The sequence below is a fragment of the Rhinopithecus bieti genome, unplaced genomic scaffold (assembly GCF_001698545.2).
Source record: "Rhinopithecus bieti isolate Rb0 unplaced genomic scaffold, ASM169854v2 scaffold_27016, whole genome shotgun sequence".
In the NCBI taxonomy this organism is placed as follows: domain Eukaryota; kingdom Metazoa; phylum Chordata; class Mammalia; order Primates; family Cercopithecidae; genus Rhinopithecus; species Rhinopithecus bieti.
Window position 1 is genome coordinate 244069 of NW_016812222.1, and position 72089 is coordinate 316157.

Here is a 72089-nt window from a genome sequence, read left to right on the forward strand (position 1 = left end):
CATCTCTCATCCGAGGTTGTCCCTGCCCATCACCCCTTCTCAGTATCCAGCCACTATGGGACCACTAGGTCAATGCTTGGTTACTCAGAAGCTTGAACCAACGGGCATTTTTCAGACTACCACATGTAGCAAAATAAATCTTCATAATTAAAAAAAAAAGTACACCATATTCCCAAGCCAAATAATGGTCCTATGTGCATTCCTATGCCCACTCCGTCTCTATTAATGCAGACCATGGGGAGTAGCATTTGTTTTCTTCTGCATGGCTCCACAGTACAGAGCAAACAGCAGAGCTATTGGGGCCAGACAGACTTGGGCACGTTTCTGGGCTTATGTGTTTTAGTTTCCTGAGGCTGTTGTACAAAATTACTACAGATACAGTGGCTTAAAATGAAAGAAATTGATTCTTTCACAATTTACTCTTTCACAATTCTGAAGGCCATAAGTCTGAAATCAGTATCACTGGGGCAAAACCAAGGTGTCGTCAGGGCTATGCTCCCTCTGGGGATCCCGGGGGAGAATCCGTTCTTGGCTCTTCCAGCTTCTGGTGGCTGTTATCATTCCTTGGCTTATGGCCACATCACTTCAATCTTCAAGGCCAGCATCTTCAAATCTCTCATCTCCATAGTCATAGTACCTTCTTTTCCGTGTGTATGGGGTCAAATCTTCCTCTACTTTCCTCTTATATACATGCAACTGCATTTAAGGCCCACCCTGATAATCCATGATAGCCTTTCCATCTCAAGATCCTTAACTTAATCACATCTGCAAAGACCCTGTTTTCATGTAAGGTAAGAGATTAGAACCTGGTACCTTTGAGAGACCATTTTTCAAGCTACTGCATGTAGCCATAGGCAAGTTATTCTGTGTCACTAAGCCTCAGCTTTCCCTTCTGTAAAAGAAGGGAAAGAAAAGCTTTCCCTTTTGTAATAATAGTGATGTTGGGATCAGGATTACATAAGCCACTCTATGCAAAACACCTATCACTGCATTTCTTATGGTTGAGTTAGCTTCCTGTTGCCTTGCTACATGGTGAAGAGCCCCTTTCCTGATCTCCCGGAGCAGTTAAGACCCCTGTCTTGGCCCTTGGTACACACTGCTTGGTGACTCCTCCTAGAGTCATGGGTCATTATTTGTAGCCACTATGATCTACTGATTGCAATTCCCAATCCAAATATCTGAGTACATACTTGGGAGTCTAAGAACTATTTTTGGGCGCCAAAGCATCTGAGAGATATAGTTTAGTTCAGACCAACACAGAATAAGAATTTCCTAGACATTTAGAGAGCTGAGGAGAAAAGTTGGTGTGTTTTTTGTTATTATGAAGATTAATTTTGCTACATCTCATAGCCTGAAAAATGCTCCTTGCTGCCAGAGTGGCCCAGGAAATTCCAGTGTGTATGAGCCCTGTAGCTACTGACATAGAACATGAGAGGAGAGTCAAGGGAATGAAGGATTCTGATCCCTTCCACTTACCCCAGCGAAGCCAGATCATGTAATGCCTTGTAAGGCACCTGAATTTTTTCTGAGTGCAATAGAAAAGCCTTGTAGGGAGGCACAACAGACATCTTTAAACGATCTCTAAGAAAATCTCTTCTGGAACTATAATACCTCCCCTTTGGGAGCTAAGAGTAAGGATTAAACTCCCCGAGGACTCCCAGGACATACCAAAATGGTTCTTTCCCACTAAAGAAAAGTTTCATCCTACCCCTTGTCTCAATCTTGGGCCACAAAGATTCCAGGTATCCTCATTTCAGGAATCAAGGGCTTCCATTTCACCGTTTTTCAAAGTGGGATTCCCAGACTAACAGTATCAGCATCATTTCACAACTTGTAGAAACAGAAATTCTCAAGTTGTACCTTAGACCTACAGAATGAGGAACTGGGGTTGAAGCACAGCAATCTGGACTCTACCAAGTTCTCCAACTGATTCTGATGAAGGCTTAAGTGTAAGAACCTCCTACAGTCATTACACACACACAAAGCAACCGATTAACCAGCCAGTGCAGCCTTTGGAGATCAAGTGATCTACAAGTTTGGGGATCAAATTACTCAAGAATCTTTTAGTTGCAAGTGGCAGAAAATTCAATTTAGACTGGCCAAAAGGAGACTTTTTGGCCCATAAAGTGGAAAGCTTAAGGGTCATCTAGATTCTGACACTGCTGGCTCTACTATAATCAGGGTTCTCTTTTATTTAGTAACTACACCCACAAGAATTTGGGATTAACTCTGTGCTATGAGCTGAACTATGTCGCCCCTAAATTCATATGCTAAAGCCCTAACCTCCAATGTGCTGGTATTTGGAGATAGGGCCTTTCGGAATGTATGGTAAATGCGCATACTAGCAATAATTTAAGTATACCCTGAGAATGACTCTGTATGGCAGACGCAACTAGGAAATCTGGGAGTGGCCAACTTGGAGATTCCTTCCTTGTGTATGAGGAACATCTGGGTCTATGAGGAACATATGGCCCATCCTGTGGAATGTAGGCCATATAGGAGATCTAGACCTTTTGTTTTAGGTTAGATGAAGTTGCTAGGTGGAAACTGTTAGGGGGAGGGTGCTAAGTGAAAATGCTATATAAACTGCATGTCTTCTACAAGCAGTTGTGGTTCTTCTGCCCAGGCCACTACCACTGACCCATGTGGTTATCCCATCTAGACTGCCACCACTGGACTGTATGTACCGCGGTTCTCCTGTCCAGCTCACCACCACTGGACTCTCTCTCCTGTATGTAAGCCCCAAATAAAACCTCATGTCTCATTTGCTGGCTCTAGGTCTCTTCTTTGGCCTCTTGAACCTGGTGCCATCCCCGTTGGAGTCAGTGGAGGTTTGGCACAACAGGAAGGTAATGAAGTTTAGAAATCATGGATGGGCGTGGTGGCTCACGCCTGTGATCCCAGCACTTTGGGAGGTGGAGGTGGGAGGATCACCTGAGGTCAGGAGTTCGAGACCAGCCTGACCAACATGGAGAGACCCCATCTCTACTGAGAATACAAAATTAGCTGGGCATGGTGGCATATGCCTGTAGTCCCGGCTACTCGGAGGCTGAGGTGAGAGGATCGCTTGAACCCGGGAGGCAGATGTTGCGGAGAGCCAAGATCGCACTATTGCACTCCAGCCTAGGCAGCAAGAGTGAAACTCCATCTCAAAAAAAAAAAAAGAAATCATGAGGATAGGGCCCTCATGATGGGATTAGAGAGAAGAGACAGCAAAGAGAGTGCACTCTAGCTCTTCTTCATTCTTTATCTCTCACGTATGAGGATACAGCAACAAGACAGTTGTCTGTTTTGCAGGAAGAGAACCCTCAGCAGATCCCAGCCATGGTGGCACTCTGATCTCAGACTCAACCCTCCAAAACTGTGAAAAAATAAATTTCTGTTGTTTAAGCCACACAGTTGATGGTATTTTGTTATGGCAGCCTGAGGTAACTAGGACACTCTGTTTGGATCATATGCAGTTATAGTTGGAATGTTTGTGTCCCACTCCCCAAATTCATATGTTGAAATTTTTAACCCACAAGGTGATGGTATTAAGAGATAGAGACTTTGGGAGGTAATTGGGTCATGAGAGTAGAGTCCTGATGAATAGGATTAGTTCTTTTATAAAAGAAGCCCGAGAGACCTCTCACTCCTTCCACCATGTGAGGATGTAGCAAGAAGGCAGTATCTATGAGCCAGAAAGCTTGCTCTCACCAGACATGAAATCTGCCTTGATCTTGGACTTCCCAGCCTCCAGAACTCTGAGAAGTAAATTTCTGTTGTTTATGAATCACCCAAGGTATGGTATTTTGTTACAGCAGCCAGCATGGACTAAGACATGCCCATTCCTAAATCAATCACCGTATTTAAGGGCTTGAGTCACATGACCACTCCTGGAGCTGAGAGTTACGTTAGTTCCACTTGAACTTTATGGCAAAGAGTGGAGAATGAGTACTTCCCCAAATGAAAACCAAAGTGTTGTTACTGGAAAAGACAAATGCCACCAAATGTCCACCATAGAATTTATAAGAGTTTTGACTAGGTATAGTTTCACCCAAGACTTATGTTTTGTGCAGTACTAGACAGTCCCAGTCACGTCCTGATGATACAGCAATGCATCTCACCTCCCCCTCCTGCTGCCCATCAAATTTAGGACCTTCAGAGTTGGCCTCATGTCCTCACTTCCACCCACAAGCAGAAGAGCTGGTCTAATCCCCATTCCCACAGGCCTTTTTACTCAATACACAGACTATCCAAAGGTGAAAACTTCTACTCCTGGAGGGAATAGCTTCCCTGTCAGTGGGGATATTCAAGCAGAACCTGGGTAGCCCATTGGAAGCTTGTTTAAGGAGGAGATTTGGGCATTTAAGTGGAGACCATGTCTCTGATTCCTGGAGCTTCGTAAGACTGAGGTAAGGCTCAAATGTATCAACTCCATCTACTGATGAATGTCTGAAATGTCACCATTAGAGACTGTCCCTTAACCAGAATTCTTAAACCCTTTAAGGTATAAACCTTTAAAATATACAGTCAAGACACTGTCAGACATTTATACATTTGATACTTCAAATCCAGAAGGTTTTCTCCATTGAGTAAAAGAAGAGAGCCATAGCAGCTCAAAGGGAGAAGGGGGTTAGGACTTTTGGCAGTTCCACCTTGGGGGTCTCAGACCCCATCCATCTCAGGTATGTTTCCATACTTCGGATTTGCAGAGGCCCCTTTCAGAATGCACATTGTGCTTTTGAGGCTGTAGGTGTTTTAGCTTAGAAGCACACCTTTGCTATTGCTTATGCCAAATTGAGTATTACCAAGCTGCATGGTAGTAGCAACGGGAGGCTCAGTTGCCACAGTGGAAAGAAGGCCCAGATGTGGAGCTCTTGGCTCAGCACTGGGCCAAGAGTTTGGAGGTGATCAGCCTTCCCTGTTACTTATGCATTTCTATATTGGCAAAGCTTCACCCAGCAGGTGTTTTGCCCAAACCTTGTATGCAGTGGGCAGTGTAGCTGAGTCAGCACAATAGCTCCGTAGAGACCACAGAAACATAATTTCTCCAATTGGGTTGTGAAAGTGACACTGTATTTTCTGAGATGGTCAATTTCGTATCTGAATTCCCCTTCCTTCTTTTTTCACTGTGGTAAAATACACATAAAGTTTGCTACGTTAGCCATTTTAAAATATACAGTTCAGTGACATTAAATACAGCCATATTGTGACACAACCATCACCATCATCTACCTCCACAACTTTTTTCATCTTACAAAACTGAAATTATGTACCCATCAAATGACTCCCTATTCCCTTTCCCTCTTGCCCCTGGCAACCAGCATTCTGCTTTCTGTCTCTATGATTTTGGCTACTGTAGATACTTAACATGAGGGTACTTCAAAAAGTTCATGGAAAATGGAATGAAAAGCTAAAAATACGAAGTGTAGACTTAATTTCTCACCAAAAGCTCCAGTGAAATCAAGACACTTTTATAAGTGAAGATACCAGCCATTTAGTCCATCCCTAAAGAACTCTGAGGGTCCTGGGAATTTAACCATGTCAACGCAGTCTTTTTTATATTATTAACTGAAGAAAAATTGGTGCCCTTTACAGATTTTTTTAAGATTAGTAAATAAAAAGAAGTCAGAAGGAGCCAAATCAGGACTGTAACGTGTATGTCTTATGATTTCCCATCAAAATTCTCATAAAATTGCCCTTGTTTGATGACAGAAATGAGCAGGAGCATCATCATGGTGGAGAAGGACACTCTGGTGAAGCTTTCCCTAGTTTTTTCTCGTAAAGCTTTGAGTAATTTTCTCAAAACACTCTCATAATAAGCAGATGTTATCATTCATTGGCCGTCCAGAAAGCAAACAAACCTTTGCTGTGACTGGATCACTTCCACCTCTTGGTAGCTATTGGTTTAATTATGCTTTGCCTTCTGGATCATACTGGTAAAGCCATGTTTTATCTCCTAGTACAATTATTTGAAAAAAAAAAAAAAAAAAATCCTTCAGGATCTTGTTTAAAATTCCCTCTGAAAGCTCTGCTCTTGTCTGCAGCTGATCTGGGTGTAAGGATTTGGGCACCCATTAAGTGGAAACTTTGCTCAACTTTTGTATTTTGTCCAAGTACTTCAACTTTAGTATTTTGGCAGAATTGTGTAAGCTGAACCAATTGAGATGTCCACCGGTGTTGGGTATTGTTTCTGCCGTTAATCGTTGGTCCTCATCAATCAAGGCACAAACAAGACTAATTTTTTCCCCACAAATGGATGTGAATGGTCTGCTGTTGTGAGCCTCGTCTTCAACATAGTCTTGTCCCTTCCTAAAACAAGTTACCTATTTGTAAACTTCTGACTTTGGTGGGCATTGTCCTTAGAAACTTTTTGTAAAACATCAATGATTTCCCCATTTTCCACCCAAGCTTCCCCACAAATTTCATGTTTGTTCTTTCTTCAGTTTTAGCAGAATTCATGTTGCTTTGTTAGAGGCTCTTTTGAAATTGACATCTCATCCTTCTAATGCCTCAAACTAGATCCTGGCCAGAATTGTTATAACAAGTTAGTATGAGTTTATGCTGGTGCAAAGAAAATTATGCACATACAAAGTAATTATTGTGGAGATCTTCCTCACACCAGACCCAGAAATTAACTCAAAATAGATCATAGACCCCAAACTTAAGAGTTAAAACTGTGAAACTCATAGAAGAAAATATAAGAGTAAATCTTTGTGATCTTGGGTTCTGCAATGGCTTTTTAGATATGACAGCAAATGCACAAGTCATAAAAGAAAAAAGAAATAAATTATATTACATCAAAATGTAAAACTTTGGTGCATCAGAGAACACCATCAAGAAAATGAAAACACAGGGCCAGGCGCAGTGGCTCACGCCTGTAATCCCAGCACTTTGGGAGGCCGAGGTGGGTGGATCACGAGGTCAAGAGATGGAGACCATCCTGGCCAACATAGTGAAATCGCATCTCTACTAAAAATGCAAAAATTAGCTGGGCGTGGTGGCGCATGCCTGTAGTCCCAGCTACTCAGGAGGCTGAGGCAGGAAAAGCGCTTGAACCTGGGAAGTGGAGATTGCTGTCAGCCGAGATCGCGCTACTGCACTCATACCTGGTGACAGAGCAAGATTCCATTGCAAAAAAAGAAAGAAAGATGAAAACACAACCCACAAAATGGGAGAAAATAGTTACAAATCATATATCTGGTAAGGGTCTTGTATCCAAAATATACAAAGAATGCATAATTCAATAGTAAAAAAACAAAAAAAAAGACAACCTTTGCCTTTGAAAATAGGCAAAGGATTTAAATAGGCATTTCTCCAAAAAAGATAGGCAAATGGCCAATAAAGAAAAGATGTGCTTAACATTACTGGTCATTACTAGTCATTAGAGAAATGCGAGTCATAACTACAATCAATAAAACTAAGACCCAAAATAAGTGAAAAATAGCTTAAGTATTTCCCGGGTATCTCATGGTAATACTCCCATGGGATATACTTTCAGAAGACATGGCAAATCATTATACAAATCTTCTTTCCATGTTGCTTTCTTTCTAGTACCTCCTGTCCTGTGGCTGCCCCCACTCCATGCTCTCCCTCTTTCCCTTGCTTCTCTAATCAGCATGTTCTCATGTCAGTCACCTGAGCCTTGCTGGTTTCTTTCAATTCACCTCTTCCCACCTTGCCCATATAACAGGAATAATATTTTTGAAATTCTCCCGCAGGGAGCTGCCAGTCTCTCTTCCTGCTGTTATCATGGTCATAAAGAAACGGGCATGAGAATGCTACTTAATGGAAAAGATCCTGCCATGGGAGAAGGGTGAAGTCACAAAGGGACAGGGCAAAGTAGGTAGAAGTCTGTGTGGCCTGGCTTCCCACTGATGGTACAAATCCTGGAGAGGGTAAGGTTATATAGGATAAAGGGAAGGTCAAAAGCACCAGGGAAGGGAAGTCACAATAGAAGGTAAAGTCCCACATCTTAGGTGAAGCAAGCAAGGCTCCCCCAGACTCCTAGGTCAGGCTGGGGACACTGCCAATGAGGATGCCTCATTGCCAGAGATGATACTCAAAAGATTTAACAGCTAGCAAGGCAATTCCTATCACAAGACTTTGGCCCTAGCCTGGAGCAAGTTCCCAGAGGTCCTGACTATGCCAGGTTATCAACTCTTCAGACAATAGATCCTGGGGAGGCCTGAGAAGGGGGTGTCCCAGGGGAGAGTAGGGAGAAGGGCAATGAGATTGAGGGGCTCGGGGCTCTGCTATGTAGTAACTGATTGGGAGGTATTTTAGTGTTTTAATAATCACTATGCTCTTTCTGGCAAATTGCATGTTCCAGAAATGGCCATGACAAGATCTCACATTTCACATGCTCCTCTTAATGATGCAACTGACACTTCTGCCATTAAAAAATGGGATCTAAATTCCCTTTCCTTTAATCCAGGAGGAGGAGAAGAGTGATTGACTGTGAAGGAAGTGATGCTATATGACTTCCAAGATGAGGTCATTGAAATGTGATATAGCTTCCATTTGTTTCTCTTGGGACACTCCCTACTGGAACCCAGCCACCATGCTCTAAGGAAGCCAAACAGCTACATAGAGAAGCCACATATAGGTATTCTGGTTGTTATAGACCTAATGTCCATGTACTCTCCCACCCCACCTCCCAAATTTGTATGTTGAAGCTCTAACTCTCAATGTGATGGTATTAGGGGATGGGGCCTTGGAAGTAATTAGGTTTGGATGAGGTCATGAGGGTGAAGTCCCCATGATGGGTTTAATGCCCACATAAGAAGATGAAGAGACACCAGAGTTTTCTCTCTCTACCATGTGAGGATACCCTGAGAAGGCAACTGTCCACAAGCCAGGAAGAGAGCCCTCTCCAAGAACTGAAATCTGCCAGCACCTGAATCTTGGACTTCCCAGCCTCCAGAACTGTGAGAAATAAATGTGTGTTGTTTAAGCCACCCAGTCTAAGGTGTTTTGTTATAGCAGCAGGAACTTACTAAGCCATTAACTGATAGACCCAGCTGAGATCCCAGCAACAAGTCCTCACATGTGAGTGAGTGAACATTCAGATGATTTCAGCCTCCAGCTGTCAAGTCACCCTCAGCCTTTCAGCCATCCAGGCAACATACAGACTAGACTTACCCACCAAGCCTGCTCAAATTGAAAACCTATGAGCAAAATGATTGCTGTTGTTTTTCGAAACAATAGATAACCAGAATCATCTTTTGCCACAGATGTCCTTAGGAATATCGGAATGATCACCTCTTCCTGATCCACACATGAGCAGCCCAGGCAGCACCCTCACCCCCAACTCCAAGAGGATCTGAAGCCTTCACCTATCCCCATATGCCATCTTGGGAAGCAGGGTTGGGAGGCAAGCAACAGCTTGAGTTGCTTTAATGCTCACCCCAACAGAGAGATTGTTTTAAATGAAAAGCTATTGGGGCCAGGCGCGGTGGCTCATGCCTGTAATCCCAGCACTTTGGGAGGCTGAGGCAGGCAGATCATGAGGTCACAAGATCGAGACCAGCCTGACCAACATGGTGAAACCCCATCTCTACAAAAAATACAAAAATTTTGTATTTTTGTACAGGCACGTGGTGGCACGTGCCTGTAGTCCCAGCTACTCGGGAGGCTGAGGCAGGAGAGTTGCTTGAACCCGGGAAGTAGCGGTTTCAGTGAGCCGAGATCCGGCCACTGCACTCCAGCCTGGTGGCAGAGCAAGACTCCGTCTCAAAAAAAAAAAAAAAAAGTAAAAGAAAAAAAAGCTATTTTGTTGTTTTATTTTTTATTATTCTTATGAGGGGTTTCTATACATCCATATTTGTTCTCCCATAGTTAAAATTTTTTTTTTCAAATAACTTCAGTCTTACAAAAAATGCTCTAAAACATAGTATGAAGACTTCCCATTTTAGCCACCACTTAGACTCCCCAACTATTAACATTTTAACTTGTTTTATCATTGTCTCTCTCTGTCTCTGGAAAGAGTTCTTTTTTAAAAATTAAAGAGAACAGAGCTTGGTTCAGGTGAGATGGAGTAAGTGCACTGTGCCCCACTTCTCCCAGTGAATGCAGCTATAAAACCTGGACAAAATGCAAGGAGTTACTATTTAAGAACTTTGAAAAATTAATAGTAACAGATGGATTTAGGGATAAAACAAGAAGGTGAAGCGCCATGAGGCCAGCAGTTAGTTTACTATTTTTTTCCTCCAATATTTCCCAGGCTGGACTCAGTGCAGCTTGAAACCTGGAAACGTATACCAGCGCAGACAGAGAAATCTCCAGGAAAAGTCCTCTAACTCTGGTTTAAGGAGCAGAAAAAGGCCTCCAAATGCCCAGAATGAAGGACATTTCCCTTTATTTTTCTTTTTTCAATTCATTTGTACCCTATCCCCCAAGAAGCCCTTGTGATGGTGGCAGCAACAGCAATGATGGCCTACGAAGCCTAAAACTGACAGATAAGAACCTTCCTCTACAATCAGAGGAGCTATTGTCCTAAGAGGGTAGGACAGACTTCTCTTGCTTTTTCTCTCTGTGTTCACTCACTGCTTGGTCCCAAACACAGGTATAGACATAGGAAGTGGCTGGCCTAACAGGATAAATAGGCCTCATACTTCTGATTAGAGAACCAAAAAGAGGAGCCTCCCAGATTTAAAAAAAAAAAAAAAAAAAAAAAAGTATTAGGAAGAGAAGGAAGAGCTTGGGAAAGTAACCGAATAAAGTTGCTATGAACTTCTGGGCTCATCCCTCTGTTTTGCATGTGTGAATTAAATACTAAACAACTCACACAGACTTTCAGAACTTAACTAAAGGATATATCACTGCCCACGTCCTAGATAGACCACTGAGTGGTACACATATAAGAACGGTCCAAATGACAGTGGAAAACCTTTGAAAACAGAACTGACACTGAAATCACTACCCACAGAAGGCTGGTTGGAGCTCACAGCCTAAGTCCAATATGGTCAATTGTCTGTTAAAACAAAAACACCAACATTCTCGATAGGATTTTTTTAAAAGGTTCAGAATATTATGAAATTCAAAATGTCTATGATATAATCCAACATTACTTGACTTGTGAAAAAAACATTAAAGTCTCAGCTCACACAGGAAAAGACAATCAACAGATGTTAATGCTGAAATGACACAGCTCTTGGAGTTGTCTGGCAAAGTCTTTAATGTGGCTATTACACAAATTTTTAAACAAGTAAACATTTTAAAATGTTCAAACAATATCTGAAAAAATAATGGCTGAAAACTTTCCCTGGATTCAGGGAAAATTGAATCCAGGAACTCTCTTGTGAAACAGGTTTCACCATGTTGGCCGGGCTGGTCTTGAACTCCTGGCTTCAAGTGATCCATCCACCTCAGCCTCCCAAAGTGCTGGGATTACAGGCATGAGCCATCGTGCCCAGCCTCAGGTATTCTTTAGAGCAGTGTGAGAATGGACTAATATAGGAGCACACACACACAGACCAGAGAAAGATTTGTCACATCTGCCTCCCTGTGTCCTAGACCATGTAACAGTGTTCTCTCGGGTCACAGTGCCTCTGCACTGTGTAGAAATAATCTGGAAATAAATAAAATGATAGAAAATTCATTTTTCATTTTTATGTATTTATTTTTTGAGACAGAGTCTTGCTCTGTCGCCCAGTGCAGTGGCAAGATCTTGGCTCACTGTGACCTCCACCTCCCAGGTTCAAGCAATTCTCCTGCCTCAGCCTCCTGAGTAGCTGGGATTACAGGAAAGTGCCACCACACCCAGATAATTTTTGTATTTTTTAGTAGAGATGGGGTTTCACCATGTTGGCCAGGCTGGTCTCAAACTCTTGGCCTCAAGGAATCTGCCTGCCTCATCCTCCCAAAGTGCAGGGATTACAGGTGTGAGCCACCGCACTCAGCCAAGATGGAAAGTTTAAGCAAGTAAAATAGAACATATAAGGAAGAACACAGTGGAAATGTTAGAACTAAAAAATAAAATGAGAACAACAACAACAAATTCCTGGATGGGCGTGTAACCTGCATGGACCTTGGGGACTGAACGAAGGGGGCAAACATGGGAATAAAAGACAAAGAGTATATTTGAAAGAACGGGTCAGGGGGCTCCTTGCTTCTAGTGAACAAGGGCCCTGAGCTTTAGAGCCTTTTGCATTTATTGGGCAAAAGAGATAGTGAGAAGGGGGGATGGTGATTGTTGGTTGGCAGTTTGATTTACAGCAGGCTTGAAAGACTGCATTCTTCAAATGATAGGCTCTAGAGGTCCCAGTAGATAACCTCAACGAGCATGGCACCAGGGAGTGATTGCCCTTAGCAAACCTCCTGGCAGCAGGTGCAGTTGTGAGTTTGCCCACATCCTGCATTCAAGATAAACAGTTTGCTGTTTGATCATATAGCCTCCAGTGGATTGCTGAGTTGGTCATGATCCCTTTGGCCTTTTCAGCTCCCAGCATTTCCCCTGTCTGTTTATGAATTAATTGAAAGAATGTGAGGCCAGGCTGGGCAGCTCTCATTTTCCAATTGGCAGTCCATCTGATTTTACAGACTATGAACAGAAAACAGAGACAAAACAACGTTATTCCAAGAACTACATATAAGATGTAAATGTGGTGCTTTAGATAGGCCCAAGGGCTGAGGCTCTCCAGGCCTTGCTTGAATTCTGTCCAGGTTTCTAAAGAAGGCTGAAACTCTTCAGTTTACTTATTTAAATCAATAATTTTGTTTTGTAATTCACCAATATCAAAGGTGATGTTGGATGTGAAATCTCCCTGCAAATGGGCTTTCACAAGGTACCAGGGATACTCACTTTGCTTATATTCTAAGTTGGTTACACAAATATGAGTGTGATTAAAATGACAGCACAACTGCTGCTGCAATTGTAAACTTTGTGCTTGTTCCCCTAACCATGGGGATTTCAACATTGTCACTTCAGTTTGTAACTCAGTGTTAATTTTATTCTGAAGTAGCCACGCTTGGTTGGCTGTACTTGGTTGGCTGTGTCCAGTTCTCCATGTACTGAGTCATTTGAACAGAATTACGCAAAGCTACAGAGGACATCACAACAGAAGTTATTAGTGTGACTAAGGAAACAACAGCAAAAATTATCATGCCTAAGGCTCTACAGACACGATGAGTAAGTTGAGTTAGATGTTTCATGAAGTGTAAAGCAGGGGTGGCAGCCCAAGGCTCAGACAGATTAACAGGAATCCATCGTCCAGGGATGCAACCCGAAATTATCAAAGTAGGGGTATTATGTGTTTGTAATGTGCTATAATTAATGCAGTGATATAACTGACAAGATTTACAGGTCAATTGGGTATTGTTTACCTGGAGCTGGTCCTTCTTAGGTGCCAGAAACACATAAGGATTAAAAACACAAACCATAAATTGAGTGATGATATTCTCTACAAATGTAACATTAAGACTGTGTTGTGACTCCAGTCGGCCTTCTCTCCATCTTCGCAGTCAGGCTCAGCTGGCTCATGGCCTGTACCGGAGAGACCGGGCGCATGGTTGGCCACCCTGGGTTCCTCCAGTCTCCTGTTCCATGGCCACACACACCTTGAGGGCACCCACGCGGTTTGTCCACCTCCTGTAAAAACACAAGCATACCCTCTTCCCCATGTCAGTAAATCCACCAGACCTTTCCATCGTCCTTCTTCTGGGGATTTCTATAACACTTTTGGATAAACTTTCCTCTTTTCCTCTAACACTTGTCAATGTCTTTCTGCTGGAGTCTTATCATCCATACCAGGAGTCAAAAAACTTAAAGTAAATAAAGCTAAATGTAATTTTGTTTGAGGTGGTAACTGGTCTCCTACTCCCCCTTTTTGTTTATTCAACATACATTGTAATGTTTGATGTGCCTGCTCTATAATGCCTTGTCCTGGAGGGTTGTAAGGAATTCCTTATGGGTTATAGCCCAAAGGTATAACAAATTTTGAAAAGCATGACTAGTATAAGCAGGTCCATTGTCAGTTTTTAATTGTTTAGGAATCCCCATATGAGCAAATGATGACAGACAATGTGGCTGTACATGACCAGCTGTCTCACCGGTTTGGCATGTAGCTTGCAGCATATGAGAATAAGTGAAACAAATTAAGCAGTTCTGGGTCCAGTGTACTTTTAATCGTAGCAGTTTCTATGCGACTGGCTACATTTACAACATAAGCTGAATCAAAGACAATGTTGATAGGATCTGCAACTGTGAGCTGTAAAACCTAAATGACTGCAATCAACTCTGAGTGTTGAGCTGAAACCCCAGAGGTCATTATTGTTTGAGTATGTTTAGGTCCATAAATAGCTGCACGACCTTTGGAAGAGCCATCAGTAAACTAAGTCTGGCCACCTGGAAGAAGCTTGTGATGAGTAATCACAGGAAGAAAGAAAGAATGGACTTTATAAAACTGCAAAATGTTGTCTGAGGGATGATGAAAGCAAAGGTTTCTGCAGCTGTAGCCAGGAGGCACGCCGTTGCTGAGCTCAACTTCTGCCTCTTTGGTTAATTGCCGTGGGGAATTTAATGAAGAATCTCCCTGCAGGGTTTAACCTGTCTTTCTAGTTACTGGTATCAGGTTAGGGTTCCCTTGTAGGAATTTCCCTAAACCTTTCCCACTCTGATATCCCATATCCTTCAACATTTTAAATTGTGGGTTATCAAAGTTTTCATTTGTAAGTTTCATATCCCATGCTGTAAGTAAGTCTCCATCCCATAAATTGATAGCTATATTTTCAATGTAAGGCTGAAAAGTACACGATTGTCCATCCAGACCAAGACAAGATAAAAATCTCAGCACTCTGTTGAACACTTTTAGCTGCTCCTATTCCCACTAGGGATGTGGAGGTTAGTCGGAGAGGCCATGCTGGGGGCCAGTCCTTACTGGATATTACTGACACATCTGCTCCAGTGTCCATAAGCCCATAAAATTTCTTTCCTTTAATTTGTACTACACAGGTGGGTCTATTAGAGGCTATAGGTTGTGATAAATAGATTTCTCATGTAGTTGTGCTCCCAAACCCTTTATTTCCTTGTTTCTCCTTTCGTGGAGAAGGGTATAATTTCCTGTGAATAAGCAATAATTGCACTATATATTCTCCCAGTGCAAAAACCCGAAGATCTTGTGACATTGAAACTACTTGAATTTCTCCTTCATAATCGGAGTCAACAACTCCTGGGACTACAGTGATGCTTTGCAAGTTAAGGTGGCTTGTGCCTAAAATTAGTCCCATGTATCTGTCTGGTAAAGGTCCCCACATGCCAGTGGGAATTTTGATAGATTTGTCTCCACCAGCTAACATTACCTGTTCTCTAACTGGGAGATCTAATCCTGCACTTCCTGGTGTTCCTGGAGTGAGGGAATCAATGTTTCTCCTGGGACCCACCCCTGAAATGGGGTTGTGGTCCAAACTGGGAATGCCCTCATTGTTTGAGGGACCCAGGTCCAGGCCCCCTTCTCATTTCCCGACAGTGGGGGTTGCCATTCTGATGAAATCTTGAGCGGCACTGATTAGCCCAGCGATTTCCTTTGTTACAGCGAGGACAGAGTCCTGGCATTTTTTCCACTATGGGGGGGACTGCATTATAAGATCCTTTCTGTTCTGAGATCTGGCGGCACTCCTTTTTAAAATGTCCAGTTTTTCCACAATTATAACATTTTCCTACTTTAGGGCTTAATCCTTGGCTCCTTTTAGATTTGCCAACTACTAGATTAGCCATTGCTTGTGCTAACATTGAAGAGCGATGAAGTTCGGTTCCTACATCCTGACAAGCTCTGAGAAAATTTCCCAAGTTTTCTGTACACTTCACAGGTGCCAGTGCACGTTTACAATGTGCATTTGTGTTCTCAAAAGCTAAAGTTAAGGTTAGCATTTGTGTGGCAATGGCATGAGGAATTTGACGCTTCACTGCCTCTTGTAATCTTGCAAGAAATTGCACATAGGGTTCCTGTGACCCTTGCATGATATGTAGAAAGGATTGTACTGGGACTCCCTCTTCAGGAATCGTGGCCCAGGTGCGTTTAGCAGCCTGTGCACTCTGCTGATAAGCAGCATCTGGGAGTGCCATTTGACGTTCCAGGTCTGTATAAGGGCCATTACCCAATAGCATATCCTCTGTAACGTCTCCGTGTCCAGCAACATGGTTCTATCTAGCCTGGTCTGCACACAGTTCTTGCCAATTTAAATTCCACATCAGATATGCACTAGTAGACAAGCAAGTTTGAGCCAAGTGTTTTACATCAAAGGGTAGAAGACACATACCACCAAATGCAGATTCTGGCAATCCTAAAGTGAATGGGCTCTAGACCCCATTATTAACCACACTCATTTTTAATTCCTTCAACAACTTAAACTCTAGTGGGGTGTGTTCATGAATAAACTGCTGTGGATTATTTGGATCAGGCCTTACAGAAATAGAAAAGTGCAAGGTCCTTGGGGCTCTCCAGCTATGGCAGCAGAGCATAAAATTCTTTGTATTGGGGTCTCTATTTCTGCTACCAAAGGAGGCGGTACAGACATTTCTGCAACTGGAGGGGGCGGTATAGGCCAATTTTTATCCTCCCTCTCCTGTTTTTTATTTTCAACTGGAGCTGTGGGTGGGACAACAGATTCTTTCAGATTTTTAGACTCAGCCTGCTGTCCAGCAGAATAATAATGAGATAATGGTGGAAGAACAGTACGAATTAGACTCCAAGTGGAGAAAACAGAAGAATCAACTTTAAGACCTTTTTGATGAGCCTGTTTTAATCCTTCTCCTGGTCTATCCCAATTGTCCATGTCAAGAGTGCCTGCCTGTGGAAACCATGGGTTATGTGTAATAACATTTTGTGGCTTCTGTAGGAGGTTAGTTAGTGACTACGAATTAACCTGAGCTCCAGACTGTCTCAACAGAACTTGAAGCAACTGCACATAAAGTTTTTCTTCAATAGATAAATTCTGCTTCATATTACCCTGATTCAGAAAACTTCCCATTCCCAGCACTTCTTTAGAGCACCGACCTTATATCATTCCCAGTACTTCTTTAGGGCACTGACCTTATATCCGTTGCTGGCAGACTCATCCTGGGGTCCCCATTCATCTTGTCAATTTCAGTTCCTCTGCTCCAGCAGACCTTCTTTGTTCACATCCCCAAAGTATCTGTGTTCGGATGCCACTTATCTGACATCCTTGGAGTCCCTGTTCTGGGTCGCAATTTGTCACCTGCATAGACCTTGCGGGACTGAACAAAGGGGGCAAACGTGGGAATAAAAGACAAAGACAAGAGAGTATATTTGAAAGAAGGGGTCAGGGGGCTCCTTGCTTCTAGTAAACAAGGGGCCTGAGCTTTAGAGCCCTTTGCATTTATTAGGCAAAAGAGACAGCGAGAAGTGGGGGGTGATTGTCGGTTAGCAGTTTGATTTACAGCAGGCTTGCAAGACTGCAGTCTTCAAACAATAGGCTCTAGATGTCCCAGTAGATAACCCCAATGAGCACAGTGCCAGGAGGTGATTGCCCTCAGCAAACCTCCTGGTGGCAGGCGCAGTTGTTAGTTTGTCCACATCCTGCATTCATGATAAACAGTTGGCTATTTGATCATATAGCCTCCAGTGGAATGCTGAGTTGGTCAAGATCCCTTTGGCCTTTTCAGCTCCCAACAGATGGGTACAATAGCAGAATGGAGATTGCAGGGAAACACGCCAGTGATCTCAAAGATAGAAAAATAGAAATTATCCAATCTGACTAACAGAGAAAAGGACTGGGGAAACTGAACAGAACTTCAGGCACCTGTGGAGACAATTCCAAAATATCTAATGTTTGTGTTATCAGGATCTGAGAAAAACAGGAGAAACAGAATGGAGCAGAAGAAAATATCTCAAGAAATAATGGCTGAAAACTTCCCAAATGTGGTGAAAGGCATACACCTATATACTCGGGAAGCCGAGTAAACCACAAACAGGATAAATGCAAGGAAATCCAACCCCCATTTTTCAGGTTTTAGAGCTTCAGGGAAGGAGTCACTTCCCCTTGTCTTCAGGGATGCTTATGACTTCAGACTGAAATGATTCCTTGTCTCCTGTTACACAAAGAGAGTAAAAATAAATTTAATCAGTTCAGAATGATATTAAATGAAAGTCAGAATCTCCTGCTGTTTCTCCCAGTTCCACCTCTTAGAGTCATTCACTTTCTGTTTTTAGTTCTGGTTTGCTAAAGGGTGATCCCAAAGAACTTAAATACTTAACAGAGTTGTTAATTAATAACTAGGCTATATATAAACAGAATCTAAACTAATTTAGAAAGGAACTCTCCCAGTTATTTAAAAAAATCAGGTAAATGATTAATAAGTGCCCCTTGTCCTCAGGTCCAATTCATCTCAGGTCTGGTGGCTGAACTGATAGCTACATGCTTTCCTGTGTTTTCTGAAAGCACTGAGGAAGAAGTGGTGCAAATGTGAGGTTCTTGGGGAGCCCCATGTATATAAACAAAGCTTATATACATGGATTGGGATGGCCACTGTCTCAAAAGGCAGGTCTATGTTTTGAACCGATACCCAATTCAGAGCCATGAGAGAGACCACAGGATGAATGTGAGGCAAGCCTTATCCTGCTAGGCTTCAGGGAAAACTGAATCTAGGAACTCTCTTGCCCCTGGTTTCTCTCATTCTCCATCATTTATTCTCTCTGCAGTCTGATTTTCTCTAGGTGGTGTGAAGCAGTGTCCTGGCAACTGCTGGGGCCCTTTTTTAAATTTCATCTTTCAATATCCAGTCTTCCATTCTATGAGCACAGAACATCTTATTTTAGTTGGGTGTGTTTACATCCAGAATGAAGACTATATTTCCTAGCCTCCCATGCAGCTAAATTTGACCATATAACTGTTATAGTCAATGTGAAGTATGAGGGGAAGAGATGTGTGCCATTCTAAGTCATGCCCTTAAAGGAAATGGGAATGTACCCTCACATTCCTCCTTTCCCCCTTGCCACTAGTTGAGATGAAAATATATTGGAGAGCCAATTTGGACCATGCATATGAGGGTAGGATTCTAAGGATGGGGAGCCACAAGTAGAAGAAGGATGAGTCCCTGGGCAGCCTGTGAAGTCCTACCTGCACTGAACCATCTGCCTCTGAACTGTTACATGAAAGAGACAGCAACTTCAGTCTCTTCTCAGCCACAGTTAATTTGGTTCTGTTACAGCCTGTATTCTTACACTATTAAAATTTCCAGAGCAGTCACAAGCTCACTGAGATTTTAGGAAAGGGGACATAGATGAGGGTAAGCATGTCGAAAAACTGTGAGGTCATGTTTAAAACACTACAGGGTGGTTTCCCCCATGCTGTTCTCATGATAGTGAGTGCGTTCTCATGAGAACTGATGGTTTTATCGGTGTTTGACAGTTCCTCTTCACATACTCTCTCTCTTGCCTGCTACTATGTAAGATACGCCTGCTTCCCCTTCTGCCATGATTGTAAGTTTCCTGAGGTTTCCCAGACATGCAGAACTGTGAGTTAATTAAACCTCTTTCCTCCATAAATTACCCAGTCTCAGGGTTTTTTTTTTGACAGGTTCTCACTCTGTCACCTAGGTTGGGGTGCAGGGGTGCAATATTGGCTCACTACAACCTCCGCCTCCTGGGTTTAAGCAATTCTTATGCCTCAGTCTCCCAAGTGGCTGGGATTACAAGCATGTGCCACCATGCCTGGCTAATTTTTTTGTATTTTTAGTAGAAACTGAGTTTCACCATGTTGGCCAGGCTGGTCTTGGATGCCTGGCCTCAACTGATCTGCCTGCCTCAGCTTCCCAAGGTGCTGGGATTACAGGCATGAGCCACCGTGCCCAGCCTCAGGTATTCTTTATAGCAGTGTGAGACTGGACTAATACAGAAGTATACACACAGAGATTGGAGAAAGATTAGTCACATGTGCCTCCTTATGTCCTAGACCATATCACAGTGTACTCTTGGGTTACAGTGCCTCTGCAGGTACTGCTCCTTCTGCCTCCTCTTACCCCAACACATACACACAATTGGCCTTCTAACGTTGGCTAAACCTGGCTAACTCAGGGAAATATCTGACCACATTACAGACTAAATCAGGCATCTCTGTTACATTAACATGCCCCTCACAGCATGTATTACTATCTCATAATATTATAGATTTGAAACTTTACATTTATTCCATATCTTTTTTTTACTTAAACAGGTTATTTGATTATCTCTCTCACCTCATACGTAGATTCTGTGAGATCAGGGACTAGGTCTGACTCCTTCACTGCTGTATCCTCAGCACCAAGGACAGTACATGACATATAGAAGGTGCTTGTCAAAGTCAAAATAAAATATGGAAATGAATCTCTAAATGTAATGTTTTATTTGGGGAAGCAGGAATTGCAACTTGGAGCATACACACAGATCTGGTGGTCTTTGGTATGTCCAAAGAACAAAGAGAAGGCTGGGAGTTTGATAAGAAAGGGAAATGTATTGTTTTGAAAGAAAGCACATTGGCACTAGTAAAGTTTCAGGGAGCTGGCAAGCTCTGATTGGTGACCGACTGTGGTAAGTAAAACTAGTATTAGGTTATGGCAGGTTGTTTCAGCAGTTACTAGCTCAATCTGGTCTTAGTGAGACAGCAGGTCATTTCAGCAGCAGAGTTAGTGGAAATATTAATTCTTGGAGCAGGTGCTGTGTGTCTCCACTGCTTTTCCCCTGGCCACTGGATTCTGATTCCGTTGGGCATAACAAGAGTGACCCAATTCGTATTATCAATTTTCACATGCTCAATAAGAATGTATGCATGTAAGCTATGGGTGAGTGAATGAATGAATTTGGACAACTCCTCCTCCAGTGAAGAAAAGCAGAACTCAGAACCTTGAGCCACTTATAAAATGCTAACATGGTACCAACTGTGCGCTGTCTTCTCAGAACCATGCTCTTCCCAGGATGAGTAACTGTGTGCTTAGAAGTGGAAACCTGATGACAGTCACCCAGTCAGTGACTGGCGGACCCCCTATTATTACTCCCATTCTTCGGGCAGGGAGATGCTTAACCCGCTGCAAGCACAGAGGAAGGGCGGGAGAACGAAGAAGTCACCTGGCAAACACAGCTGCATCCGGAGGCCTCGGGGCTTCCGGAGGCCCGGGGCTTCCGGGCTTCCGGTCCGTCTTCCGGAGGCCTGGGTTTCCGGGACGTGCGCGCCGTGTGGGGCGCGCACGCAGGGCTGGGCGTGAGGGGGCGTGCGCGTGCGCAGGCGACGAGCCGAGGGACTAGGCAGAGCCGTGGAGCCGCCGCCAGGTCGCTGTCGGTCCACGCCGCCCGTCGCGCTGCCCGCCCGCTGAGCGTCCGCCGCCGCCATGGGAGTGCAGGTGGAAACCATCTCCCCAGGAGACGGTGAGTAGTGGCGCGCGGCGGCCCGGAGTACCGCCGCCGCGCGCATCCGCTCACCGTGCCCGTCTCTGTCTCCTCAGGGCGCACCTTCCCGAAGCGCGGCCAGACCTGCGTGGTGCACTACACCGGTGAGTCGGGGGCCAGGCGGGGTGGGGGCCTGGGCCACAGTCCCCAGCCCGGGTGCGGCTGGCCGCCAAGGCCTGGGGGCCCGGGGCGTGGCGGCTGCGAGGCCCGCATGGCCTGAGGCTGAGGCCTGGGCGGTGGCTCGGGCAGCCTCGGGCTTGCGGAACCCAGGCGGGTCTGAATCGGCTGTTGTGAGCGTTGGCTGCGGGCTAGGCGTTATCTAGCCCATCAGAAGCATTTCTGCACCTTAGATACTGCCCTTATGCCCACTGCACAGATGAGGAAACTGAGGCTTGGCGAGACGAAGTCACTTTTCCAAGGTCACACTTTAAGGAATGGTCAGAGCTGTGGCCTGGGACCATTAGGAAGGATTTGTACCATTTCTGTGCCCCTGTCCCCACTTCCATCCCTCCCTTCACTGGAGATAAGGACGAGGTAATTCCTAGTCTGCAGAGCTGCTGCTTCCTCCGGGGAACTCGGAATTCGGCCCTTTGCCGCGGGGTGGGGAAACATCCCACTTCCTAAGTCATTGCTTTGGCTCTTCCTGGCCTTCGGAGAAGTAGAGCTGCATGGCCTTTTCCGTCTTTTACTTTTGAGCCACTTACAAACCCAAGGCTTAGTGGTAGCGATGGCTCAGGCTGACCGAAAGCTGCACGTGTAATTTAGTCCCCCAGCTCTTCTAAAAGTAGAGACTTTTCTCATCTCCATTTTAAAGATAAAGAATCTGAAGGCTAATAAACAGTGATAATATAAGCCAAAGGAAATTTTAGACACCTCCCCCTCCCCAGCCAGAATTCAAACATCAGAGTCGTGTGCCTTGGGACCGTCTTTTACTCCTTGCCCTTACAAGGGCGTCCTGGTTTGTATGGACCGGGGGAAGGCGAGAGCTGAGTTGGCGGAGACTCGGTGTCTGTGGGCTGTTGGTCCTGCAAGGGTGGGAGTGATTGGTGTAGCCACAGTTGTTGATACGAATAACCTTCCCTCCCCCTCCTCCTTCCCCTTTCTCAACCTTCCCACCCTTTCCTCTGTTCCTCCTCCTCCTCCTGTTTTCCTACTCCCTCTCCTCCTCTTCCTCCTCCTGAGTAGTAGGCTGTGGGCAGTTTTGGCCAAGTTGCTCGCGAATAAACTCCACCTTTCCCTTCCAAATCATGGAAACATGGAGGGATCCCTCTATTCAGGGAAATGACTTTCAAGGGAAAGAGGAAAAGGCAGCCAACATCCCTCCTCCCATGCCCTTTTATTTCTGTGGTCCTTCTCCATGGGTAGAAGTGGGGGCAGGAGGTAGAAGTTAAGGACTAGCACTTTAAAAATGCTGCCAAAGGAGGAGTTACTGAAACCCATCTTTGTCGGGAGCAGTCTCATGTCTGTGAAAGAATCTGAAAAGTGCTTTTGATGTTTTAGATAGCTGTCCTTGTAGGCCACAGTCAGCACCTGAGCCTGGGAGGTCTGGTAGATGAAAGTGCATCCGTTTGGTGATTTTTGATCCGAAGGATGAGAAGAATAACCATTTACAGTGCCGGGGTGAGTGGGCAGTTCATTCAGTTCTGCAGCCAACTGGGGCAAAGACTGGGACTCCAGCCGTGAGGAGCTGCCTTCTGCCGCACCCCTCCCCACCCTACCTTGTACATAGCCACACTAGGGTGCTTGGCAGCATGTGTCCCACTCCCACGTCTGCCCCTCATGCTCACCCATGTTCTGGTGCTGCCAACGGGTCTGGACCCCAGCGTGTAGGCAGTGCCGCACTTCATGCCTCTTGGTGAAATATCCCCACACAGCATGTCTGGAGCCTTTTCCTATGAGAACAGATGGTCATGAGACCCAGAACACCATCAGGGTTTCCAGTGCCTCTTGAAGTCTGTGTTTTCCTCGCGGGTGGCACCCACCCACATGTTCCCAGAACAGCAGCAGGACCCTGGCGTGCATTAGGACAAAAGCTTTCTTTTTTGTGTCGTTTTGATAAGCCCTATAAAGACGCCTTAGTGAGAAGCCAGCTCTGCCTCATGCTCACAGAATAGACTGTTTTCGAGCAGGCTGGCGGCTTTGTTCCCGTGGGTCTTTGTCACCAGGCTCCCAGGAATAACCTGTTTGAGACCTGTGGGGGCGTGAGAGGAGTAGGTAGGCACTGTGAGATCTCATCTGTAGCAGTTAAGGCTTTTAAGTCACTGGGAACAGAATCCATCCTGGGGGAACATGATCAGAAGGTGGAGATTATCATAAACGTTTTAGGGGTTTTCAAAGGCAGAAGCCCACTGGGCCCCAAGAAGATAAAAGAAAGAATCATGATGCACCTAGTTCTCATCTCTGTTTTTTGGCGTTGTTTGCTTGTTGTTTTGTTTGCTGCCTGACTGCCTCAGTAGTCTCCTGTTAAGAGATTTGTGTTTTTCTGCTTCTCCCAACCTGTGGGTGGTGGAAGTCCCCTGCATGCTCACCCCTCCCCATGCCCAGCTTCCCTGTCTTCTTTTGAGTATCTGGCTCAGATTTCTTGGCTGTCATTCTGATTGTTACTTTTCCTGAGAAGGAGAGTTTGAGTAAGGTGAACACTCTTGATCCGGTCAGCTCTTGCCAGGTGTCCACTACTGCTGATTTGGGCATGGGTCCAGAGAAAGAGGGATGGAAGTAAGGTGGCCAGAATCCCCCCTTAGCCATCACAGGTGTAAAGCACGACTGACCTTTACCACATGGATGCTTTAAATGCCACTAATGGCTGTCAATCACCTTGATGCCACTCTCAAGGGTCCCTCTGGTGACTTCCGTGACCTAGCAGAGCACAGCATGAGCAAGGCCTCAGGAAGGCGTGCACAACCTCTGTGATACCAGAGGGAAAATACAAAGTTCACTATCACCAGCTAAGCATCTCCTAGGAGCATGACAGGCATTGAGGTGGGAGGGAGGGGGTGGAAAGGTAACCTGCCAAGTAAGTGCCTTTAGGAGCCAGTGAATTCTCACGGCGCTTCCCTGCTGCCTCCAGTAGCTTTGTCATCTTTACTGTTGAGCTTGTCCTGGCACACAGCTAGGTTTAGACCTCTTTTACTTACTTCAGCAGGCCGTGTGCCTGCCATTGTGAGAGCAAACTCAAGGGGATTGAAGGAATGTTTTCTTTTTTCTTCTTAAAAAGTAACTGTAACTGGGATTTTTGTCCTTCGGATCAGGTTTAAGTCAGGTGTAGCCTCCCGGCTTCTAACTGGGACAAACCGAGAGCCCCTCAACCTCATGTCCTCGGGAGGTTGACTGGAGGGCTGCTGAGGCTCGCAGGGCAGGTGTGGCCACTTTGCTGCAGTCTCCCTCAAACCCCTTGCTTTTCCTTAGCTTCGTCCCCCCTCTCCTCTGCTTTATTCCATCCACTCCCTTGCTAGGTATCTCTTGGTTGGTGATCTGTCTGGAGGGAGGCTCACGCTCAGCAGAGATGCCTCAGATGGCTTCCCCTGATGCGTGCTGTCTTGAGGCACACAGGCTGTAACTGTTGGGGCAGGGCTGCAGCAAGACCATTTGCCTTCCCACAGCACATATTTTTTGAGCAACAGCAGCAAGCCAGGCTCTAGGGACGTGGCTAGTGAACTAAATAGACAAAGACCTGATCTGGTGGGGCTTTGCTTATGATGAGGAGACTGACAGTATGGCCATGGGGCACATCAGGTGGTAAGAAGCACTGTGGAGAGATTAAAGCAGAGTGAGGGATGGGAGGGGAAGTTGGCTGCTTTTCGTGAGGGTGATTGAAAAAGGCCTCTGAAAAAGTGACATTTTAACATTCACTCAAAGGTAGTTGGAGAGGGAGCTGTGGGGCTGTCTAGAAGAGTATCCCAGGAAGAGGGAAGAGCTAGTGCAAGACCCTGAGGCTGGAGCCTGCTCTGTGCATTAGAGGAACAGCAAGAAGACCGGTGTGTTAGAGGAACAGGAAGTGGATTGTATGAGAGGGTATGTGGCAGGAGATGAGAGGATGGTGGAGCCTTGTTGGTTGTTATAAAAATGTTGCCTTTTTCTTTTTTTTTGAGACTGAGTCTAGCTTTGTTGCCCAGGCTGGAGTGCAGTGGTGCGATCTCAGCTCACTGCAAGCTCTGCCTCCCAGGTTCATGCCATTCTCCTGCCTCAGCCTCCTGAGTAGCTGGGGTTACAGGCGCCTGCCACCACGCCCAGCTAATTTTTTTTTTTTTTTGTATTTTTAGTAGAGATGGGGTTTCACCGTGTTAGCTAGGATGTTCTCGATCTCCTGACCTCGTGGTCTGCCTGCCTTAGCCTCCCAAAGTGCTGGGATTATAGGCGTGAGCCACCGCACCCGGCCAACGTTGCCTTTTTCTAACTCACGTGGGAGCCATTGGCTGGCTTGGATTTTAACAGCCCCCTCTCCTTCTGGCTACTATGTGGACAATGGGCTTTTGGGGACAAAGGCAGAAACAGGACACTGATTGTATCCCAGGTGTGTAGAGTGCCAGCTCAGGCAGTGGGCAGAAGTGGTGCCAGGTGGACAGTGATCCCCAAAGAGGATGTGGGTTCTTTGCTGTGTTCTGATCTTGGCCCTGCCATATAACAGGCTATGAGAGCTTGAACAAATTGTCCCATAGCTCCCAGCTTCCACATGCTGTCTATAAAATGGGAGGAATGATGCCTGCTGTGAAGCAGATGCCTATTGAGACTACCCAGTTGTCTCCAAAGTGTTGCTCTTTTTTAAAACCACAGTTCCATTGAGCCTCACTCATCGCAGTTGTTATGTCTAATCTCAGGCCAGAAGGGTCCTTACACTGTTTTTTTCTTAATAACCCTGATTTCTTCAAAGAGAGCGGGCTAGTTATAGAATACTCCACATCTGTCTTACTGTTTTCTCATGGTATTGTTTAACTTGTTCCCTGCCTTGATTTTCTGAACGGGATGTTTAATATTTTAAATGTCTGAATAGATTCGGTTTAAACTTTTAGTGTGAGTACTTCATCCTCAGCACACATGGGAAACATCACTAGTTGTGACGCTAAATTCTATCTTTTTTGTAAAGGAACATTTTTCCCTTTGCAATTAGCAGTGATTTGTGGAGTGCCTAGGTAACCATAGATGGTCTCTTGCTCATCAGCCTTTCATCTAGTGGTGTTTACACCGTCTGATAATTCTCCCCTGAAGAAGTAATTGGCATTCACAAAGTGTTGATTTATAAAATTCCTTCACTCTTTCTAAATTTGTTAGCTGTTATTCTTCTATAAGATAAGGTAAAGCTAATTCTTTCCCTTTAAATACCAATTTTTATTTTTTGAGACAGTGTCTCTGTCACTCAGGCTGGAATGCAGTGGCTTGATTTTGGCTCACTGTAGCCTTGACCTCCCAGACGCCCATCCCGGCCTCCCATCCGGCCTTCCGAATAGTTGGGCCTACAGGCGCATGCCACCTGTCCTAATTTTTGTAGTTTTTGTAGAGACGGGGTTTCACCAGGTTTCCCAGGCTAGTCTCAAACTCCTGGCCTCAAGTGATCCACGCTCCTTAGCCTCCCAAAGTGCTGGGAGTGCAGACATGAGCCACCGTTCCCACCCTTTAATTACCAGTTTTAAAATGAAAATGAATGTCAACTGATGGGGTGTTGCCATTCCCAGTGGGGCAAGTGACTTTTCCCCTCTATTTGCTTTTACTGTACTATGGGCTCAAAATTTTTGTCAGGGCCTTCAGATCAGTGATACCCATTACTCTTTTTGATGCTAATATCATCCTAAATTTGGCCAGTAGGAGCCCTTCAAGCTGGCTCCAGTACCTTTTTGAGCTCCCACCATTCCTTCATCCATTTCTCGGTTTCACTACTCTAGTCCAATTGTCAGCCATCTTTCAAAGATCTCTAGTTCCTTTCAGTGGGGTCCATGACCTTTTTTTTTTTTTTTTGCTAACAGCTTTATTGAATATAATTTACATACCATAAATTCACCTATTTACTCACAGATGTTTTAACTAGAACATTTTAGTGCTTAAACTGATTTTTATGAAGTACTGAGGGGTTTATTGTATCCATAAACTGGAAATCATTTGTCTGCCTTGGAATTTTCTCTAAAAATATTGTCACCTGCTATTTCCCATGGAAGAAGCCAAGGTTATTATGAATAACTTAATCACATAGCATCCAGTTCTCCCTTTGGTGCTCATGGCGACATTTGTTTATTTTTACTTAAATTTTTTCTTCTGTTTTTTTGTTTTGTTCTCCTGCTAAGAAGCTTAACCAAGTCTCTGCATTCCCTCTCCTGGACCCCTTTGATTTTGACCAGGTGTATTCTAGCAGTGCAGAAAGTCAGGGAGGTAGAAATAACCAGTTCCTAGATGCTACTGTCTCTTCCTGTTATATTTACTCTTCCTCTCCCAGGAGCTCAAGCTACTTTGGCCTGCGTTCCTCAAATGCTCCAAGCCTTTTTCCACATGGAGGTCTCTGCCCCTTTGCTTAGGTGCCACCACACTGCTGCCACTCCCCACTGCATGACAGGCTCTTTTCTGTTCTTTATAGCACAGTTTAAGTAACACTTCGCATGCGTACATGCATGCTTCTAATTCTGCAACAATGCACCCATCTATTTTCTTAGCCCCCATCATAGTCAGGATCCATGTAGTTAAACATCTACTTACTGTTTCCCCAACAGACTGCAGGCTCCAGGAGGCCAGACCCACACTAGTGTTGTTCTCCAGGGTCTCCCCATCAGTCTTGGCATAGAGTAGCTATTCAGTGACTGAATGAATGGCCAGTTAGGACCAGGCATTCCCTCAGTCACTCAGTGAATATATAGGGAGCTGGGCAAAGCCTCAGTGTTGCTCTTAAGGTGCTTACCCTGTAGGGAATGGTCAGTTACAATGAAAGTACCTCAAGCAATCTATACCTATAGGCTAGAACTTCTTGGAGGAAGTGCCATCTGGTTTTGGTGTGTATGGTGCAGTCAGGCAGGAGGAAAGCATCTTCCAAGTATATACACAGGTCAGGAGGAGAAAAGGGTACCTTTGATTTTTCTGTAAGTACTTGATGAATGTCTGCTATGTGCAAGACACTGTCCTGGCTACCAATAATTTAGGAGTGAAGAAGACACAGTTCCTGCCTTCATCTTACAGTGTAGTGGAAAAGACATAATAAATGTGATTAATAAGCAAGACTTGTGTATAAGCTAGTAAGTGTTGAGGGAATAGGAAAAGGTTGAGATTTTAGATAGATTGGCAAAGGCCTCAATGAGAAAGTGATATTTGAGCAAAGACTTGAAGGAGGTAAGGATGTAACCTATGTGACTATTTGAGCAATATGATTTTAGGCAGAGAGAACAGCAAATGCAAAGGCCCACGGGTGGGGGTATCCCTGGTGTGTATGTAGAACATAAGGAAGCAATGTTCTGGGACTGGAGAAGTATGAGAGTAATCAGAGGTGAAGTCAGAGGGATGGTGGTAGGAGCGGAGGCTTGACAGCTCTTAGAGTGTCTTGTAGGCCATTTTAGGAGCTTTATCTCTTGAGATGGGGAGTCACAGGAGTTTTTTTAGCCGAGGGATAGTAGGGTCTGGCTGCTGTGTCAGGTTTAAACTAGGAGAGCAAGGGCAGAAGAAGAGAGACCAGGGAGGGAGTTGTAATAATAGTCTGTAACAGAGGTCCGGAACTCATGCTTTTAACCGTTATACCCTATAGAAACTGCATATTTCTACCACCTCCAGCTAGCTACTGTTAAGTGGTATTTCTTTCTTTTTTTTTTTTGGAGATGGAGTCTCACCCCGTCGCCCAGGCTGGAGTGCAGTGGTGCAATCTTGGCTTGCTGCAACCTCTGCCTCCCAGGTTCAAGCAATTCTCCTGCCTCAGCCTCCCAAGTAGCTGGGACTACAGGCACACACTACCATGCCCGGCCAATTTTTTGTATTTTAGTAGAGACAGGGTTTCACCGTGTTGCCCAGGCTGGTCTCAAACTCCTGAGCTCAGGCAATCCACCTGCTTCAGCCTCCCAAAGTGCTAGGATTACAGGTGTGAGCCACCGCGGCCAGCCTAGTGGTATTTCTTTCTCCCCCTCCCCATGCAATATAATGTGGTAGTAGCCCCTCTTACTTATATTGTGATTAAAATGGAAAATGGAGAGACACACCCACAGGGCATGCATTCTGGTCTGTTCTTTTTATTGCCATTGGATCCTGCATATTCTTCCCATCACGGGTCCTGCCTTTGAAAATACACTTTTGGTTATAGGATCTAAAGGGATTTAGCCAAAGGTTAGAAGCATTTCCATACCATATATGGGAAATGTGCTTGCACTGTTTGTGATCTCAGGAAAATGATGGTGAGAGTGAGCTGGTTCCCTCTTTGGGTAGACACTTGGACCTTTGGTCATACCCTTCACTCGTAAGGAGTTCTCAGAATGCCACTTCAGGGAGGTTGTGCTGGAATGCAGCCACAGAGACCCAGAAATGGAATAAGAATGTAAGATTTGAATTTGTATCTTTTGCCTATCTAAATGGAGAATCCCTTTTTACCCATCATGATTGAGACAAGTAGGTAGTTGGTACGCTAACATAAAAGTGACATGCCTTCTATAAACATTTTATTTGAAACCCTAACATAAATCATTTGCTAAAGGACTATGTCTTTATCTTTGAGTATGGCTCTGCTAGTGGAGTTTTCCATCACAGTTCTAGCAAAAACCAATTTGACCTTTTTTAAAGTAGAGCAAAGACTATTGTGAGAACATTTAAAAACCAAACCTCTCCAGATTTTTAAGATTTCTTTCTCTAAATGTAGTCTCCCATATGATTCACTAGCAATAGTTTTTTAGTGACTTGCCTTTATTGAGTCTTTCCCAGCAGTCAGCTAGAACCATTGTTTGTATTCACACTCATTTTATTGATTTACATACTATTTAATCATATTATGTTTAACACAGTAAATATAGCTACCATAAATGTGTTTGGGGACAAACACAGCTAACCACTCCTCCCTTTGTGAAGCTAGAACTCATGTGGGAATGAAGGAGTGATCATGAGCTAGAGACTAAAGCATGAGGGGAGTGCTCTTCACCATGCTGGGTTACGAAGGCTTTGAGTTTTATGAGTCTCCAAGTAAGGCAGCTAAGTAAAAGGTGGTTAAGAGAGCTTCTGTATCTAATAAGAAGAAGAGGGAAAGCAAACAGCTAAACCCATTAGACCTGGAGCTGTACACTCATCTGGGAATGGCTTCAAATGCAAAGCTGCAGAAAAATACTGGCTCCCCCATACCTCCATCCATTCAACCATTACATTTTTTTTTTTTTTAAGAGACAGAGTCTTGTTCCGTTGCCCAGGCCGGAGTGCACTTGCGCACTCATAGCTCACTGTAACCTCAAACGTCTGGGCTCTAGCGATCTTTCCACTTCATCCACTCAAGTAGCTAGGACCATGTCCGGCTAATTTTTTTTTTTTTTAAATTTTTTGCAGAAACAGGATTGGGGACATGAGTCTTGCTGTGTTGCCCAGGCTGGTCGCAAACTCATGCCAGTCTCAAACTCCTGGCCTCAAGTGATTCTCCTGCCTTGACCTTCCAAAGCACTGGGATTACAGGCATGAGCCTCCTCCGCAGCTAGCCTCATTGTACTTTTTGTCATTAAGAAACTCACCTGCGTGTTGAAAGTAGAAGTCCTTTGTCCCTCTCCAAACTATAAATGGCAAGGACTTTATTTTATTTTGAAGGTTTGGGGCTTAGGATATTCTGGTTTTTTGTTATGTTTGATATTTGGTTTAGTTTAGTCGTTGTTGTTTTTTAATCTTGAAACTTCTCATATTTTGGTCCCTGTAAAATGCGGCCTATAGGAAACACTCCTGCAAAGATTCATGAGCAACTACAAGTAGTGAAGCCGTAAGTCTGTAGAGGTGCCTTCTTTAGTCCTGTTTCCTTACCCAGTAGAAGGTATATGGGACTCTGCCCTTCCCCAAAGCAGAGGACCCTGGAAGTGACTCCATTTCTGTTGGGTTACTAGTGAAATAATATCCCAGTGGTCCTTGTGAATCTCCAGGTCTCGAGTCTTAACCACTGCTTCAGTGGCTTGAGCCAGCCACCAGGAACACAGTCCGGGGATACTTTGCTGCTCAGGAGCTGCTGGCCAGGTCTCCCTCTGCTGATTCCTTGATAAGCAACAGGAAAGAGCAGGCTGCTGTGTGGTAGACAGACCTGAGACTCTCTGCAGAGTCTTGTTTTTTAAACCCTTTGCTCCCTTTTCAAGGGTTTCAGTTCGGGCGGAGACCCGGGCGAAGATGACATCAACAGCCTTTGTATGCAGCCATAGCTTTGGCTCCTCTCATGGTCTTGTACTTTTAACTGGAGCACATTTTCACATTTTTTCTCACTGATTAGTAATTAAAGGCGCTTAAAGACAAGACTACCATTCTGTGATTACCCCTCGTATTCTTGTTACCATATAGGGATGAAGATCTAAATATGAAGGCCTCATGCTTGTCCTTCTGATTCTTTAAAATCATGCAAGTAAAGCAAATCCAAGAGTACTCTTGAGTACCAGCACCACAGTGCCACCAGGACACAGAACGCAGGCCAGGTCTGTGAGCTTGGGCTGCATTCAGTCAGGAGAGCCAAGACTATATACTTGAAATCAAGAATATGGAGCTATTCCAGGCAGTTTCTTAGGCATGAGTTATAGGCTTGTATGACCAGGAATGAAATCGGCCAATTCTGCAGTTAGAAGGCAATGCTTATGATGTTTTATCCTGAGTGGCCTTTAGAGTTTAAAGACTGTCAGCTGTCGCATCTGCACTGTAACCTCAGTTGCCTTCTCTCAGCAGGGCACGCTTTCTCTAGGAAATTATGGCACTAACTTGGCAGGTGGTTTCACTGTTTAAGGGCTCCAACTCCTGGCACAAGTGATCTCCAGAGCTAAAATTGGAGCAACTGCTGAGACTTGACTTGCTTCCTGCTTTACCTGTTCCCTCCCCAAAGAGAGGAAGCACTTTTCATTCATTGCCAGTGTGGATGTAGGAGCTAAACATATACAGGATTTTAGTAAATGCCACTGCCTACTTTTTTTTCTTTTCCTTTTTTAAAAAAGTTATTGAGGCATGATTGAAATCCAATATACTGCACATTTTTAAAATGTACAGCTTCGTAAATTTTGATGTGTCATTGTTCCCCTTTGAATTCACCCCCCTTACCTTCCTGTCACAACTACTGATGTGCTTTTTTGTCAGTGTAGATTCGTTGCGGTTTCTCAAATTTTATATAAATGGAATCATACAGTATGTTCTCTTTTGTCTGCCTTCTTTCACTTGGTATAATTATTTTGAGATTCATCTGTATTGTCCAATGTATCAATTGTTTGTTCCTTTTTGTTGCTAAATAATTTTCTATATATAGATATTTGTATTTACCACCGTTGGTAGATGTTTGGGTTATAGTTTTTGGCTATTGCTAATAAATCTGCGTTGAACATTTGTGTACAAGTCTTTCTGTGGACATAGCCTGTTATTTCACTTGGATAAATACTCAAGATTAGAATGGTTGGGTCATATGGGGAGGTGTATGTTTAACTTAACTATCAAGCTGTTTTCTGAAGCTTTATGTTATATTCCCACTAGCAGTGTATGAGAATTCCAGTTCCTTCACATCCTCACTAATACCTGTCGTGGTCAGTCTTTTTAGCTTTACTCATTCTAATCAGTGGTGGTAGACGCATTTCCTAGTGGTTTTAATTTGCATTGAAGAATGTCTAGCATCTTTTCATATGCTTACCTGCCCTCTGTCTTTTTCAATGAAGTATCTGTTCAAATCTTTAGCCCTTTTTTATTAGTTTTCTTAATTGTTGAATTTTGGTGGTTTGTTATATTCTGGATATAAGTCCTGTATCAAATATGTACTTTGCAAAAGTTTTCTCCCAGTGTATGGCTTGTTTTTCATTTTCTTAACAGTGCTTTTAAAGTACAAAATTGTTTTATTTTGATGAAGTTCAACTTACTCTTTTATAGATAGTGCTTTTTGACATCATACTAAGAAATCTTCGCCTAACTCAGGGTCACAAAGATGTCTTTCCTATGTTTTCTTTTATAAATTTGATAGGTTTAGTACTTAACATTTAGGTCTAGGATCCATTTTGAGTTAATGCTTGATAATGGTGTAAAGTTTTTACTGTGTTATGTGTGGATATTTTGTCATTTTAGCCCAATGTAATTTTCATCTCAGATATTGTAGTTTTCATCTCTGAAAGTTGGAGTCTTATGGTCCTCCTCTACTAATTCTAACATTGTGTTAGTTCTGGGTTGCTTTCAATTGATTGATATGTCTCCTCATTGTGGGTCCTGTTTTCTGCCTCTCTGCGTGCCTGGTAATCTTTGGATGCCAGACAGTGTGAATTTTACCTTTTGGGGTGCTGGATATTTTTATTCCTATGCATTTACCTGAGTTTTATACCGAGAAGCATTTAAGTTACTTGGAAACCATTTGATGCTTGTGAGTCTTGCTTTTGGGATTTGTTAGGTAGGTCTAGAGTTCAGTTTAGGGCTGATTATTTCCTACTATAGGCAAGATCTTCCTGAGTATTCTGTCCAGTGCTGCGTCAATCATGAACTTCTCCAGTTTGACTGGGGGTAATAAGCAGTAATCGCAGCCCTGTGTGAGCGCTGGATACTGTTCCTCTAAGCCTTTTGGATAGTTCTTTTCCTAGCCTTGAGTAGTTCCCTCAGATACATGCACTGAGAGGGACTCTGCTGAATACTCAAAGAGGACCCTCTGCAGGGATCTCTGTATAGCTCTCTCCTGCTGGTACTCTGTCCTGTGGACTCTAGGTGCCTTGAGCTCCACTCCAGGTCCCTCTCCCTAGAAAATCCCAAGGATATAGGGCTGGCCTTGTTTCCCATGTCTCAGGATTGTTGTTCTTCATTACAGATGTCTGGTGTGCTATACACCATCGTTGTAGCTATTCTGTCTAGGTGGTTTTTAGGTTTTTGTGGGACTTTTTGCAGGGAGGAAGGGGCTGGTTGGTTGTTGGTTGTTTCAGGAACAAATCTGATCCCTGTCCTCCACCGTGACCAGAAATGGAAGTTCTCACTACCTGTTTTGACATTACAGACTGAACAGCAGAATTCCTACCCCTGAAAATACTAGATGCATACTCATTCCAGCTTAACAAACACTGCTTTCACCTTCTCCCCCAGCTTGACAACTTACGGCCGTAGATAGGTGGCCTGTTCCTCCCCACTGGGGAAGCCTTCCTTCTCCTTGTCCTATAGCTTGTGCCAGTTGTGTGACACCCACTTAATTACACACCACCCCACCCATTTCTGGGGATTATTGTTTAGCTTTCGGACTTGATTGTGGGAAATCCTCTCCTTGGACTTGAGGAACCCCAACACCACTGCCACCACCCACCCCTTCCCTGTGAAGATCTCTCCTTAGAAAGTAGATGAGATTGACAGTTGGTGACTGTGGTCTGAAATTCTGGAGCAAGGCTCATGCCCCTTTCCCAGGGACAACAGAGCATCCAAAATAGCATAGGAAAATTAAGATCCTAGGCAAAGGTCCTGCTTAAAGCTCCTTTACTTAGAAATCCTGCTTCCTGGCTTTTATGGTTTTAAGATACTAGGGAGAGGCTTGCCCCTCAGTGTCCAAGATAGGCTTAAGAGAGCTGGGGTTAGACAGGCATCCTCACACAGAGCCAGAGTTTCCACTGAAGAACATACACATCTCCATGCTGGCTCAGCAGCAGATTCAGGCTGTGTCCCGCCTTGTGCTCCTAGTCTGGTACCAGTCAGAGAGTTGAAGTATCTCACCTCAGGCAAAGCAACATTGATACATTGATGCATGTAGTGTCTGGAGGTTGCCTGGCATTGCATTTGATCAGGGATAAAAAGGAAGTTTAGGGAGTCTGTCTCAGTACCCTGTGGTTTTCATTACAATCAAAATACAGTCTTGCACAGGTCAGGGCCGGGTTCAAGTCTGGCAAGAAATAGGCTAATTTTTTTATAGGTATACCGTACTTTTCAAATTGTGGATTATGAACCATTAATGTATCATGAAATAAATTTAGTGGGTCACAATCAGCATTCTTTTTAAAAATGAGAAGTATATTCCATGTAGTAACTTACATGTAAATTTTGTTTATACACAGACAAAATGTGGGTATGTGTAGTGGGTCCTGACATGAGACACTGATCTCATTGTCACAGATCGGGGATAGCTCTTTGTGGTTTTGGTTGTTGAGTTCCATTTGTTATTCCTCTCGTGACAGCACTATGTTATAGTGTGCTCACTAAATGTCAAATAAAGGTTAACCTCACGCCAGTTGTGTTCATTTGGCTGCAGGTAGCTGAAGACCCAATGTAAGGCAAAGCAGACTTCTTTATTTTTGTAAGACTTTATTAAGAGCAGTTTTAGATTCTCAGCAAAATTGAGAGGTAAATACAGAGATTTCCCATATATCCCCTGGTCCCAAACATGCGTACCCTCTTTATTATCAACACTGTCCGCTAGAATGGTACATGTGTTGCAATTGACGAACCTGCATTGACACATCATGATTACCCAAAATCCATAGTTTGCATTAGGATTCACTCTTCGTGGTGTACATTCTGTGGGTTTGGACAAGTGTATAATGGCATGTGTCCATTATATATAGTATCATACAGAACATTTTCACTGCCCTAAAAATTCTCTGTGTTCCATCTGTTCTTCCCTCCTCCTACCCCTGACTCCTGGCAATCACTGAGCTGTTGACTGTTACCATAGTTTTACCTTTAGAGCACACTTTCAGTCACCTCAGGACATGAGTCTTGAGGGAAGTGGTTTGGGGCTGACTGAGAGCACTGGAATGACCGCCCTGTGGTATGCCTGGCCTTCTCAGTCACAGGGTGACTGCCATGCTCCAAACATCTTATCTTTACATGACAACATTCAACAGGGGGAGCAGGAACTTTCTTCCTGAGTCTTTGTTTTTCTTTTTACTAATGAGGTAGGACTTTCCTGGAAGATCCCAGTAGACTTCACAGCAGGTAAAGTAGTGCCCAAACTAAGTAGGTGTTAGTGCCCAAACTGGCCCATATGCCTACCCCACACCAGCCCTGGCATAGGGGAAAGGCTTAGATTGATTCCAGTTCATCTGCTGGGCCAGGCTGTTGTTGCTCCTGGGAAGTTGATGTTTAATTAGAAAGGAAGGTGAGAGTGCCACAGCCTTGGTTCCAGGTGGCCCCTATGGGCATGTTTTTCTTAAAATAACACAGACCAGAGAGAAGCTCTTTCTGGTTCTCAATCTTCTTTGTGGCTCACAGGCCCTGCCACTCAGTAGTTCTGATCTTGGGTGGGTTACTGAGCCTTGGAGTTGTTTTCCTTATTTCTGTTACAAGCAGTCTCATGAGGGTGGATGGAAAGGCTCCCTGCCTGGCCAGGGAATGGAGAATCATAGCTGTTGATTGCCTGCTTTCACCCTTACCTCTGAGGTTGGTTGGGTTGGGTTCCATGTAAGAAGTGTAGCTTGAAATGGGTAAAGGCAGTGTGTTTGGTGGGTATTGTGGAGCCTGGAGACTTGTTCCTCTCCCAGGTACTTGTTTATAGAGAACTGTTCAAGTCCTGCCATTAGTCATTTCTTTCATCAGGTGGTGACTGCATTCTGGTAAACGAATGAGCTAAATGCATACCCCAGCTCACCAGTTCAGGGGCACCAGTTCCTTGGAGCAGGTACGGGTCCCCACCCTCCTGTCTACCTTCGTCCTCAGCTCCCAGGTCCAGGCAGCATTAGTACCCATTCTGCCCCCAGGACATCCGTCTCTACGCCTGCTCTGTTAAGATACCACCACCCAACCCCCACCCGTTTCTTACTTTGTTAAAGTCCACATAGTCCAATAGCTGTGATAACGCTACCAATTCATCTGTGCCTCCCCATCCTACTTACAAGTGTTGACACTGTTTTTTAGGTTGGAATTTTGTCAGGATTTTCGTTTTTTCCTAAACTCTTACACAACAGAATTGTAATGTTTTTATGGATTTTCTGAGTAATGCTTAGAACCATGGTGAGTGCCCACCCCCAGTCTTCCAATAAAATCAGTTTTGTGTCCATTATATGTTAACCACTGGCTGACCCTCCAATCTGGGATCCTAATTAGAGAATTTGCAGGAACTCAGTGTCAGCTATCACAATAGGCTGGCAGTGGCTTCCTGAGAAAGCAATGCTGATGGTGTTTTTGAAAAGGAAGTTGCAGATATCTATTGCAGATGTCTGTTCCTCTTTTCTCATAGCATCTCTGGAGTTCCCCTTTTATTGGAAGGCGCGGTTGTGGCTTGTCCCACTTCTGGGAAACTGGGATAGTAGAAGGAGCATGGTATTTGGGTTTCTAATTTATAATGTAGTTTTACTGTTTTGGCAAGCTACTTCACTTCTCCCTGTCTGCCTCAGTTTCTTCATCTGTGAAATGGGGATAGTGCTGTGGAGAAAGAATTGAATTAGTTCACGTGTGGAAAGCGCCTAGCCCATTTAGAGTAACTCAGAGTGGAACTACTGCCCACAGAGTTGCTAGCAGTTGGCTGGGTTTACTGGTTCTTCAAGAGCAACCATTTCAACCTCCTTAGTATTGCTGTTCTCTTCAGTTATCTCTTGTTACAAAGGATTAGCTGTGCAAAAATGAGCACAGATTGTTTTCTGGGGCAGCATTGGATAAAATAAGTGGGATGAATGCTGCACAAATTCTTTCATTTCTCTACTTCAGCCCAGGTTGGTTTTTACTTTTCCCAGGAAAATTATGACAACTCAGGAACCAGACTACAAGGGCCCAGCTTTATGCCCCAGGTTCCCTGTTGGTGTGAGACACTTGGCACTAGAATGCGGGTGAAAGCTTGCCTTACAGCTTCTTCTTATCACATCCCATAGTGCTGACCCACAGCCTGGAGAACAGCAATGTGTGTAGGTCACAATTAGTGTACCACAGAGGAGACCATGGGGGTGACAGATGGTGGAAGGGGATTTGCCTGCACTGAACAACGGCAGAGCAATATATAAACACATTATATGTGAAAGATGATGGGGGTTTTGGGAAGGAATATTGCTTCTTGCACTGTGTTTGACTTCTAGACATTGTGTGCACCTCAAGGGACCACAGTTATTTTTAGTTGGGGAGAAAATCCACAGGGTGCTAGGAGAGTCAGGGCAGGAGAAAGTTTATACTCCCCATCTCCAGAACAAGGTGGGCTGCCACCCACCTCTGGTACGTGGAGTCCTTTTGTAGATGACTTAATTTCTTAGAGTCAGGGAAGAGCATTCACAGGTCTGGAGTAGGACTACCCCAACTCCTTATATGCCCAGTGAGGTCACAGGAAACCCTTCCTATGTACCGCAGTTCCTGCCAGACTCTTCAGCACTGGCATCTCTGATGAGTGCTCTGCTGCTGGTCTCTGATTTGCCTTATGTCATTACTCTGTTGCTCATGTTACAGTGGCCTTTTTCACAGGGATGCTTGAAGATGGAAAGAAATTTGATTCCTCCCGGGACAGAAACAAGCCCTTTAAGTTTATGCTAGGCAAGCAGGAGGTGATCCGAGGCTGGGAAGAAGGGGTTGCCCAGGTATGCTCTCTCATTTGTTTTGTTTTGCTTCCTAGTATTTACCTTTTATATTATTTTTATAGGTGGCATATTTCTACGGTTCATAAATAAAAAAAGTGAAAAGTCTCATCCCATCCCATCTGACCAGTATCCCCACAAGAAGCACCTGTTGTTAATGCTTCTTGTACTGTCGTTTAAGCACGTATAAAAACATAACTTTTTTCTTGCTTTCACACACATACTGTTTTGCAGTTTACTTTTTCACTTAATGCATTTTTGACACTCCCAATACCAGTACATGAAAGAAGAGTAGGCTGGGCACGGTGGCTCACGCCTGTAATCCCAGCACTTTGGGAGGCCGAGATGGGTGGATCACCTGAGGTCAGGAGTTCGAGACAAGCCTGGCCAACATGGTGAAACCCCATCTCCACTAAAAATACAATTAGCCGGGCGTGGTGGCAGGTGCCTGTAATCCCAGTTACTTGGGAGGCTGAGGCAGGAGAATCGCTTGAACCTGGGAGGCACAGGTTGCAGTGAGCTGAGATTGCGCCACTGTGCTCCAGCCTGGATGACAAGAGCAAAACTCCATCTCAAAAAAGAGAAAAAAAAAAAAGAGGAGTAAGCTCTGTTACAGCTGCATAGTATTCCTTTATGTAAGTGTGCTAAAATTTACTTGGCTAGTGCCCTATTAATGAGTATTTGAATCATTTCCAGTATTTTGCTATTATAAACCATGCTGCCTTGTACAGACTTTATTTTCCATGTGTGCACATGTTGCCATAGGACATATTCTCAGAAGTGGGGTTGAGGGGCTCAAAAGCTGTGTGTAGTGTTTTTTGACAGGTCTTGCCAAGTTGCCATCTCTAGGGTTTGCAGTCTGGACTGCCACCACCAGCCTATGAAGGTGCAGTCTCCTCCCAGCCCCAGCATCACAGTGTATTGTTAAATCTTTGGCCTCAGGACAATATGAATAAAAAATGACATCAGTTTTAATTTGTATTTATCTTACTATTAACCATATTTTGTCAGACCACTTCTGAGAGGTCATACTTAGGCAGAAAGTCCTTTTGTTTGTCTTGAGTGTGTTTCCTAATCTCTTTTCTCCCCATTTGTGGAAACAGCTTTTGTTCTGCCAACACTACAAAATTCCCAGGAGACAATAGGGACCCAGGGTTGCCAAATTTTAGTTGGATTCTGTCTTTTCATCAAACCTAGGAATTTTTTCTTGGCTCTAACCAGGTAAAGGGATGTTTTTCAGTGACCTGAGACCCAGGGAACTTTATAATTAGGCTCTGCATGATGGGTAATTAGTCTGCTTCCCTCTCACTGAGGAGAATTAGAAATTTAACCAAGATGAAAAGAGAGATTTCTGTCTCTCTCTTTTCCAGAATACACATTGCTCTACTTCCTCTATAAAATACCACTGATTTATCTCCAAATAAACTGCTCAACTTTCAGGAACTTGAAGCCTTCCCACTCCCAGGTGTCTGGGTTTCTGTTCCTGCAGGGCAGAGGGTTGGCAGTGTGAGGAAGAGGCTTTGTAGTTTACTTCCCTTGGGAAACCTTGCCAACCATAGCTTTTTGCCTCTGTCTCCCTAGTCTGGCTGGCTCTTGGCTCTGTAGCCCATCCCCCATCTTGCATGCCAGCCATTGTTCATACCACAACCCATCTTCTATGACTGTTCCAGCATTGGAACAATCACTGCGTTGTATGTATTGAGTGCTTTATCTGCCATCGAGACAGTGTTATCAACATACTTCACTTCCCAGGCTTGGAGAGGCATGGTTGAGTATTGGAGAGATGCCTGACTCCCCCTTTAACTGGTGCTTTGGGGTCAGTCACAGCCCTGTCAATTGTGAGAAGTCTGGGTAGTTTGAGATCTACATAAAATATCTTTTAAATTCTTCACAGCGTATTTTTTCAGCAAGTGAGTTAAAAACACAGGAAGAAGGGGAGATTGACTTGTGCCCCTTTTCCTTTCCTTTTGATATTGTTTTGGTTTTACATGTTTACAGGCATGGAATCCTGCCACAAGGACTATTTTGGCAGCTTTTTTTCATCGATCTTGGACATCTTTTCATGTTAATACATTTAAAGCCACCACTATATTCTTTCTAATGACTAATCCCTGGTGTGGATGTGCCTTTGAAACCACTCCTTCTATGATGGACTTTTGAGTTGTTAGCAGAATATTCTGGAAATAGAATTGCTGAGTCAAGGGATATGATTGTTTTGAATTGTACAAGGTAAAGGCATACTTCACTGTCCTTACCACCTTTCTCCAACATGTCCCAACTTCTGAGGGGAGCAAGAATTAGACACTTCACAGCCTGGAGCTTGCTCTTTATTCATCCTTTATCCAGTGGAGTCGGAAAGCCAGGAACATACACATGGAGACCAAAAGCAAAGATAAGTCAAAAGATGGAAATACTGCAGAGAACCTGGTCACTGTTCAGAAAGTAGAAATTTATACTTATTTGTGTATTTAATTTGAAACTGAAAATATACACAAATATATTTTTTAAAGTAAAAATCTCTCCTTACGGGTCACTCACTATCCATACTGTTCTCCTCACAGCAGAAGTCTGGTATGTCCTACCAAAGATGTTTTCTGTTGTAGGTATATCAATATTTTCACAAATGGTGTACAGTACATGCTATTGTGTAGCCCAGAAAATCATACTGTCTTTTTTGAAGTTTTCCTATATGGAGTATTCCTTTTTCAAGAAGAGCATAGATGTCACTTAATGTGTCCTTTGAGTGACCACTGAAGGACTAGGTGGTGAGACATCTGTAATGTTACCTGCCTAGCATTAGTCATTAAGACTTGGGTAGAAAGGTTGAGGGCCTGACCCTTCTGAGAGTGAAGAGGGGTTTTGAACTGCCATTGGACCTCTTGGAGTGAGATGCAGGGGTCATGGAATCTGACTGCCAACCTCCAGGTCCTGCACAAGGAGGTGGTGATGCCTGTGCAGCTGCAAAGTCACTGGAAAGTCACAACCATCCTGGCCAAGGAACACCTAGGTAAACAGCTCTTGTTCTTACAGAGACAGTTGGGGCATGTGTCCAGCTGAGTCTGTCTTCCTTGTTCTTTTCACAGATGAGTGTGGGTCAGAGAGCCAAACTGACTATATCTCCAGATTATGCCTATGGTGCCACTGGGCACCCAGGCATCATCCCACCGCATGCCACTCTCGTCTTCGATGTGGAGCTTCTAAAACTGGAATGACAGGAATGGCCTCCTCCGTTAGCTCCCTGTTCTTGGGTAAGAAATGGAACGCTGAAGGGCCCTTCACTACCTTTCCTCCTCCCATGTTATGCCCAGTGTTTGATGGGCAGCAGAGACAGCAAAAAACACCACAAGGCTGTTTTTCCCCCGCATTCTTTCTGTATTGAGTATCCTTTCATTGTTATTAGTATATGCTTTGAATGTAAAAATTGGTCACCTTAAGGAAAGGAATTGGCTCCTTGTTGAACTCATGGAGATGGCAGCTGTTTAAATGAAGTGTTTTTCTATGTAGTTTATAAATTATAACGGAATTGAGGACTATGGAAATGTAGGCCAAATTTGTAGTGCCAGCATTTTAGTTCTTTGGAAATAAGACTCTTAATGAATGACTTTGTTCTACCCTAGAAGACACAGGGGAAGAAAAAGTCCTCTGAACATGAATATCATGTCCTAGCTTCTGTAGCTCTCTCCTCACTGCCGTTTGTGGTTACTGCCTGTTAGATGGTATGAGGGAGACATTACTGCATCAGTCCACCTGCTCAGGGTCCACACCCAGGACACTTGAGGCCCCCAAGCCAGCTTGTTATCAGTGCATGAAGTGGAGAAATGAAGCCAGAGGATACTTGTGAAGTTGAAAGGATGCTCTTAGATCAGACAGTTCTAGGAAGGGATCTCATGGACCTCTGCATCACCTTTATTGTGCAATAGTAAGGAGACGGCCAGAGAGAAAGGCCTTACTCAAGGTCACATCCAGGCAATGGCAAAGTAGGACCAGATCCTGTTTGCTGATTTTCCCTTCTTCTACCCTCATTTCTTAGGAACTAAACTCAGTATCCTTTTTTTTTTTTTTTTGAGACAGAGTCTTGCTCTGCCACCCAGGCTGGAGTGCAGTGGCCGGATCTCAGCTCACTGCAAGCTCTGCCTCCCAGGTTTTTTACACCATTCTCCTGCCTCAGCCTCCCGAGTAGCTGGGACTATAGGCGCCCGCCTCGTCGCCTGGCTAGTTTTTTGTATTTTTAAGTAGAGACAGGGTTTCACCGTATTAGCCAGGATGGTCTCGATCTCCTGACCTCGTGATCCGCCCGTCTCGGCCTCCCAAAGTGCTGGGATTACAGGCTTGAGCCACCGCGCCCGGCCTAAACTCAGTATCCTAATAGCACATAGCTTTCATGTAAGTGTTAGAATCATTAAGCACATGAATGCTATTGGCTTCCTTCCAACTGGCCCCAGACCTTTATATTTGCTCCCCTCCTGCCATAGGAACCAGAGGGCCACAGCCAAGGCCTGGGTGAGGACACTTTTGTTTAAAAGCCACAACAAATGGCTGCCATCCTATTTGTGATGGCAGTCAGAGCTACTTGCAACCTTGTCCTGTTGTGCACTTACATGTAAATTTTGTTTATACACAGACAAAATGCGGGTATGTGTAAGTGGAGGGGCTTTTTTAACTGTCCTTCTCAGTTTGAACCACACATACCTCGGTAATACAGGCCTGGTTAAGTTTGATAACTCTGGTTTCTTCACCTGTCATTGCTGCTGGGAGGGAATCCCTGGCACTTTACAGAGAGCCTTTGTCTGCCCAAAGGTCTACACCTAGGCCAAACTCCCTTTCCTGTTCTTTGAGAGCTGAGTCATTTTTTGAACATAACTGTACTCGAGGGAGCCTTGGAATTATTTTCCTGGTTGGGAACAGGCTTTCTGTAAACTTGATGAGGTAGAGGGAGGGGAGAGAGGGATAAAGGCTACAAGTCACCCTGAGTAACCCTCCCAACCCACTGCCAAAGAATGTTTCAGCTTCTTGCAAGAGTCTGGAAGGAAAGTCCAAGGGTAAACCCAGAAAGTTTTAAGTTGAGTGAATGCATGAATATTGGCGATATTTTCCTAGTATACTCAACATTATGAGTGACCAGTTAATTCTCAGTCTGGACTGCACATTAGAGTCACCAGGGAAATTTTTAAGACTTTCCTGATGCCCAGGTCAAACCCTAAGCCAGTTAATCATAATCACTGGGAGCAGAACCCAGGCATTTAGAGTTTTTTAAAGCCGCCAGGTGATGTCTATATGTAGCACAGTTGGAGACCCAATGACAGTGGGGAACTGTATTGTCAGCAGCATGGGTAGACAGCCCTCCTGCTGTCCTTAGCAAGGCAAACTTAACCTTAGATTAAAAACCAAACACACACATCAATTTAAGCAGAAAGTTTGTTTCACCTGGGACCCAGCCCAAGGCCTTCTGGCTGTCTCCAGCTGGAATAGAAGTGGCTTGGTCTCAGACTGCTCAGCTGTTGGGGAAGGGATTTGGCGTGGCAGATGGCATCGTGGCTGCCACCACTGCACACAAAGAACACTGAGTTGCTGGAAACTCACAGATTTTCTGTCCCCAACAGATCTGCCATGGAGGGATCTGGTGCCTCCAGACGTGTGCACATGAATCCATGTGGAGCTTTTCCTGGTGTTCCACTCCACTCTGTATAGACATCTGCCCGTGACTGAATTGTCTGCGTCACTCCCAGCTTTGCTTCTGTACCACCTCCGTTTTCCTCTCCCCTTTCTCCTCGTATTGTTTTACCTAAAACTAATCCATAACCTCAAGTTATTCATTTTATTTTGTTTCCATTTGGGGTGAAGATTCAGTTTCAGTCTTTTGATATGGTTTCCAGTACAGTACATGTCAGTTTAACAGCACAAGTGAATAGGTAATGTTAAATAGGAATGTGTTGGGGGGTTTGCAGATATTTTATTTAATTTTTGATGAAATTTTTTATCCTATAATATATTAAACATTCTGCTGCCGCCTGCAAACATAGCAATTTGAGGCCTGTTGAGGACTGAATTATTCTCCAAGTTGAGAGTGTCTTGGGTTAAATAAAAGCCTACTAAACAACTGAGGGGAATGGGAGAGCCTTTGCCTCACATTCCCACCCATCCTCCCCTTAAACCCCTCTGCCTTTGAAAGCAGATCATGTCACTGGCGATGCGGACACTACAGGTATCTGTCCCTGGCCAGCCAGGGACGCTCTGAAGCCTTCTTTGTGCCTGTTTATTTTTTTGTTTTTTTTTTTTCGTCCTGTGTTTTTCTAAATGGACTCAGGGAATTTGTAATCCCTCATAAACTTTCCAAGCTCACACTTCCCTAAATCTAAGAACTTTAATTGAGGCAGTTTCAATTGAAGGTGCTGTTTTGTAGACCTTAACACACAGGAAAGCCCAGCCATCATACAATCCTTGAATGTTCTCTTAAGAAAATGATGCTGGTCATCGCAGCTTCAGCATCTCCCGTTTTTTGATGCTGCCCCTCTGCGATCTCAGAGTTTCCTGCTTTCTCCCTCAGCCCCTTCTCACACCCTTGGCTCCTGTTAAAGTGATTTTGGTGAGAGAATCGTTGCTGTCCCCCTCCCCCCAGCACCATATATGGATCTCAAATTTCATTATGCAATCAAAATGCTTAAGCCCGCTTTTTCTCAGCTCTGTGTCATGGTGGGTTATTTTCGAGTGCCTCCCCTGCCATTTGGTGCAGGGGATGGGGTTGGGCAGGGTGAAGGAGGGTGGCAGTGGGGATGTAGTTTCAAGATTGTGTCTTGGCAGAAGAATGCAGCAGGGAACATCCTTCCTCACTGGCTATTAAGGGGTTGGGGTTCAGAGGAGGAGGGGAATGTGGGGTAGGTTTGCATCAAAGGAACTACCTGAAGGGCAAGCTGGGATAGTCAGGGAACATCCCCTCCCCTGTTACCAAATGTTTATTAAATATGTGTTCTGGGTAGAGCACTATGCTGGGTGTTCTTGGGTTACAGAGAAGTGGGAGGTACAACACACTTTCAAGAAGTGAGTCACAGTCCACTTGGAGATGTGCTACAAGCAACTGCAAGCAAATTAATGAAGACATACGAAGAGAGGGTTCTGATTTTAAATTGGTATTCCTCAGTAACATTTAGTGTAGAAAGACAGTCCTGTGGAGAGGCTGTGTGGTTGCAGTAGCTTCTCTGGACCCTGCCCTGGGTGCCAGTAACACCCTGCCCTTACTGAGAGTTCTGGAGACCGTCAAAAATGCTCCCACACCTTTCTAGACACCTTCCAAAATTGCCCAGGTTGAGAACCATTGATTTTAAATAGGAAATTATTCAAGAGGTTGCTTAATGGCTTTCTAAGTTCTTTTGTTAATTTATAATTTTTAGAGTGCCAGAGTCATATTCCAGAGTCATATCTTACTGTCCCCAACATTTTTATAAAAATTGTCAACAAAGATTATTAAAATGAATGCCTGTATACCCACCACCTAGATTCTATCATAAACATGTTACTGTACCTATATATCACCTGTATATCCATCTGTCCATCAGACTATCCATTGCGTCCTTCAGAGTAAATGGCAGACATCACTACAATTCCCCCAGGATGTATCATTGACTAGAGTAATGTTTGTTTACACTTTTGTGCCCCTGCCAGAATAAAGAACATCACCATACCAGAAAATTCCATCATGGCCTTCCCCAGTCAACCCCAACCCCAACCCCAATCATTGTAATTCTTTTCCACCATAGGCTAGTGTTGCCTCTTCTGAAATTTAATTTAAATGGAACCCTACACTGTCCTTTTGCACTCAGCAGTCAGTGTTGTGCCTTCACTCAGGCATATGGGAAGCTGTTCTCACTGAACTTGCATTTCAGGGAAATCCTCTGGATTGGGGATGGGGGTCCTCAGAGATGTTCACATCCTAATCCCCAGGACCTGTGAATGTGTCATCTTACATGGCAAAAAGGACTCTGCAGATATGGTTAAGTAAGGACGCTGAGATAGGAGGAGTATCCTTATTTACCTGGGTGGATGCAGGGTAAGCACATGGATCCATACAAGCATTAGTGAAGGCGATGTGAGGGTGGACAGACTTTTGAGGATGCTAAGCTATTGGTTTTGAAGGTGGAGGAAGGAGAGCAACAAGCCAAGGAATGCTGGCACCCTCTAGACACTGGAAAGGGCAAGGAAACGGATTTTCCCGTAGGACTGAAAGGAATACAGCCCTATCCATACCTTAACTTTAGCCCTGTGATGCCCACTTTGGACTTCTGACCTCCAGAACTGCAGAGTTTATTATTAAATTAGTGTTGCTTTAAACCATTTGTTACAACAATAGGAATTTTTTTTTTTTTTTTTTGAGACGGAGTCTCGCTCTGTCTTCTAGGCTGGAGTGCAGTGACGCAATCTCGGCTCACTGCAACCTCCGCCTCCCAGGTTCAAGCGATTCTCCTGCCTCAGCCTCCCTAGTAGCTGGGACTCCAGGCGCATGCCACCACTCCTGGCTAATTTTTTGTATTTTTAGTAGAAAGGGTTTCACCATGTTAGCCAGTATGGTCTCGATCTCCTGACCTCGTGATCTGCCCGCCTCGGCCTCCCAAAGTGCTGGGATTACAGGCGTGAGCCACCACGCCTGGCCAATATTAGTTTTAATGTATGACAGAATAGTAAGTCAGGGTTTTTTTGTTTTTTTTTAATCTATCCAGGATCCTACTACCCTAACAAATTCAACTTCAATTTTTTTTCTCCTTTCTATTTCTTGCCCTAAGCACTTACAACATTTAGCTTTAATCACAGCATAGTACAAATTTTGCATTTCTGCTTTTTTCCCCACTTGCTATTTTTATCAGGAGTATTTGTCCATGTTGCCATATGGTTTTCATAACTGTTTTAAGAGGGCTGTAAGTAAATTATGTCACATGAACATTAAATTTACTTAACTACCTTGTTAAAGGATAATTTTTTTAGAAGTTAAAATTATGACTCATACAAATATAAAATTAACATGTTAAAGATTGTATTTAACGTGTTAATTATTGAGAGAACCAGTAGGACACTTTAATTGGCTCAAAGGAGAATCCAAAGAACAAATAATTATAAGCCTAGCAGGAATGCTGAAATGAGTTTGCTTCATAGTTACAAAACTGGCACAATTGGCCAATATCTGCAGAACAATAATCAGTTACATTCCATTGGTCACAATTTGCATTTCTATGAACAAGAATCCTCTGCATTATCAGTTTCCCTTAATTTACGTAATTGTAAAGTAGCTCAAAGGCAGTGAAATGAAAGGGGGAATCAACTCAGAAAGGTGGACTAGATTAGATGGAACACCCAGTAATTGGAGGCAGGGGTGGGGGTGGTGGGCAAGACCTATTTCAAAGTCCTTCACATTGTTTCCTGATAGCCTGTACTTGAATACTTGGGCTATGTCCAGTTACTTGCTTTGATTAAAAGTACATCTTTGAACATTTTTTTCTTTCCTAAATACCTAGGTTCTATAGGATATAATACTATTAATAGTAGGGATCTCTAGGGTCAAAGGAGATTTTATGACTTTTGATTAGTGTTGCTAAGTTGACCAGAGTTGTATAAGCCTTTTCCCATGCCAAAAACAAAAACACCATTCATGTCCAATGGCAGAAAATGGCTATCACTTCCATGGTGTCCTAAAAAAAACTTTAAAAAACCTTCCTTTCTCCAGCAGTCCTCTGCTATGGCGTGAATGTGTCTCCCAAAGTTCCATGTGTTGGAAACTTGATCCCCAGTGCAGTGGGTGTGGGGAGGTAGGACCTAATGGGAAATGGTTGGGTCATAGGGGCTCTGCTCTCATTGGTGGATTAATGCTGTTACTATGGGAGTGGGTTCCTCATAAAAAGATGAGTTCAGCCACCTCTTGGCCTCCAGCCCTCTCTCTCTTTCTGCCCTTCCACCCTCCACCTTGGAGTGACAGCAAGAAACCCCTCGCCAGATGCCAACACCTTTATTTTGGACTCTCCAGCCTCCAGAACACTGTGGGATCAATTTTTGTTCATTGTTATTTACCCCATCTGTGGTATTCTTGTTATAGCAGCAAAAGTAGACTAAGACACCCTTCCACTTCCTCATTTCTTCTCATACTCATTGGCCAGAATTAAATCTGTGGAGAATTTGACCTGGATCAATCAAGAACCATCACCCCAGGGCTGGAGAAGGGCTCAGACTCCCCTAAAGCTCTGAGCCCTAGAGCCCCTGAACAGATTGTGTTAATAAACAAGAAGCAGGGGGACCAGTGGACCCAGCTAGAAGTGGTTTATAGGACTACTTACTGTATTGTCTTTTTTTAAATTTCTTTTTTCGTTTTACTTTTGAAATGCATGATGGTTATATTACAGTCCTAGGATTCAGGAAAACTTCTAATTCTACATCTAACCTTTGCTTAAGGGTTAGACACCAAATTACCTTTTGTCTGAGATTTTCCATCCATTAGATGAACTTGGGATGAGAGTGGGAATATGGGTGGTCAGAGTGACCAGATGAACTTTAAGATACCTTCCATCTTTAAAATTTTAATTATTTGAAATTTAATGATCCATGTGAGAAACTTACTGCTGTGGCAACCACATACCACAACCACCACCCCACCCTACCCTGTTTGAAATGCTTGTTCTTCAGTGCCATAAAGAAATAGCATTTGAACATTGATTTCCTCAGCAAGGTCATTTTTATACTTTCTGCAGAAAGGGTACACTCGCCAGCGTTTTGCCACGAGAGTACACCGAACAAAGGAGATGGGGTTATTTATAACTTGACAAGTCACTTTACTGCTGTGTCTAGTTTCTATTGGCTGGAACGGGACCTCACATCCTGTATTTGTCCTGATTGACTAGCAACTTATAACTTTTTTAAAGAGGCAGAGGCAGAGGAGAACAAAGGAAGGAGGAAGTAACTTGTGGAATGCTGAGAAAGGTAAAAATACCTTCAAATAAGGAAGAGGAAAAGGCTCTGACCTAATGCTTGCTTGGACCAGTATAAGCATGCCAGGGCAAATAGCTAAATTGTGGAGCTAAGAACATAAAGGGCATTGATTTCTTTATTACAGCTAGCAGATATTTAAGAGTATTAGCACAGGTCTTTGAATAAATTTTGCTCCTAAGAGAAGTTACTATTTATTCTTAATTAGACAGGGAGGTACGTCTTTGAAGAAGAACCTCTATTTTTTACAACCCTAAGAACCATGATGATAGACTGCAAAAAAGAATCCCATCAACCTTCACTTTTTCCAGGAAATGTCTGGCCACAGAAAACTCTCTGCCCCTTTCCTCTTTAGAAATGTTCCCAAACTGCTGACTTGCCTCCTTGAAGCTAATCGAGGATGGTCAAATGTACTTGAAGACCAGTTTGTCTCTTGGCTTGCTTCCATAAATCCTACCCTTGTATGACATGTGCCAAGTCAACACTGTCAGTATTTCCCCTTTTTATTCTATAACATCTAACACCTCTGAACCCTTACTGAAACAAAGGTTTCAGCAGAAGGGTTCCCTTGCTGCAAGTTTATGAATAAATAGCCTTTGTCGATTTTATCTTGGACTTAGTTTTGTCTCTGACATGTAGAATGGGTGTCTGTTAGAATTCTGCCCTCACCACACCTCTTGCTTCCTGGATAAATGTGGGTTCACTTGGGTTGATGACCTTGGGTTTACACTGGCTTCTTAAGAACCATTGAGAAGCCAGTGTAGGGATTCTCGTTCAGACCTCTATAATTCAATGAATCAGTGAAGGGCAGCTGATACCAAAAACGAATTAAAATGTCAAGGCCAGCAGTCCTCCAGCTTCTGGCTGGAGTGTTTGATGAGTTCATCTGAGCTCCCTGAGTTCAAGGCATGCGGCAGATTGATTATGGGCCCATCAGAGGCTGGGTTTGCAGCAGCAGCTGCCCTGTACAGCATGCAGCAAAATGGCTGTCAGCTCTTGTTAGGAAAGTAGACACGTGCCAGTGGATGTGTATGCAGGACTAGTGTATTGTTGGATGTGCCTGCTACTGACCACTGTGGTTCTGTTTTGACATTAATTTGTATATTTCTCAAAGCAGCACATGCCCAAGATTTAGGCAAGTAAATTCAGTTAACCACAGAGTATACTTTTATGCCGTTCCTGTGATAACACCATTCTAGATGCTAAGAGTGAATGTAGGATAGGACAGAAAAGCGCTGCTGGCAAGGACCTTACATTCATGCCAGTGAAGGAGACCCAAAACAGATGGGCAAATAATGTCAGCCATCTGGAAGCAATGGAGTGAAGTGGCCAAGTGAAGGCCTGGAGGAAAATTGCTCTAGGCTAAGTCCCTGAGGGGTGGTGAGTTTGGTGTGCTGGGGAAACAGCAGTATGACCTTTAGGGACAGGGCAAAGGTGTGAGGGACAGAGTTAGGCAGGGGCCAGGTGAGGCAGGCTATTACAATGTAAGTCTATTGAGCAGTGGATTTCAGCAGGAGAATTATGTCTATTTGTTTTGGGGAGAGTGTTTTGAAACAAGGTCTGATCTGTCACCCCAGTTGGAGCGGTGTAATCACAGCTCACTGCAACCTCTACCTCCCAGGCTCAAGTGATTCTCCCAGCTTAGCCTCCCAAGTAGCTGGGACTACAGGTGCACATGCCACTGTGTCGAGCCCTGTTTGTTTTCTAAAATTCTCTGGAACTGGGAAATTGACTGAAAGGTAGTATTCCTCCAAGCCCTTGAATCTAGGCTGGCCTTGTGACTACTTTGATCATTACAAGGCAGTGGGAAAGGATGTTCTGGGACTTCAAACCCAGGCCTCAGTAGCACTGCCAGCTTCTACCTCCTTCTCAGAACACTAGCTCTGAGCCCAAGCTACATGGAGAGGCCATTGTCCTAGCTGAGAACCTAGCAAACTGCCACCAGGTGAGTGAACCACAGTGAACATTCTGCCCATTCAAGCCCACAAATGCCCACAGCTCCAGCCACATCACACAAATAGAGGAACCACCCCACTCAGCCCAGGAAAACCAGAATTGTGAGATTGAATCACTTGGTTTTGAAGTTTATTTCACAGCAATAGATAACTGAAACAAGGGCAAGAGAGGCGGATGGATGCAGGACACAAGCCACCTTTGGGGTTCATTAAGGCAAGAAAGGATGGAGGCCTGGAGCAGATTGGCAGAAGTGAAGATAGTGTGAATTGTCAGATTCAGGACACACTTGATTGGTGCAGCTTTCAGGTTGGATTATAAGAGGTAGAATAGAAAAGCAGTAAGTCCCTGCCTGGCTTTCTCCAGACCACTCCTTAGAGCTTTAGACTCAGCTCTCTTTGATAATAACTACCACCATCCTGCACTAACCAGTTGCTTATACTGGCTTACACTGTGATCATTTTTTTTTGTTTGTTTTCGTTTTTTTTTTGTTGTTGTTGTTTTGTTTTGTTTTTTGCTTTTTAAGTAAAAAATAAGGTTAAATCTTTGAGAAGTCCTTAAGCAACAAAACCTCAAAGACACAAAGGAAATTATTAATAGATATAACCACCTAAAATAAAAAATGAAACTTCTGTATCATAAAACATGCCATAAACAAAGCTAAAAGATGAGCTATAATGGAGAGAAAATATTTGCAAAATATAACAAAATCTCATACACTAACTATATAAACAATTCTAAAGAAAAAGGTAGCCAAATAGAGACTAGCATTACACTGTTCTAGGAATTTCACATTATATTACTGTATCTTGACATGTGAGTTTTAGACATGTCATGTGGCCCCTCGGCCTCCAGTAGATATGCCCAGGCTTCTCACAGCATGGTGGTCTCAAGGTTCCAAGAAGGTGACAGGAGAAACTTCAAGGCCTCTTAAAGCCTTGGCTGCAGAACTCACATAATGTCACTTCTTCCATGTATTGGTCAAAACAAGTCACCAGGCCAGCCCAGGCCCAAGGGTAAAGAAATAGACTCCCCCTCTCACTAGGAGAAACAGCAAATTTCCCATTGCAAAGTGGTATGGATACAGGGAGGTGTGGTTCACTAGGACCATTATTATAACACTCCCACACAATGGCTAAAAATGCCTTTCTTCTACTCGGACAATTGATAGTTTAGCTGGGAATATTATTTTGTGTTGATAATTATTTTCTCTGAGGATGAAAGCATTGCTGCACTCTTGTGGAGCTTCCAGTGTTGTTGAGAAGGGTAATGTCATTTTGATTCCTGTTCCTTTATGTGTGATCTCATATTCCTTTCCGAAATCTTTCAGGATCTAATTTATCTATGGCATGATGAAATGTCATAATACAGCCTTGTGTGAGTCTTCTTTTTTCCTTTTCTCCCCTCCTTTTCCTCCTGTTTTTTGTTTACTATGTTAAACATTTGGAAGGTCATTTTAATCTGGATACACGTGTCTTTCAGTTTGGAAGGTTTCTGATTATTTCTTTGATGGGTATATTTTCCACAAATATATTTTCTCCCAAAAAATATTGGAAGAGTGGTATTATTTTACATTTTTAAACATTTACGCTTGGCTTAATAGAACACAAATGAGTTCTCACATCTTCTGCATTCAATCTTGCAATATGTTGTTTTGGTTGAAATCTATGAAGAAATTACAACTAAGCACATTTTTAAGGAAGCTTGTGTCTGAACAGATAGCAATACAAAAACCAACATAAGAAAAAATACCTGGCATCTCTTTATCTGAGGACTTTGCTAAATGGGAAATATTTAGTCATCTTTCTGAAAAGAATTTATCCAACCTTGCATTGGTAGAAAACAAAACTGGCTTTGTTTCCCTGTATAAAAACCACCTAGCCCTTCATTTGTATATTCAAATGTAGTTTGTGAAGACAGCAGTCAGAGAAACCATATATCCAATCTGTAAATACAATTAACCAAGAGAATATATAGGTCAGATCACCCTTCAGTTGGTCTGACAATTGCCATCACAAAGTGAGTCAGCTGGCCAAAGTGATGAGACATTCTGAGAAATGTGTCATTAGAAGACTTCACCACTGTGTGAACATCATAGAGTATACTAACACAAATCTATATCGTATAGCCTACCTACCACACACCTAGGCTATACGGTACAACCTGTAGCTCGTAGGCTACAAACCTATACAGCATGTGACCGTTGAATACTATAGGCAATTGGAATACAGTGGTAAGTATTTGTGTATCTGAACAGATCTAAACATAGAAAAGGTGATGTGTTACTCTGTGACGTTATGCTGCCAGGTGGCAACAGGAATTTTTGAGCTTCATTATGGTTTTATGGACCATTATGGACCATTTATGGACCATTGTTGTGTATGCAGCCCACCACTGATGAGAACATCGTATGCAGTGCATGACTGTACTTCGACCACCAGGGGTACAAATGCATGGACTGGACAGAAGGAAGACCTCAGAGAACCTGAAGATGTGGATAAGACTGTTTAGTGAGGTTCTCAACTCATCACAAGCCACCAGGTATTCAACATGGAGGGATGGTGACAGTTATGCAGGACATTGACATACGATGATACAGTGATCATTCTTACATAAAACGAAGAAGACTGTCCAGTAGATTCTAAGAGTTTGCAGTAGATGGATCATCAAAGGATATGGGTAATCTTGTAGTAACAGGACTATGGGAATAAGTCCTTTACTAGGCATTTCACTAGTCCTGTTACTAACTCATAGGCCATGGAGCAATATAAGACCAAGGTTACAAACCCCTAAAATTATCTGGCAAGAGAATGACTTTTTTATGTACTTTGGTCTGAGCATGTGATTCATCAGTATATGACAGCAGATCAATTCAGATACATCCAGAAGAAGCCATCCTTTTATTCTGAAATGTCCTAACCATACCTGAAATAAGTGCTAAGTGATGCACCAGAATTTTCCTCCCTGGGATCAATGAGCAGTAGCATTGAGAGCAGAAATGGCAGCCGTGGTAACAGGAGCTGCTGTGGTCAGTAGGCTCTTGGGGTCTGTCAGGCAAGAGCACAGGATAGTGACAATCCAAATGAAAGCAAAAACAAACATAAAAAGGAATGAACTGATATGCCAACAATGTGGATGAATCTCACAGATAATAAACTAAGTAAAAGAAGTCAGACTTCTTTTTTTTTTCTTTCTTTTTTTTTGTTGAGACAGAGTCTCACTGTGTCACCAGGATGGAGTGCTGTGGTGCGATCTCGGCTCATTGCAACCTCTGACTCCCTGGTTCAAGCGATTCTCCTGCCTCAGTCTCCTGAGTAGCTGGGATTACAAGCACGCGCCACCATGCCCAGCTAATTTTTGTATTTTTAGTAGAGACGGAGTTTCACCATGTTGGCCAGGATGGTCTCGCTCTTCTGACCTCGTGATCTGCCCGCCTTGGCCTCCAAAAGTGCTAGGATTACAGACGTGAGCCACCGCGCCCAGCCCAGACTTTTACAAACATTATATTCTATGTGATTTTCTTCATATGGAACTCTAGAAAAGGCAAGTTCAATTTATACTGGCAGGAATCAGGCCAGGTCTGAGGCTTAGGATGGAGGAAACTGACTAGGAAGGAAGACAAAGGGCACCTTTTGGGGTAATGGAAATGTTCTATATCTTGATTGTGGTTAGGGTTACATGGGTCTATACATTTGTCAAAACTCATGGAAATGTATACTTTAAATGGATACATTTTATTTCATGTAAATTATACCTCAAAAAGTTGATGAAAAAATACATGGGGCTTCCATTTTCACACAAGATAAAGTAAGTGGATTCCACCCTATTCCTTCTGCGAATTACAACCAAAAAGTAGACAAAATACATAAAGCAACTATCAGAAACCTCTGAAGGTGGAGTAAACTAGGCAGACTGGCGAGGCAACTTGAGTCTCAAGGGATGACCTGGCAGGCAGTTCTCAGAGGCTTCCATAGCGCTCACATATTTCAACCTGGGCACTAGAGGAAGGCACAATCCGAGATGACCAACAAGCACAGACAACAAAACTCCTAAGGAAAATGCTTTATCTAGTCAAAGGACTTAGAAGAGGACAGTAATGAAGGATGGCCCTTTCTTTTTTTTTTTTGAAATGGAGTCTTGCTCTGTCTCCCAGGCTAGAGTGCAATGGTGCGATCTCGGCTTACTGCAACCTATTAATGAGCCCCATCCTGCATTAATGTGATAAGAGGTGACACCCCTCACTCCTCCTTCTTCCCTTGGGATGCTATGGAGACTCTAGGGTAGAGCCCTGTTGACTACCGTCTGCCCTGCAGTAACAGAGGCAGCACCTACCCCCTCACAGTTAGAGAGTGTGGGCAGAATTACAGAGAGGAGGGAGCTGCAGAAAAAGGGTGTTTCAATTTGTGCACATCCCCAAGTGGCCTAGTGTGAAACTCATCAGAATTAACACAGCAAAAGCTTTAAGAACTGAGCTATGATGTGGAATACCACTCGGGTTTCAGACTGGTCTCTGGGTAGCACACAGGCAGAGCAGACCAAGATAACACTGAATTTGAAACCAAATTGACATTCAAACTCACTACAAAAGTGAGTCATGATGTGCATTCTGAATTTAAACGGTTGAATGCATGCTAAAGTAGAAATATAAAAAGGAATCAGAGTTTCATAATACCCAAAGGGCTGATAATACTGAATATTACTTGTCATGTCAGAAAACAGAAAAAGTCAACCAGAATGAGAAAAGACAATCAACAGATGTCAATACCAAGACGGCACTGACGTTGGGATTGTCTAAGAAGGATTTTTAAAGCAGCTATCATTAAAAACAAAAAAACTTTTCATGAGAAACTATTAACACTCAAAAAGCAAAGTTTCAATAAATAAACAGAAGATATAAAGAAACTCCAGCCGGGTCCGGTGGCCCATGCCTGTAATCCCAGCACTTTGGGAACCCGAGGCAGGCGGATCACCTGAGGTTGGGAGTTCGAGACCAGCCTGACCAACATGGTGAAACTCCGTCTCTACTAAAAATGCAAAATTAGCTGGGCGTGGTGGTGCGCACTTGTAATCCCAGTTTCTCGGGCAGCTGAGGCAGGAGAATCACTTGAACCCGGGAGGCGGAGGCTGTGGTGAGTCAAGATTGTGCCATTGCACTCCAGCCTGGGCAACAAAGAATGAAACTCCGTCTCAAAAAACAAACAACAACAACAACAAAAAGAAAAGAAACCCTAAATGGAAGATTTATTTTATTTTAAATCATTTTTTTAAAAAATAGAGACAGGGTCTCACTATGCTGCCCAGGCTGCTCTCAAACTCCTGTGCTCAAGCAATCTGCCTGCCTCAGCTTCCCAAAGTGCTGGGATTACAGGTGTGAGCCACTGTGCCTAGCCTATTTTATTTTTTATTTATTAACATTTCTTTTGAGACAGGGTTTGTCTCTGTCACCCAGGCTGGAGCGTTATGGCATGATCTCGGCTCACCTGCAAGCTCCACCTCTTGGGCTCAAGCAATCCTTCCACCTCAGCCTCCTGAACAGCTGGGACTACAGGCACGTGCCTTCATGCCCAGCTAATTTTTTGTATTTTTTATAGAGATGGAGTTTTGCCATGTTGCCCAGGCTGGTCTCAAACTCATGGACGTAAGTGATCCGCCTGCCTCAGCCTCCCAAAATGGTAGGACTACAGGCATGAGCCACCACACCCAGCCCCAGATGGAAGTTTTAGAACTTAAAATATATATATATAAAATAATGAAACAAATTCACTGGATGGACACAATGGCAGAGTGGAGATGACAGAGGAAAGAAATATTGAACTTGAAGACAGACCAATAAAAGTTATACAGTCTGAACAGAGAAAAAAAAAAACCAATCGATTTTTAAAAAATGAATAGGACTTTATGGAGCTATGGGAAAATACTCCAAGATCTAAATACTCTTTAGATCTACTGGAGTTCCATAAGGACAGGAGAAAGAGTGCAGTGCTGAAAATATACTTAAAGGAATAATAGCTGAAAACTCCCCAAATTTGGTGGAAGACATCTTCAGATTTAAGAAACTGAGCAAACCCCAAGCCAAGAGGACATAACAACCCTAAAATAGTATGCACTAAACAACAAAGTTGCAAAATAATGTGAAAACTGACAGAACTGAAAGAAGAAATAGATAAATCCACAATTACAGTGTGGACTTCAACATCCTTCTTATCACTAACTGACAGAACCATTAGACAAAAAAACAAAAAAATCATCGAAGATTCGAAGACATTAACAACATGAACCAACAATATTTAAGTGACATTTATAGAACATTCCATCCAACAGCAGCAGAATACACATTTTTCTCAAGTGCACATGGAACATTTACCAAGATAGACCATATCCTGGGACATAAGACAAACTAACAAATTTAAAAGAATGGAAATTATATGAAGTATGTTTTCTGATCAGTTGTGATGGAATTAAACTGTATGCCTCTCACTCATTCTTAGAATGCAAGGCTGGTTTTATACTGAATTAATAATTAGTAACCTTCCAAAAAAAGAAAGTACAAGGCCCAGATGGTTTCACTGGTGAATCCTACCAAACATTTAAGGAATAAATAGTATCAATTCTCTACAATTTCTTCCAGAAAACAGAAGCAGAGGGAATACTTCTTAAGTCATCCTATGAGGCCAGCACTACCCTAATACCGAAACCAGATTATGATATTATAAGAAAGGAAAATTAAAAACCAATCTCTCATGAACATAGATGTACAACTCCTCAATAAAATATTAGCAAATCAGGAGGAGGTAGAGCAAGATGGCTGAAAAGAAGCCTCCAGCAATTGTCTACCCTGCAAGAACACCAAATTGCACAATGATCCACACAAAAAAGCACCTTCATAGGAGCCAAAAATCAGATGAGTGATTACAGAACTTGGTATTAAAATCACATTAAAGAGGCACTGAGTGTGGTATGGAGAGAGAATATGTGCACTTTTGGGAGAGAGCACAGTGACTGTGGGACATTGCATTGGAACTCAGTGCTGCCCTCTCACAGTGGAAAGCAACGGGGCAGAACTTAGCCAGTGCCCATGCCCTAGCCAGGGGCAAATCATCCATCCCAGCAGTAAGAACCTAAGTTCTGGCAAACCCCGCCAAAGTGGGCTAAAGTGCTCTGGGATCCTAAATAAATTTGGAAGGCAGTCTGGGCCAGAAGGACTGCAATTCCTGGGCAAGTCCCAGTGCTCTGCTGTGTTCTGAGCCAGTGTACTTGGGAGGCATGTGACCTAGTGAGACGCCAGCTGGGGTGATCAAGGGAGTGCTTGTGTCATCTCTCCCCCAACTCCAGGCAGCACAGCTTACAGCTCCAGGAAAGATTCTTTCCCTCTGCTTGAGGAGAGGAGAAGAGTAAAGAGGACTTTTTTTGGGGCAAATTGGATACCAGCTCAGCCACAGTAGACTAGGACACCAAGCAGAGGTCTGAGGCACTCATTCCAGGCTCTAGCTTCTGGATGACATTTCTAAACTTACCAGAAGGGAACCCACTGCCAGAACAGAAGGACCCAGTTCTGGCAAAATTCATCACCTGCTGACTAAAGGGCCCTTTGGCCCTGAATAATCAGCAGTGTTAGCCAAGTAGTACTGGCTGCAGGCCTTGGGTGAGACTCAGAGCCACACTGGCTTCATGTGTGACCCAGTATATTCCCAGCTATGGTGGCCACAGGGAGAGACCCCTTCTGCCTAAGGAAAGGAGAGGGAAGAGTAAAGGGGACTTTGTCTTGCAGCTTGGGTCCCAGCTTGGCCACAGTTGGATAGAGTACCAAGTGGGACTCTGGGGCCCCAATTCTAGGTCTTGGCTCCTGGATGGCATTTCTGGACCTGTACTGGGCCAGAGGGAAGCCCACTGTCCTGAAAGGAGAGAATCAGGACTACAAGCATTCACCGTAATCTGACTGAAGAGCCCTTGGGTCTTGAATGAACATTGGTGGTAGCCAGGTAGTACTCACCATGGGCCCAGGACAGTGGTGGCCATGGGGAGACTCCTCTGCTTGAGGAAAGGGGAGGGAATAGTGGAAAGGACTTTGTCTTGTGGCTTGGATGCCAGCACAGCCTCAGTAGAATAGAGCATCAGGTAGACTCCTAAGGTTCCCAACTATAGGCCGTGCCTTCTGGACAACATCTATGGACCCACCTGGGGCCAATCTCAGACAGAGATTTATGAATATTTGGACAGATAATTCAAAATAGCCATTTTGAAGAAGCTCAACAAAATCATGTTGATAACAGAGAAGAAATTCAGAATCCTATCAGATAAATTTAACAAAGAGGTTGAAACAGTTAAACAGAACCAAGCAGAAACTCTGGAGCTGAAAAATGCAGCTGACATACTGAAGAATGCATCAGAGTCTCTTAACAGCAGAATTTGTCAAGCAGAAGAAAGAATTAGTGAGCTTGAAGACAGTGTATTTTAAAATACACAGTCAGGAGATAAAAGAAAAATAAGAAAGAATGAAGCATGCTTATAAGATCTAGAAAATAGCCTCCAAAGGGCAAATCTAAGAGTTATTGGCCATAAACAGGAAGTAGAGAGAGAGACTGGGGTAGAAAATTTATTCAAAAGGATAATAACAGAGAACTTCTCAAACCTAGAGATATAAGATACCAATATTCAAATACAAGAAGGTTATATAGAACACCAAGCAGATTTAACCCAAATAAGACGACCTCAAGACATTTAATAATCTGACTCCCAAAAGTCAAAGATAAAAAGGGATCCTAAAAGCAGCCAAAGAAACAAATAACATACAAAGGAGCTCCAATACATCTGGCAACAGACTTCTCAGTGGAAACCTTACAGGCCGGGAGAGAGACTAGCATGACATACTTAAAGTGCTAAAGGAAAACAAACGTTTTTATACTGGAATTTATCCAGTGAAAATATCCTTCAAACATGAAGGAAAAATAACGACTTTCCCAGACAAACAAAACCTGAGGGATTTCATCAACACCAGATCTTTCCTACAAGAAATGCTAAAGGAATCTCTTCAATTGAAAGAACAAAAAGGATGTTATTGAGCAATAAGAAATCATCTGGGGGCTCACACCTTTAATCCCAGCCCTTTGGGAAGCCAAGGTTGGGGGATCGCTTGTGTCCAGGAGTTCAAGACCAGCCTGGGTAACATAATGAAACCCTATCTCTACAAAAAGTAAAAATTAGCTGGGCATGGTGGTATGTGCCTAAAGTCCCAACTATTTGAAAGTCTGGGATGAGAAGATTGCTTGAGCCTGGGAGGTTGAGGCTGCAGTGAGCTACATACACTCCATTGCCCTCCAGTGAGGGTGACAGTGAAGCCCTGTCTCAAAAAAAAAAAAAAAAAAAAAAATCATCTGAAGGTATAAAACTCACAGATAATCATAAGTACACAGAAAGACACAGAATATTATAACATGGTAATTGTGGTGTGTAAACTACTGATATCGTGAGTAGAAAGACTAAATGATGACCCTATCAAAAATAATAACTACAACTTTTCAAGACATAGACAGTATAATAAGATATAAACAGAAACAACAAGAAGTCAAAAGCAGGGGATGAAGTTAAAGTGTATAGTTTTTATTAATCTCTTCGCTTGTTTGTTAGTTGGTTTATGCAATCAGTGTTAAGCTGTCATCAGTTTAAAATAATGGGTTACAAGATATTATGTGCAAGCCTTATGGTAGCCTCAAATAAAAAAACATACAATGGATATACAAAAGTAATAGCAAGAAATTAAAACATACTACCTGAGAAAATCACCTTCATTAAAAGGAAGATGGAAAGGAAGGAAAGAAGGAAAAGAAGACTACAAAACAACCAGAAAACAAATAACAAAATGGCAAGAGTAAGTCCTTATCAATAATAACATTGAAGATAAATGAACTAAACTCTCCAGTCAAAAGACATAAAGTGGGCCAGGCACAGGGACTCACACCTGTAATCCCAGCACTTTGGGAGGTCAAGGTAGGTGGATCACCTGAGGTCAGGAGTTTGAGACCAGCCTTGCCAACATGGCAAAACCCTGTCTTTCTACTAAAAACACAAAACTAGCTAGGCGTCATGGCGTGTCTGTAGTCCCAGCTACTTGGGAGGCTGAGGCAAGAAGATCACTTGAACCTGGGCGCTGGAGGTTGCAGTGAGCCAAGACTGTGCTACTGCACTCCAGCCTGGGTGACAGAACAAGGCAAGAAAGAAAGAAAGGAAAGAAAGGAAGGAAAGGAAAGAAAAGAAAGAAGCGGGGAGGGAAGGAGGAAGGAAGGGAAGGAAGGCAGGAAGGGTGGCTGAATGGATTAAAAAAAAATAAGACCCAATAATGTCTTGCCTACAAGAAACACACTTTATCTTTAAAGACACACGTAAACTGAAAATAAAGGGATGCAAAAAGACATTCCTCGCAAACGGAAACCAAAAAAGAGCAGTATATTTCAAGACAAAAACCATAAAAAGAGACAAAGAAGATCATGAAATAATAAAGGGGTCAATTCATCAAGAGAATGTAACGATTATAAACCTATATGCACCCAACACTGGGTGCATATAGGTTTACAACAAATCAACAAAGAAACAACTTAATCTGAACTATAGATTCCATCTATAGACTAAATGGACCTAATAGATATGCATAGAACATTTTATCCAATGACTACAAAATACACATTCTTCTCTGCACATGGATCATTCCAAGGATAGACAATATGTTAGGCCCCAAAACAAGTCTTTAACAATTCCAAAAAACTGAAATACTATCAAGTATCTTCTCTGACCACAATGGAATAAAACTAGAAATCCAATAACGAGGAATTTTGGAAACTGTACAAGCACATGGAAATTACACAATATGCTCCTAAATGACTAGTGGGTCAATAAAGAAATTTAAGATGGAAAGTGAAAAACATTTTGTTATTGTATAAAAAATTTACAAGTAGAAAAAAATAAGAAAAAAGAAAAAAATTTGTTGAAATAAATGAATATGGAAACACAACATACCAAACCCTATGGATACAACAAAAGCAGCACTAAGAGGAAAATTTACATCAATAAGCACCTATATCAAAAAAGTAGAAAAACTTCAAATAATCTAATGATGCATCTCAAAAAACTAGAAAAGCAAAAGCAAACCAAACCCAAAATCAGTAGAAGAAATAAAATCAGAGCAGAAGTAAATAAAATTGAAATTAAAAAATACAGATCAATGAAACAAAAATTTGTTTTTTTGAAAAGACAAACACTATTGATAAACCTTTAGCTCAACTAAGAAAAAAAAGAGGAGACTCTAATAAAGTCTGAGATGAAAAGGAGACATTAAAACTGATACTGCAGAAATTCAAAGGATTATTAGACACTACAATGAGCAACTATATGCCAATAAATTGGAAAATCTAGAAGAAGTAGACAAATCAACCTACCAAGATTGAACCATGAAGAAATCCAAAACCTGAACAGACTAATAACAAGTAATGAGATCAAAGCCATAATAAAAAGTCTCACAGCAAAGAAAAGCCCAGGACCCAATTGCTTCACTGCTGAATTTTATCAAGCATTTAAAGAAGAACTAATACCAATCCTACTCAAACTATTCTGAAAAATAGAAGAGAAGGGAATACTTCCAAACTCATGCTACAAGGCCAGTATTACTCTGATACCAAAACCAGAGAAAGACGCATCAAAAAAAGAAAACTACAGGCCAGGATCCCTGATGATCATTGATGCAAAAATCCTCAACAAAATACTAGCAAACCAAATTCACAGACACATTAAAAAAATCATTCATGGCCAGGCATGGTGACTCATGCCTGTAATCCCAACACTTTGGGAGGCTGAGGCAGGTAGATAACCTGAGGTCAGGAGTTTGAGACCAGCCTGGCCAATGTGGTGAAACCTCATCTACTAAAAATACAAAAATTAGCTAGGCGTGGTGGCGGGGGCCTGTAATCCCACCTACTGGGGAAGCTGAGGCAGGAGAATTGCTTGAACCTGGGAGGTGGAGGTCACAGTGAGCTGTTGCAGATTGCGCCATGCACTCCAGCCTGGGCAACAAAAGTGAAACTCTGTCTCAAATAATAATAATAATAATTCATTATGACCAAGTGAGATTCATCCCAGGAATACAAGGATGGGTCAACATATGCAATTCAATCAATGTGATACATCTTATCAACAAGAATGAAGGACAAAAACTACATGATCATTTTAATTGATGCTGAAAAAGCATTTGATAAAATTCAACATCCCTCCATGATAAAAAAAAAAAAAAACCCTCAAAAAACTGGGTAGAGAAGGAATGTACCACAATATAATAAAACCCATATATGACAGACCCATCGCTAGTATCATACTGAATGGAGAAAAACTAAAATCCTTTCCTTTAAGATCTGGAATAAGCCAAGGATGCCCAGTACACTATTATTCAACATAGTACTGGAAGTCCTAGCTAGAGCAATCAGACAAGAGAAAGAAATAAAGGGCACCCAAATTGGGAAAGAAGAAATCAAATTACCCTTGTTTTTAGACAATCTGATCTTCTATTTGGAAAAACCTAAAGGCTCCACCAAAAAACTGTTAGAACTCATAAATTCAGTAAAGTTGCAGAATATAAAATCAACATACAAAAATCTGTAGCATTTCTATATGCCAAGAATGAACAATCTGAAAAAGAAATCAAGAAAGTAATTCCATTTGAGGCCGGGCGCGGTGGCTCAAGCCTGTAATCCCAGCACTTTGGGAGGCCGAGATGGGCGGATCACGAGGTCAGGAGATCGAGACCATCCTGGCTAACATGGTGAAACCCCGTCTCTACTAAAATACAAAAAACTAGCCGGGCGAGATGGCGGGCGCCTGTAATCCCAGCTGCTCCGGAGGCTGAGGCGGAGCTTGCAGTGAGCTGAGATCTGGCTACTGCACTCCAGCCCCATCTCAAAAAAAAAAAAAAAAGAAAGTAATTCCATTTGAAATAGTCACAAGTAAAATAAAGTACTTAACAATAAACCAAAATAGTGAAAGGTCTCTACAATGAAAACTATAAAACATTGGTAAAATAAATTGAGGAAGATACAAAAAATAGAGATATTCCATGTTCATGGGTTGGAAGAATCAGTATTGTTAAAATGTCCATACTATCCAAAGCAATCTACAGAGTCAATGCAATTCCTATCAAAATACCAGTGACATTCTTAACAGAAATAGAAAAAAAGTCTACAATTCATATAGAACCATAAAAGACCCAGAATAGCCAAAGCTATTGTGAGCAAAAGGAACAAAACTTGAGGAATCACATTACCTGACTTCAAATTATACTACAGAGCTGTAATAACCAAAACAGTATGTTAATGGCATAAAAACAGACAGACTAATGGAACAGAATAGAGAACCCAGAAACAAATCCATCCGATTTATTTAAACAAAGATGCCAAGAACATAAATTGGGAAAAAGGGCAGTCTCTTCAATAAATGGCGCTGGGGAAAGTGGATATCCATATGCAGAAGAATGAAACTAGACTATCTCCTGCAATATATACAAAAATCATTTTAAAATGAATTAAAGATTGAAATCTAATACCACAAACTACAAAACCACTAAAAGAAAACATTGGAGAAACTCTCCCGGACATTGGACTTGGCAAAGTAATACCTCACAAGCACAGGCAGCCAAAGCAAAAATGGACAAATGGGATCACATGAAGTTAAAAAGCTTCTTCACAGCAAAGGAAACAATCAACAAAGTGAAGAGAAAACCCACAGAATGGGAGAAAATATTTGCAGGCTATCCATCTGATAGGAGATTAATAACCAGAATATATAAGGAACTCAAACAACTCAATAGGGAAAAAAAAATCGAATAATCTGAGTTTAAAATGGGCATAACATTTGAATAGACATTTCTCAAAAGAAGACATACAAATGGCAAACAGGCATAGGAAAAGTTGCTTAACATCATTATCATTAGAGAAATGCAAATCAAAACTACAGTGAGATATCATCTCACCCCCGTTAAAATGGCTTTTATCCAAAACACAGGCAATAACAAATGCTGGTGAGGACTTAAAGGAAAGGCAATCCTCATACACTGTTGGTGGGAATGTAAATTGGTACAAACACTATGAAGAACAGTTTGGAAGTTCCTCAAAAAACTAAAAATAGAGATACCATATGATCCATCAATCCCACTGCTAGGTATATACCCAGAAGAAAGGAAATCAGTATATCAAAGAGATATTTGCACTCCCATGTTTACTGTCACACTATTCACAATAGCCAACATTTGGAAGCAATGTAAGTGTCCATCAATAGATGAATGAATAAAGAAAATGTGGTACATATACACAATGGGGTACTATTCAGCCATAAAAAAGAATGAGATCCTGTCATTTGCAACAACATGGATGAAACTGAAGGTCATTATGTTAAGTGAAATAAGCCAGGCACAGAATGGCAAACTTCACATGTTCTCACTTATTTGGAGAAGCTAAAAATTTTTTAAAATTGAACTCATGGAGATAAAGAGTAGAATGGTGGTTACCAGAGGCTGGGAAGGGTACCTGGGGGAGTGGGGAGGGAAGTGGAGATGGTAAATGGGTAAAAAAATATAGTTAGACAGAATGAATAAGATCTAGTATTTGATAGCACAACAGGGTGACTACAGTCAACAAAATTTATTGCACATTTTAAAATAACTAAAAGAATATATTTGGATTGTTTGTAACACAAAAGATAAATGCTTGAGGTGATGGATATCCCACTTACCCTGATGTGATTATTACACATTGAATGCCTGAATCAAAATATCACATACACCCCATAAATATACATACCTACTATGTAGCCCCAATTTTTTTTTTTAAATTAGCAAATCAAATCCAATAATGTATAAAAATCATTATACACCATGATTTGACCACGCAGGATTTATTCCAGGCATGAACAACTGGTTCAACATTCAAAAATCAATTAATGTAATTCATCAAATCAGTAAGTTCAAGAAGAAAATCATGTGATCATATCAATGGATGCAGAAAAGGCATTGCCAAAATCCAACACCCTTTCATAATAAAAACTCGCAGCAACCTAGGAATAATAGGAAACATTCTCAAATTAACAAATGGGAGTTACAATCATTCTACAACTAACATCATACTTAATAATGAGAAACTGGATGTTTTCCCCCCTAATACTGGGTACAAGGCAAAGATGTCCCCTTTCACCACTCCTATTTAATATTGCACTAGAATTTCTTGCTAGTGCAATAAGACAAGAAAAGAGAATAAAAGGCATGCCAATTGGGAAAGAAGAAATAAAGCTGTCTTTATTTCTGTGCACAGATGGCATGACTGTGTATATAGAAAATCCTAAAGATTCAACAATAAAAGACTCCTGGAACTAATAAATGATTATAGGAAGTTCACAGAATATAAAGTTAATATTTAAAAGTTTAGTGCTTTCCTTTGTGCCATCAATGAACAGTTGGAAGTTGAAATTAGAAACATAATGCCATTTATATTACCACCAAAAATAATGAAATACCTAGGCATAAATCCAACAAAATATGTACAGAATCAATATGAGGAAACATAGAAAACTCTGATGACAAAAATCAAAGAAGATATAAATAAATGGAGAGATACTCCCTGTACATGAATAGCAAAACTCAATAATTTTAAGATGAGAATTCTCCCCAACTCTATGTATAGATTCAACACAATCCAAATAAAACTCGAATAAGTTAATTTGTGAATACTGACAGATTCTAAAGTTAATGTGGGAAGTCAAATGACCCAGAATGACCAACACAATCCTGAAAAAGAACAAAGTCAGAGGATTAACACTACCTGACTTTATGACTTACTATAAATCTAAAGTAGGCAAGACTGTGTGGTATTGGTGAAAAAACAGACAAATTGATCAACAGCACAGAATAGAGAGCCCAGAAATACACCCACATAAATATAGTCAAATTATATTTGACAAAGAAGCAAAGGCAATTCAGTGCAGGAAGAGGCAAAAGGATAATCTTTTTAACAAATGGGAAAATCCAGACAGAGTCCTTCCACCTTTTACAAAAGTTAGATCAAAATGGATCTTAGACTTCAATGTGAAACATAAAACTACAACACTTACAGAAGCTAATATAGGAACAAATCTGGGTGGTTTGGGGTTTGGTGATGAGTTTTTAAATTCAATATCAAAAGCACAACCCATGGAATAAAAAATTCTTATACTGAACTTCACAAAAATTAAAAACTTCTGCTTTGTGAAACAATGTTAAGAGCATGAAAAAGTAAGCCAAAGATTAGAAGTTATTTGCAAAACACATTAACTGATAAAGGACTGGTATTCAAAATTATAAACACTTAAAACTCAACAATAAGAAAAGAACCTAATTTTTTAAACGGGCAAAAGGTCTGAAAATTACACCTCACTAAAGAAAATATGCACGTGACAAATAAGCATAGAAATTAAGATCCACATCATATGTCATTAGGAGATTGCAAATTAAAATTAGATTTCACTACATATCTTTTAGAGTGACTAAAATCCACAAAACTGACAATACCAAATGCTGGCAACAGAATGCCCTTTCATTGCTGATAAGAATGCAAAACGGTATAGCCACTTTGGAAGAGTTCAGCAGTTCCTTATAAAACTAAATATATTTGCAGCATATGATCCAGTAATGGCACTCCTAGATATTTACCCAATTGAGTTGTAAACTTATGTCCACACAAAAACCTGCACATGAATATTTATAGTAGCTTTATTCACAATTGGCAGAAACTGGAAGCCAACCAAGATGTCCTTTAATAGGTGAATGAATAAACAAAGTCTGGCACATCCATTCAATGGAATATTATTCAGCAATAGAAAGAAATGAGCTAGCAAGCTAAGAAAAGACATGGAGGAAACAAATGCATATTACTAAGTGAAAGAGGCCAGTCTGAAAAGTCTACACAGTGTATGATTTCTGCAAAAAGCAGAACTATAGGGAATGTAAAAAGGTCAGTCAGTGGTTGCCAGGGGTTTGGTGTGAGGGCAGAGGGTTAAATAGGTAGAGCACAGAGGCTTTTCAGGGCAGTAAAACTATTCTGTATGACAGTGTAATGGTGGATACACATTATGCATTTGTCAGAACCCCACAGATCTGTACAACACAAAAAAAGAGAACCTTAATATAGACTATAATGTATCAATACTGGTTTATTAATTAAAACAAAAATGCCATTGGTACATGGTGCCAAACTGTGCTCCCAAGGTTCAAAGGGCCCTGCTTCATGTACCCTTTCCTTTGTGGTTTTTGTGTTATCAACCACGTTGTTAGGGTTGACTTGCAGGGTAGCTTGTCCGCCAGTTCTTTCCTCTCCATGTGAGCCTCCAAAGAACTGCTTAAGTGTCCTCACAACATGGTCGTTGGTTTCCCCCAGATCCAGTGATCCAAAAGACCAACATGGAAGCTGCAGTGCCTTTTATAACCCAGTTTGAAAGTCACACACTGTCACTTGCATCATACTCTACTAGTAACAAGTCAGCCCTGATTCACTGTGGGAGGAGACTGCACAAGGGCATGAATACCAGGAGGTAAGGGTCATCTGGGACCATCCTGAAGGCTGGCTACTACAGGCCCAAAGCCTGTTTCTAGATCCAGCTCCCGCAGGTCTTGAGGTTCAATCCCCACTTCCAATAGTGGGATATTTATTTTTGGTTCAAAATCTTATCCCTTCCGGCCAGGCGCGGTGGCTCACGTCTGTAATCCCAGCACTTTGGGAGGCCAAGGCGGGTGAATCACAAGGTCAGGATAGCCAGACTATCCTGGCTAACACAGTGAAACCCCGTCTCTACTAAAAATAATACAAAAAATTAACTGGGTGTGGTGGCGGGCGGCTGTAGTCCCAGCTACTCGGGACGCTGAGGCAGGAGAATGACGTGAACCCGGGAGGCGGAGCGTGCAGTGAGCAGAGACCCTGTGCTGCTGCACTCCAGCCTGGGCGACAGAGCGAGACTCTGTCTCAAAAAAAAAACACAAAACTTATCCTTTCCAAAACAACCTGTAATAATTTATTATTGTATTTTCCTCCAGTATTTTAAAATAAGGTTTTTTTTAATTTTAAAATCATGTAGCCAATGCACATTCATTTAGGAAAATTATTTAATAGATAAAACCAAAACAATAAAATAACTAGCATTTGTAATTCTTCACCCAGATTTATTTATTTATTCTAGGTTTATTCTAGGCTTTTTTCCTGTGTACACACATAAAAATTCATATGCATATATATACCAACGCCTTTTAAAAGTGGGTTTCTACTGCATATGCCACTACCTGCCTGGGTTACTAAATTTATTCTTAGAGTGTCATTTAAATTCCTGAAGAGCAATCTGCTATATGGGTGTGTGTGTGATATTCTTTAGTCAATCATTCACTATTTTAATCACCTAGAGTTTTCTCACTACCATAAATGATGTGATGAATGAAGATCCTTGGCTAAATTTTCATTTACCTCACAGTTATTCCTTAGCGCTAAATCCTAGGAGTAGGAGAACTCTTGGTTCAGGAGTAGGAGAACTCTTGGTTCAAAGAGTATGTACACTTTTCAGGCTTTTGATACATTTTATCACAATCCCTTCCATCAGGTCTTTCTCTTGAGGCAGGAAAATAGGGTCTGGAGGCAGGCAACATAAGGCCGATTTCACACTTTAGCTATGACAGGAAATATCCTCTCCATGAGGCATACACTAAGTAAATGACTTTGTAACTTTACTTCATCCTCTTCATTTACACAGGGCGTACCCCAAGTAACCAATGGAATCCTCTAGAGGGTATTTAAATTCCCAAAAATTCTGTAATGGGGTCCTTGAGCCCCTATGCTCGGGTCCATTCCCAAACTGTGGGGTGTACTTTCATTTTCAGTAAATTTCTGCTTTTGTTGCTTCATTCTTTCCTTACTTTGTTTGCGCGTTTTGTCCAATTCTTTGTTCAAGACGCCAAGAACCTGGACACCCTCCACTGTTAATACTGTTACAGGTATGCAGTTGTGCAGTGCATAGCCCGTGCCACTGTATGTGGCGGTGTTGCCCACTTAGCAGTGAGGACTGCATATTTTCCTGCATTATCACCAAAACAATGTTATCATCTTTTATTTATTATTATTTTTTTGAGTCAGAGCCTTGCTTTGTCACCCAGGCTGGAGTGCAGTGGCGCAGTCTCAGCTCACTGCAATTTCTGCCTCTCAGACTCAAGCCATCCTCTCACCTCAGCCTTCCGAGTAGCTGGGACTACAGGCATGTGCCACCATGCTTGGCTAATTTTTGTATTTTTCATAAAGATGGGGTCTCACTATTTTACCCAGGCTGGTCTTGAACTCCTGAGCTCAAGTGATCCACCTGCCTTGGCCTCCCAAATGCTGGGATTACAGGTGTAAGCCACCGTGCCCAGCCTGGATGTTATCATCTTTTAAATGTTCGCTAAATGATGAGTGAAAAAGTATTTCGTTGTTCTACGTTTTTTTGTTTGTTTGTTTGTTTGTTTTTGAGATGAAGTCTTGCTCTTGTCCCCCAGGGTGGAATGCAATGGCGCGATCTCGGCTCACTGCAACCTCTGCCTCCCAGGTTCAAGCAATTCTCCTGCCTCGGCCTCCTGAGTAGCTGGGATTACAGGCACCTGCCGCCACGCCCGGCAAATTTTTTCGTATTTTAAGTAGAGATGGGGTTTCACCATGTTGGCCAGGCTGGTCTCAAACTCCTGACCTCAGGTGATCTGTCCGCCTCGGCCTCCCAAAGTGCTGGGATTACAGGTGTGAGCCACCGCGCCCGGGCGTTCTATGCATATTTTTAATATACTGTAAGTGTGGTTCCAGTGACTCATTGAAGAAATATTTATTGAGGTCCTATAACACAATAGTAAACAAGAGTCGCTGTCGTCATGGACCTTAACTTCCAGTGTATGCACTGCATATGTGTTTGGGTGTCCTGCCCCTCACCTCTGTCAGGACAGGGACATCCCCATCATGGTCTCCTCTCTGCTCTGGCAAGACATTAGATGTGACCCATCACAGGCTCCTCTGTATACACTAGGCAGACAAAACCTCCCGAGCTGTCTCTCAGTGTTGGCAGACTCTGAACTTCTCAGTCTTCACAGGGGAGAACTAGGGAAGAAACAAATCTCTGCCAACCAATGGCATTCAGACCTCTCCTGTCATGTTTGATGGGTATGAGGCCGTCCCTCAATGGAAATAAA

The 72089-nt window shown here is 42.8% G+C and overlaps 1 protein-coding gene across 4 annotated transcripts; it reads left to right on the plus strand.

Annotated features, from left to right (window-relative positions):
* Nucleotides 1–21141: 21141 nt before the first annotated feature.
* FKBP1A (FKBP prolyl isomerase 1A) lies at nt 21142–44791 on the plus strand. Of its 4 annotated transcripts, XM_017895727.1 has the most exons (5): nt 21142–21338; nt 21416–21463; nt 38829–38941; nt 42022–42186; nt 44539–44791. In XM_017895727.1, the coding sequence occupies exons 1-4, from the start codon at nt 21302–21304 to the stop codon at nt 42148–42150; spliced, it is 327 nt and encodes a 108-aa protein (XP_017751216.1). In that variant the 5' UTR covers nt 21142–21301; the 3' UTR covers nt 42151–42186; nt 44539–44791. The 4 variants fall into 4 exon arrangements, with proteins under 4 accessions (XP_017751216.1, XP_017751217.1, XP_017751215.1 ...); XM_017895728.1 differs by lacking the exon at nt 44539–44791 and having other exon boundaries at nt 42022–42523; XM_017895729.1 differs by lacking the exon at nt 38829–38941 and having other exon boundaries at nt 21155–21338; nt 44539–44633.
* Nucleotides 44792–72089: the final 27298 nt, after the last annotated feature.

Excerpts from the sequence above, each read along its gene's own strand:
- FKBP1A (XM_017895726.1), top strand. The coding sequence starts at position 21,302 with ATGGGAGTGCAGGTGGAAACCATCTCCCCAGGAGACG. Across the intron at positions 21,339-21,415 it reads AACCATCTCCCCAGGAGACG|GGCGCACCTTCCCGAAGCGC; the intron begins GTGAGTAGTGGC and ends CTGTCTCCTCAG. Across the intron at positions 21,464-42,021 it reads CTGCGTGGTGCACTACACCG|ATGAGTGTGGGTCAGAGAGC; the intron begins GTGAGTCGGGGG and ends TTCTTTTCACAG.